Source organism: Vigna umbellata, chromosome 4 (assembly GCF_029865625.1).
Source record: "Vigna umbellata cultivar VRB3 chromosome 4, Vumbellata_1.0, whole genome shotgun sequence".
In the NCBI taxonomy this organism is placed as follows: Eukaryota; Viridiplantae; Streptophyta; class Magnoliopsida; order Fabales; family Fabaceae; genus Vigna; species Vigna umbellata.
This window is the reverse complement of record NC_142168.1, coordinates 18792137-18864225: the sequence shown is the minus strand read 5'-3', so window position 1 is coordinate 18864225 and position 72089 is coordinate 18792137. Positions and strand designations below refer to the sequence as shown.

General features: G+C 36.6%; 3 protein-coding genes across 3 annotated transcripts; 2 read left to right on the top strand and 1 right to left on the bottom strand.

The window, feature by feature from the left end:
- Positions 1 to 37379: 37379 nt before the first annotated feature.
- Positions 37380 to 38158, bottom strand: LOC124831198 (kunitz-type trypsin inhibitor KTI1-like). Its single transcript, XM_047305112.2, has one exon. It carries the CDS (start codon positions 38101 to 38103, stop codon positions 37450 to 37452), a length of 654 nt encoding a protein of 217 aa, XP_047161068.2. The 5' UTR covers positions 38104 to 38158; the 3' UTR covers positions 37380 to 37449.
- A 6966-nt stretch (positions 38159 to 45124) lies between these two features.
- LOC148199449 (uncharacterized) lies at positions 45125 to 45707 on the top strand. The gene is made up of 2 exons (XM_088113259.1): positions 45125 to 45587; positions 45646 to 45707. The coding sequence occupies exons 1-2, from the start codon at positions 45125 to 45127 to the stop codon at positions 45705 to 45707; spliced, it is 525 nt and encodes a 174-aa protein (XP_087969385.1).
- Positions 45708 to 53711: 8004 nt separating this feature from the next.
- Positions 53712 to 55367, top strand: LOC148199448 (uncharacterized). Its single transcript, XM_088112670.1, has 2 exons — positions 53712 to 54007; positions 54137 to 55367. The coding sequence occupies exons 1-2, from the start codon at positions 53712 to 53714 to the stop codon at positions 55365 to 55367; spliced, it is 1527 nt and encodes a 508-aa protein (XP_087968796.1).
- The last annotated feature ends 16722 nt before the right edge of the window (positions 55368 to 72089 follow it).

Here is a 72089-nt window from a genome sequence, read left to right as displayed (position 1 = left end):
CTTGAGGATTTGTCTTTACAAACTAAGCGTTAAAATCTTAATTCAATCGGAATCAAAGTGAAGAACTAGAATTCATAACGAGGGAAATGTAATCATTACAATTTACATGACAAATAAAGGGAGGACACAATTTTTTTTTCGTATATTATTGTATCAGGTGACGTCTTCTTAGTTTCTTTATTATTTTGTTTAGTATGTTGTAATATGTGTAAAGTGTTTTTATAGTTTTATTTTACATTTTTATCGTGTTTTCGTATTTTAACTTTACATATGACATTATTTTGAGGAAGTAGAATTTAAATTATTATCCGTTAGAGGTTTGGTTTTGGGAATTCAACTGAGTGATATTTTATTTAAATTGAAGTGTCGAAACTCATATATCCTGACTTGTCATAATTTAGATTGATGCACGTGAATTCAATCATGAGTTTGATGGTATAATCACATCATCTATGTCATAAAATTATTATGTTGTAATTCTTCCCTCTTCCTTTATTTTTCTTGTGTACTGTTTTCCTTTAAAGGATAGAGAGATTTTAAATACACATACATGGCATCCCCATTTGTTGAACAAATCTTATTATTGGTTAATGCTACATTTCTCGGATTGCAGTTCAATGTAGATGCGCAATGAATTAGATTCGATGTTTATATTTGTTTTAATTTTGTGTTCTATCCTCATACAATCTTTATTTATTGTTTTGATTATAACTTATTTTATAAATAATATTTTTTGACAATTCTAGTTGTATTGTATTCTATATTTAAGCGGCTTTAAAACAAAGGTATGTTTCGTTGCATTTGAAGTTCTCTACTTTTTTCTGACTTTTATCCGTTGAAGCCAAATTTGCTTAAATTTTGTAAAGAAACCCATGCATATTAGATTTTATTTATATGCTTAAGTTTTTGTATAAGAGCTCATGCATATTAAATTTTTGTGTGTATTAACTTAAACTTTTGTAATTGAGTTTATAGACCTAATTAGAAGACACATTTAGATTTATGTTTGCTTCAAATTTGAGACAATTTAAATAGGTTAGACGTGCTCTACTAAACTTGTACACACAAATCATTTGCTAAATTTTAGAGTTTTAAATTTTGTCTCTTGATATTCTTTTCTTTCTTTCTCTCTTTTATGTCCATTTTCATTTTGAAATATTATCTTCTCCTTATGTTACATTTTGTGTTTTTCATTAAAAGAATTGATTCTTGATATTCAATTTATAGAATTAATATTATATATAAGTCAAATTGAATTTTGCATCAAATGATTCCAAACTCCTTAAATTTTCTTTAACTTTTTTTTGTGATAACTTAGTGGGCCAAACAAGTGTTCTGAGCCACGTGTTCGAAATATTTGGTTTAGGCACTTCCATTCATCTCTGTCTGTGCTTGTGGTCCATTTTTTGTTGTTCGTTTTCTTAGTTGGTGTGGTTGGTGGTCCTCTTGGAGTGCATTGTTCTTTAAATTACTTAATAAGAAGTTTGTCCTACAAAAGCAGGTGCATGGAACCCCATGCTTGAATCTGTAAGCTTTAACAAATTTTAAAATTTATTAAAAATAGTGACAGATTTTGAAATTCGTGAAAAATCTAGATATATTTTCAAAATTCAGTCTTCAAATTAGCATTTAATAGATTTTGATTTAATAAATTTCAAAATCTATCGAGACCTTCAATGAATTTTAAATTCGTTGAAGATTATCGATTATAATTTTTAAATTTTTTTTATTTTGAATTTATTATATATTTTTTATTTATTTTTATTTTATTATTAATTTGTTATGTATGTTGTTTTGGTATGGATGTGTGTAGGGTTGAGAGACATACCTTTTTTGCGTGACTTTCGTACCTTCAAATGCTTGAGTCGCCTGCTCTGAATGCTTTCACTCTTAATCGGGGGGACACTCAAGTTAGGAGCGGTTTAGTGAATTGTTTATCACAAGTTCGAACGTACTTGGCTTTTGGTCTTGACTTTATATTTATAAGTTATCTCATGGATCCTAAACTAGCACAAATCCGAAAAATAAAAATAAACTTACCTTTAAATTCGATTAGTTACTCATAAACAACTTCCTTATCCTGCAATATGTTATTAATATCTTTATAGAAATATTTAATTGATATCTTATTATTTCGCTGTTGGACTATTGGCCCAATATCTTTATCATTGGCCCAATTATGGCCCATCAGTAATAAAATCCTTTAACCTGGCGGATGAATCGAATGATCTTGGGTATTAACCATTCGGTCTTGGGTGTTAACCATTCGGTCTTGGGTGTTAACCATTCGGTCTATACAATATACCATACATATGCCCCCAAGTCCGAGTTAATCGTTCGACTTTAGCCAAAGTTAACTTAGGACTTATATGAGTTTGAGGGAGGTCGTTCTCGTTGTATTAGGGAGCTTACCTTCGATGTGCTTTAAGTCGTTGCTCTTCTCTGGTTCGAACGACGTATTCTAGACAGAGTGGCGACTTGTGGGAGTTCTTTTTAGAACTTTTTCCCATGTTGAGCAGAGGCACTATAAAGTCGAACGACCAATCAAGCGAAACCGCTTACTATTTGATTGAAGCCCAAAATGAGACATTTATATTAAGAGGTGTCCCTGGTGAGCTATATGTGATTTACTGTCCTGTGAACTGCAAAATAGACAAGAAGGTGACCGTAATAACATTAATAGTCAGTATCCCTGAGAAGGTTCCTCACCGGTTGGTTTTCGACCTAGGAGTTCTTGGAGAACTTCCTAAGGGCTTTATCGCTCGGCTTTAACCTAGGAGTTCCTGGAGAACTTCCTAGTGAGAGGGTTTTACCTCTCGACTTTGACCTAGGAGTTATTGGAGAACTTCCTAGTGAGAGGGCTTTACCTCTCAACTTTGACCTAGGAGTTCCTGGAGAACTTCCTAGTGATATGGTTTTACCTCTCGGCTTTGACCTAGGCGTTCCTGGAGAACTTCCTAGTAAAAGGGCTTTACCTCTCAGCTTTCGAGTCAAAAGTCGACTGGGAGCTTCTTAGTGGGTTCGCAACCTATGACTGAATAAGATGTGTTCGACTTTATTTATTCTGAAAGACAAAACAAACAAAAATAATAATAGTCTAAATCAAAAGAAGCTGAATTTAAAAATGACGGTAATGTTTAACAAAAGTAGAATTTTAGATGAGTCGAATTCCAAGTATTAGGGATAGCTTTACCATCGAACAACTCGAGCCGATAAGCTCCATTCCTCAAGTCTTCCGTGACGTGAAATGGTTCCTTTTAATTAGCTGTTAGTTTTCCGTGCGCTCGGTTTTTCCTGGCTTCACCTCTCTTGTACCATACGAGATCTCCTTCTTTGAAGCTTCTTGGTTTTACTTTGGTATTGTATTTCCTTGATATTAGCCTTTTTTGGCAGTGGCCCGGCCAGTAGCTACATCTCGCCTTTCCAACAGAGTATCTAGTTAACTTGCAGTTGTTCATTGTTGATGTCCATATCCTTGATGATGGAACCCTCTCCTAGCATTAAGCACGCAAGAAGAAGCTCCGAAACAGATGCACAGCAGAATGAGATTTGGTGCAGCGAAATGGATGCATAGAAGGTGTTTGGTGAAAGTTTGGATGAAGGTGTGGGGTGTGTATGATGCCTCCAAGCTTAGAAGCCCTTCCTACTAAGGAAGGAAGCTAGAGGATAGTATCTGAATTTGAAATTCAGAGGTGACTAAGGGATATAAGAGGCTAAGCAAGTAATTCTGCAACATTTCATTACATCCAAAAGTGAGAATTACAAAGGGGAGGCCCTCTTATTTATAGGTGAAGAAGGGCCTCAATTCTGAGCTAATTTCCCTTCAAAATTCAAAATAAAAGACGAGCTTAAAGGCCAAGTCAGCTAGGTCACGGAAGCATGCTAGGTCACATGGACAGTGCTGCCAAAACGTGCTTCAGGCTGCTTCGCTGGCGCTGAAGCCCCCCCTGTCTTAGGGTGCTAGAGCGCACGTGAGCTGGGAAATCCATTTAGTGCATCTGCGTTGGAGGCCCCCTGTTTAAGGGCGCTTAAGCGGCCCTAGTACTGATTCCTTGAAGAGTGCTTTTCCCAAATCTGATTGGTTGGCCATGGTTCTTGCCTTTATTGTATCCTACAAATAAAACAACCATATAGTATTAAAAGAGGAATCCTTCTAAGACATAGAGAAAGAAAATCAATAAAGAGCCTTTAAAATCAATAAACAACCATATAAATTGCTGGCCATTATCTGTGATAATCTTCTGGGTAGTCCAAATCGACAAATTAATTACCATATAAAGTTCTGCACTTATTGAGAACTTATGATGGCTAACGGTTCCGCTTCAATCTAGTTAGTGAAATAATCCACTACTACCAGAAGGAATTTGTTTTACGCTCGACCGATCGAGAGTGGTCCTACTATATTCATTCTCCACTAAGCGAACGACGACGGTGAAGTAATAGCATGTAATTCCTCAACAGGGATTCGCACGTCATTGCCATGCTCCTGGCAAGATATACACTTCCTGACAAATAGATTGTAATCGTGTTCCATAGTCGACCAATGGTACCCAGCTCATAATGTTCGGGCTCTAAGTGTACGCTTGCCAGAATGTAAGTCGCATATGCCATGATGGAGCTCGCTCAACACATAATCAGCCTCTTCTTCGGACAAACACTTTAGCAGCGGTGTTGTGTATCCTCTCTGATACAGGTCTTCTCCTACAACGAAAAAACGAGAAATGCACTTGGAATCGATGATACTAACTTTCTCTCCTTGCTCTTGCTTTTTCATTAAGTCACGAATGTTTTTCATCTAGTCAGGCTTAGGTGGCGTTACATCAGTCGTAAAGACTTCAATTACAGGTTTATCAAGTGTTACCTTAATAACCGAAGATAAATGCCCTTTGCTCCCTGAATAAGCCAACTTTAAGAGGAGATCTGCTATGGAATTCTTCTCTTTGGGGATGCAGACGATGCTAATTGTCGTGAAGTCCTTGGATAATTCAGGTGCTTTATGAAAATATTGCAGCAATTGATTGTCTTTGACTTGGAAAGTTCCATTCATATGATCAACGACTAGTTCAGAATCCATTCGTATTCCGCCTTATTATTGCTAGCTTGGAATAATAAGGTCAAGGACTGCTCGACTATGAGACCGTTCGGTCCTTCCAAAATGATTCTTGCTCCTCCTCCCTTTTTGTCTAAGGATCGATCCACATTAAGACACCATAATTGAAGAGGGATATCAGATGCAGACGTCAACTAAACTACGAAGTATAGCAAATCTTGTCCTTTAACCGAGCTGCACGGTTCAAAACGTAGATCAAATTCTGAAAGCTCAACCAACCATGAAACCATCTGCCTAGTTAGGTCAGGTTTCCTAAGAATCTTGGCAACGAGATGATCTATTTTGACCACCACCTGGTGGCTTTGAAAGTATGGTCGAAGACGTCGAGTCGCTGTGAGCAAGGCTAATGTCGCTTTCTCTACCTGTGAATATCGTTCTTCCGCTCCACGCATCATTCTACTGACAAAATAAATCAATCTGAATTCGGGAGTTTCTTGAATGAGGGTTGCGCTGACAGTATTGTTTGACATAGCAATGTATAGTTGCAAATCATGTCCCTGTACCGGTCGGGCCATTATAGGTGGATTGGTCAAAATCTCTTTAACTTTATCAAAAGCCTTTTGACATTGTTCGTCCCATTGTTGGGTGATCCCCTTTTTCATGTTTTTAAGAATAGGTTTGATATGCTCGATCATTCACAGAATGAAACGTGACAGGGATGTCAATCTGCCCACTAACCGTTGTGTTTCCTTCAAATTGGTGGGATTCCTCATTTCCAAGATTGTGCGGCATTTGTCTGGATTGGCCTCTATTCCATGGGAGGTTAACATGAATCCTAAAAACTTTTCGATAGGTACAGTGAAAGTGCATTTAGAAGGATTTAACCACATACCATATCTTCTTACTTACTTGTAAGAAAACCTCTTCCAAGTCCTTGAAGTGTTGCTCCATGGACTGACTTCTAACAACCATGTTGTCGACATATACCTCCATACATCTTCTGATCTGATGGCACAATATTTTGTCCATTAAACGCTGGTAAGTGGCTCCAGCATTTTTGAGACCGAACAACATTACCTCATAACATAAATTGGACTATTCGGTTATGAAAGTTATTTTCTCTTGATCTGGTGCAAACATAGCGATTTGATTATACCCCGAGTAGGCATCTAGGAAGCTTATTACTTCATGACCCGAAGTTCCATCTACCAATCTATCAACACTCGGGAGGGGGTAAGAGTCCTTGGGACACGCTTTGTTTATGTCTGTGAAGTCACACACATCCTCCACTGGCTGTTTGATTTTTTTACCATGACCACATTCGCCAACCATATAGTATATGTTACCTCCCTAATAAATCTTGCTTCAAGGAGTTTGGCAACCTCCGCTTGCACAACATTGCTCTTCTCTTCGCCGAACCTCCGTTTCTTCTAAGCAACCAAGCGTGCTTCTTTGAATAGGACTAGTTTAAGTGTCATAACAGACAGATGAACCCAAGGCATCTCTTCAGTTGTCCAAGCAAACAAATCTTCGTTGGCTTTTAAAATTTTTCCCAAACTTTCTTCATCAGTTTTTTCCAGCCTTCCTCCTATGGACGTTACATGTGACTCGTTTCTGCCTAGCACAAATGGTTTAATATCACCCTGAGCTTGTATGCGGTCCTCAATGTTTGTTCATGGATCGAGATCAACCGTGGCAGTTTCCGCTCCTCTACTTCTTTTAGGGGAAGGAATGGTGTGATTTTTAAGCCGGCCACATAGCATTCCTGGGAAGTTCGTTGATTTGTGATAAGTGCAAAAAAGTAGTTAATTTTCATATGGAATTTTAGCACTTATGTTTTGAATTGAGTACATTTGTATCAATTTTCCCCAATCTAAGAAAAGATGAAATGTAATCACATGTTTCTGAGTTATTGAGTAAAAGGAAATCATTTGATCCCTAGTTTGTATACATTTCAGGTAAACTAAGAGAGAAGAGCAAATCCTGCAACATTTCGCCCAAGCTAGAATGATTTCGCTTAAGCTAGACTTGTCCAGGAAGGCATTACCTTAAAAGTCATTCTCGCTTAAGTGAGAATATTTTAGCTTAAGCGAGAATGATTATCTTCTCCAAGAAGTTTCTTCTCGCTTAAGCAAGAATAATTTAGCTTAAGCGAGAATTCGGGCAGTTCATATAATTACGAAGCAGAAAGAAAGAAAATGGGAGGGGGGGGGGGAAGCGGCGGAGAAAAGAAGAACAGAGTGGCTGATCTTCTTCTTCTTCATCTCTTAGAATGTCAATCGCCACCATGAGTGGCTGATCTTTTCTCTCGGGATTGAATGTAATCGATTCGAACTCGGATGTAATCTGGTGATATTTATATATAGCATTTCTGTTTTATTCAATATTGGTATTTTTGTTCTGCTCTTAGTGCTTGATTCTATCTGATCAATAGTTTCATGAATGTGGGTTTTAGTTTTGACTGGAAAGTATTTCTAAAATCTGATCTGAACAAGAATACTTGATATTCTACGATGCTAGGGATAGATTTCAGTTTATCAATTGCTTATAACACTTGAATATAATGCTGGACAGTTTGTTGGATATGTGAGGAATCAATATTCAAGGAACTGCTCTTATGAATTTTATATGCGAGGAATTGATATAAATGACTTTGGTGTGTTGCATCAAAGTTGGTAATTTCAGTTGCTATATGTTTGTATTCATCCAGATTGTAGACGAGTGAGATAGATGAATTCAATCCCAACTTCTCATATTAATCTTCGTTAAGTTATTTGTTGTTATTATTTTACTTTCACGCAACGTAGTTTTATTTATCAACATCTATCATGAATCAACTTGAACATCCTTGTATATATATTGTTTGAGATAACAATTTATCTATTTAATCGAAACTGTTCCTCGTGGGTTCGACACTCTTACTTAAAAAATCATTATACTATAGTTGACTATTGGTACGCTTGCCAAAAGTTTAACAATTTTCCTGCACAGTACATATGGTTCCCTTGTCCAAGGGAAACTTCATGGCTAGATGGAAATCTTCATTGGTAAAAGTGATAGATGGCAGAGATCGAGGTTTTTTGTCCACCATGTGAACAATTTTCAAATTCCTTAGGTGTTGATGTGTTCGCAAACTGACTGGTCTCTCGTGTGACTACGATTATGGCTACGACTGCGCCTTTGTCTTCGTTCGTCCCTTCAATTGCTCGAGACTTCTACGTAGAGATTTCTCCCTGCGAGGACTTCTTATTTGGACCCTTTCTTCTTTTACATATTTACGAAGATATCCTACTTTGAGGAGTCTTTCTATTTCATCCTTCAGCGTAAAGCACTCTTTTGTAGTATGGCCACAATTCAAATGGAAATTATAGTTGTTCCTTTCGTCTGCGTCTTTAGGCGTTGATTTCTTTCAGAGTGTGAGAAGTTTGGTATGAAGGGCCTCCTCGATGACCTTCGCCCTAGGTGCATTTAGGGGGCTGTAGTGATTAAACTTAGGAATCCAGGAAGCATCCCTCCGAGGGTGTCCTCCGTTTTTGTCTTTATTGTCGACCGATCATTTTCCTTCCTTCTTGTTTCCAATTGTAGAAGCTTTTTGTTGTTTTTTCTTCCTCGAGTGTCTTATATCTTCTATATGGATAAACTCAACAATCCTTTCCTAGAGTTCGTCCGTAGTTTTAGGCGACCATCCATATAAATTTTCAGCAAAGGACCCTGACCTTAGGCTTGAAGGTAAATTGCTGATGATGAAGGTGTGACTGATATCTTTAACACGCCATGCTGTTTCATTATATCTTTTCATGAAGGCTCTCAAAGTTTTCTTCTTCTGTTTAGTGTTTACCAATTTTGTCGGCGTTAGCTCCTGTTCCCAACTGGACGCATATTGTGCTCTAAAAAGAGTTTCCATAGTAGCGAAACAATCCATTGTGTTTAGGGGAAGGGTGTTATACGACGCCAATGTCTCCCCCTTAAGTGATAAAGAGAAGGCTCTGTATATGACCGAGTCGTTGTTCGTGTACAATGTCATTGCGTTAACAAACATCCTAAGGTGATCATTTGGATCAGATGTTCCATCATACTTATCCAATGCGGGAGGAGTTTTTTCTGGCATTGGAGTTTGCATGATGATCGCTGATGAGTCATTATTTTCTACTATTTACTTAGCTTTTCACAGCCTATTGTATTAGTGAATTGTGCTTAATTCTCCATTATTGTCTCATTTTTACTATTTGGGCTTAACTTCAAGACTAATTCATATTTTCATTAATTTGAATTATTTGGGCTTAATTATTTCAATTATTAATTGCAGGACAATCACTGTTTGAAAGGTAGAGCAAGGGTTTGAACGTACTCCCAGAGTCGAACGGTTTGAGAAAGTCTTGACCAAACGGTCTGACAAAGTCTTGATCGAATGGTCTAACAAAGTATTGACCGAAGTCTGATTCTTGCCAAAAAGAAGGGCATTACCGAAGGCTCTAGTTCGTTGAAAACAACCAAAAAGCCGTCGATAATGCCTATTATCGACGGATTAGCGACGACCATTTTGTCGTCGATAAATCGTTTGTCACTAACAATTACCGACGGCCTTTGTCCTTCGGTAATTACCGAAGGGAAAAAGCTTTCGGTAATTACCAAAGGACAAAATCCAATTAAGAAGTTAGAAAATCAGCTCTGCTGCTGCCAAAAAATGCTAAACCAGAATGCACCAGTGGACTTTCATCAAACCGTTTAGGTGTAGGATTTTCCAACAAACTAAATCAAGCAATTAATAGGCTTGCAACGATAGGTGGCACTCAAAATGAACTTAGGAGAGACTCTAAAGTGGATTTAAAAAGCAAGAAACAATTATAAGTGCAGATATAGCTAATTCGAACTCAATTTTAAAATAGGAAAAAGTGTTTGATGAAATGCCTAAGAGAGATGCTGTAAAATGTGCATCAGATTTCTAAAATTTGGCTTGGCACTAGTTCACTTGCTTTATACAATGCAGGCTGTTTGTTAATTTTGAATTGTGCACTTCTTTTTAATCAATTGAACCAAGCTTTTGCTACCAATTTAAGATGAAATTCAGTGCAAAGCAACACTCATTCAAAAAATTATGCAACTCATTAGAAAAGTGTTGAAAAATTGGTGGTTTGAATGGCAATTTTGCTCAAACGAGTTTGGACACTTAATTTTATGATTTGAGCAACTTTGTTTTACCAAGACTTGTGTAAGCTGCCATCAGAGGCTAAATACTTGCAAATCATAATTTCACTGTTTGAGTTGCTCTTAACACCAAAATTTAAGCCAATTCACCAAATAAAATTCAATAGATGAATCAAACTGATATGGAAACAATTAATATGACTCTAGGACAGTGATTAAAAGTTGAACAAGACTCTAGGAATCAATTAAAAGATGTCCAGCAGGAAGTTCTAAATTGGACAGATTCAAGTGAACTTTTGTCACCCTTTAAGTGAATTTTTTTTGTTCAAACTACTCAAAATTTGAGTTTTAGGTAGTTGTTTGCTTTTGAGTAGTTTCTTACCTTCATTTGACTACTTTAGACTTATTAGGATATTAACATTAGTTATTGTTATTCTACTTTAGGTGAATTGCCACTTTCTCACCCTTTTAGTACACTTTTTTAGGTTCTACATACTCAAACTTTGAGTTTGAGGTAATTCTTTGTTTTTGACAAGTTTCCTACCTTCATTCCACTAGTTTATACTTGTTATGATGTTAACATTACTTAAAAATACTATACATTAGGTTTAATTACAATTTCTCACCCTTTAAGTACACTTTTTAGTTCTAAATAATCAAACTTTGAGTTTAAGGTAATTCTTTGATTTTGACAAGTTTCCTAGGTTCATTTCACTACTTTAAACTTGTTAGGATACTACCATTAGTTAAAATTAGTCTAATTTAGGTCAATTGGCAATTTCTCACCTTTTAAGTACACTTTTTTAGGTTCTAAATACTCAAACTTTCAGTTTGACCTAACTCTTTGCTTTTGACAAGTTTCCTAGGTTCATTTCACTACTTTAGACATGTTAGGATGTTAACCTTACTTAAAAGTAGTGTACATTAGATCTTCTTGCTATTTCTGACCCTTTAAGTGCACTTTTAGGTTCTAAATACTCAAACTTTCATTTTGAGGTAATTCTTTGACTTTGACAAGATTCCTAGGTTCATTTCACTACTTTAGACTTGTTAGGATGTTAACATAACTTAAAATTAGTCTACTTTAAGTCAATTGGCAAATTCTCACCCTAGAATATTAACATTATTTATTGTTAGTTTACATTAGGTGAATTCCCAATTTCTCGCCTATTTAGTACACTTCTATAGGTTTGAACTAATTCAATTTTGAGTTTTAGGTAGTTGATCCAATTTGACATGTTTATTAACTTCATTTCACTACTTCAAAGTTGGTAGGATGTGTAAAATACACATTCTTAGGTTACTTTAGGTGAATTCTCAATTTCCTACCTATTTAATACACTTTTTTGGGTTTAAAGTAGCCAAACTTTGAGATTTAGCTACTTGATCTAATTTGACTTGTTTCTTTCGTTAATTTACCAACTTTAAACTTGTTAGGATGTGTAGAATACACATTCCTCAGTTACTTTAGGTGAATTCCCAATTTCTCACTTTTTTAGGTTTTAAGTAGTGCAATTTTGAGTTTTAGGTACTTGATCCAATTTGACATGTTTCTTAGCTTCATTTTACTAGTTTAAACTTGTTAGGATATGAAGATTACACATTCTTAGGCTAATTTAGGTTAATTTCGAATTTATCACCTATTCTATTGTAATTTTAGGTGCTCAATGGTTAAATTTTGATTTTTTTTTGGTATTTTGGAATTGTCACCTCATTTTTATCTTTCTTTTTTGTTTTAAAACTTGTCTAGATAGTTAGTTTACTGTTTTGGTTAGTACTTTAATACACTTTTCATTTTTAGTACTTTTAGTGTATTCTAGGTACTAATTTTAGGTTCTAAGTTGTCATATTTAGAGTTTTAGGTACTTTTTGTTGTGTGAGTTCTTAATTAGCTAGGTTTTATTCTAAACTTGTTAGGATACTTTTTAATTATTGATTCTAGGATTACTTAGTGGTTGTTCTGTTTTCACCAAGGTTGACCTTGCTTTCTAGGTTCATATAGTTAACATTTCTAACATTTATATTCAATCCTTTTCATATGCCCAATGAACATCATGGTTTAATCACTTTATAAGCACATATATACCATAAAGTACACCTGCAATCATCCCATATACATTACACATACCTTACACACTAATTCAAAACATTTCAGCATCATTATATTATCCACCATTACATAATATACATTTCAGCAACATTACACTTAAAGCAACATAATAATACAATATCATCTTCAAATAACAATATATTATCCACCATTACAACAGAGTCAACATTCAAAAAATTTTAGCATCATTAACATCTCTATTTATGTCACAATTGTCACAAACACCACCCTTGCCGCAACACACAAAACGAAGAAGAAGAACCCTAGCCACCCAACCCATAAACCAGCCACCAAGGAACCACCGTCACCGTCCCCAACAACAACCTCTTGAAACCGGCTTAGGGCGACCAACCTCTTGAAACCGCCTTAGGGCCAATATGCACGAATCTTTGAAGAGGGAAGGGAAGACACCCACCCACCAATGAACTGCTGCCACCATTCGGACCACTATGCTCTTCAAACTGGCTAGGGAACACCAACCTCGCGCCCACACAAGGTTTACATCGAGAGAACAGGTAAGGGAGGAGAAGGAGTACTGAAATTGATATTGGGGAATTTGGGGAAGGAATAACCTAATGTTGAATTTAATGCACTGTGGGCATTACCGAAGGCCAAAGGCCGTCTATAAAGACAGTAAAGTAGGCCGCTGGTAAGTCCTTTAGTAATCATCGCATTGCCGAATGGTCTACTGAAACCTTGACCGAACGGTCTGTTGAACACTTGACCGAACGGTCTGTTGAACACTTGACCGAACGATCTCTGATAATTCGTGCACCAAGCGGTCATAGAGAACGAACCTACTGAACACTAATTGAACCGAACGATCTGCGAATGGTCGAGCCCTGAAGACCGAACGGTCTCCTGAAGCCTCTACCAAATGGCAAAGCCTTATTACATGAGAATGTTGATCAAACGTCTTAGCCCTGAATGATCGAACAGTCAGATGCAGTGATCAAACAACAACAGTGTTCGAAGCACATTTTGGGACTTCAAGAGTGTGACCACGTCATTTTCCATTTTCCATAGCAACATTGTATTTCAATTTCATTTTTAGTGTAGCTTTGGGTTTATTTTTGGCCATCTTTTGTAGAAGCCCATTAGAAGGGCATTTTTGTAATTTGGGTTTTATATACCCCAAAATCACTTTCACTTACTACTCTCATCCGCCACTTTTACATTCTGCTATTAGGGTTTTCGCTTTTTTTAGGGGAGCTACTTCTTCTTCCTCCCCTTTGGGGGAGGTTTTAGGTTTTTCTTTCAGTTTCCATTTTCATGTATTTAAACTACCTTTATGTTGCAATTTCATAGACCAATTGATTCTTGCATTCAAGTTTCATGTTATTTATGCTTTGGGTACTCTTTATGCCTATTAAATCACTACTGTGTAATCATTTCTTCTTCTGCGTGCATTCTGCATTTTTGGTTTCTGCATTTTACTGTTGTTGCGTTGATACCGATCGGTAACTATATTTAGCCCGTTCGGTGCTTAGCTTGTTTACCTTATAGACTGTTAGGTCTGCCTGCACTTGCCATTCACACCGTTCGATTTCTGACACGTGTCACTGTTGTCCATTTTGTTTGGTTGTCTTCGATTTCCAGTTTTAATTTAGTTTAATTCTCCTTGCAAAAACACTTGCAACCCCCAGCCCCCCCCCCCCCCCTCTCCCACTACATGTTTGACCTAATTCTCGAACCATATTTGGTCCTTGAGAGATGACCTAGGAGTCACTTCCTAGTCTATACTACATTCTTATTGCACATCAAATTTGTATAGGGTGCGACACTGATCAAATTTTGGCGCCGTTGCTGGGGACCAACGGTTCAGTCTTAGGTCTTTTGTTGTGTTAGTGTGTGTTATGTTTTGTCTTGTGTTGTGAGTGTTCTGTTCTGTTTTGTGTGTGTTGCATTTAGATAGTTTTAGTTGCATATTTTCATTGCATTCTTCCTTTCCCCCTTCTTTCACCATGTCTACCTATTTTGATTATGAGCATACTGCTTCTTCTGCCTATGCCTATAATTATGATTCTCCTTCTGCATGTTCCTCTGTTTATGGTTCACATGCTGATTTCTATGTTGTGAACAATATGACTCATCCTCCCACTCGTGAGAGTGCTCATTAGGAGCCGGTTACATCAAATGGGGATGATGATCATTGTGTTTTCAACACTGGACTGATACATTTGTTGTCCAAGTTTCATGGTTTTGCAGGTGAATGTCCACATAAACATTTGGAGGAGTTCCATATAATTTGCTCTGCAATGAAATCTCCACATGTCCCGGATGATCACGTTTTCTTAAGGGCATTTCCGCACTCATTACAAGGAGCAGCAAAGGATTGGGTTTATTGTCTTCCTCCCGTATCTATTGCTTCTTGGGAAGATCTTAAGCATTTGTTTCTGAACTAATTCTTCCCTACTTAGTATGGCTACAACAATGATCCTGGATGGAATGATCCTAACCTGGGATGGTATGGTACTTCACAGCAATATCAATATCAAGAACCACCATTTTAGAACACTTGTATGCCTCCACGAGTCCAACAACAACAACAGCTGCAGATTCATGAGCTTGCCCAATTAGCTCCTCAGTCTTCTACTTCTAAGCTTACATTGAAGGAGTTGTTAGAGCAGATGACCATGCAGAACATTCAGTTTCAGCAGGAAACAAGAGCTTCCATTCAGAGTTTGACTCATTTGATGGGATAGATGGTCACTCAGCTCAATCAGGATCAGTCTCAAGATTTAGAGGAATCACCATTTTAGACTGTTGAGATTCCAAATGATGTTAGTGTCATCTACCTAGGAGATGGGAAGCAGAGTCATGTGTTTACTAATGTCCCACCTACTTTCCCACCTTCCTATGACCCTGCTCTTGCACTTGAGGAGACTAATGAAGAATTGGTGGACTAGGCAGGTCTGAGCAGCACTTTTGAGCCAGGCAGACCAACTTCATCTTCCACCACTTTAGCCACCTCTAGGGAAGTGGAGGTAAACATACCGAAGTTTGATTATGTTGTTAATGATTATACTACTGAGGGGTATGTCGATGATTATGATGTTGATGAGCATGCTTTTCATTTCCACTCTTTGCATGATGAGAAAATTTTGTTGCCATCCTATATGAATACTTATTATCCATTCACTGAACATGAATATGAGCTTGTGCTTGATATTGCTTCTAAATTTGAACTTGATTCATGTTCTGAGAGTATATCTGATGTTCAGCCTGTTACATTGGGATTGGGTGTTATACCTCTGCATGTCAATTCTAGGAGCCAAAATGTATTAACCTTATTGTAGGAGATACACATGAAACTCCCCCTTTTTGATAATGATCAAAAATATTTTAATTTAAAGCTTTTTGTAACGTGTATTGATATGTAACTCATATATAACTTAAAGAAGAGGGATTAGTAGACAAAAGATAAATATAATTAAGCATTTAAACATATTATATTTATCATAATTAAAAAGACGTTATGTATGATATAAAAAAAAATTCCCCCTAACTATAAGAACTCCCCTTGGATATAAGTATAAACAAATAAATAACAATTTTAATAAAATTATTAAAGGGAAACAAGAGGCATAATACAATAAAGTTAGAAATCATAATAAATAAATAAAAATAGGATAAAGAAATACTCCTTTTTGTTGAGTAACTTAAACAAAACTAAATTGCATTTGATTCTTTAAGGAAGAAAGAGAAGTAGTTAAAAAAAATTATCAAAATTTCCTTTTCAAGTTAAAAACTCCCCCTTAATTTGACAAACCATACTTTACTAAGTTTTGGTGCACACCCAAAAACTTCTTCCTTAATTTTGAAATAACATGCAAAATAGAAAAATAATATTTTGGTACCCAAAAATTCTTATTTGAGTCTTTTAAAGTTAGAGACAAATTATTTTATAATCGGAATCCATGCATATATTCTATTTAGAACATCATAATGTTTTGTTCTACATTTATTTGATATATGACCATTTTTCATGCAATAAAAACAAATAATATATTTTGGGTTCGTATAATTTCTATTTTTATAATTATAATCATAATAATTTTGATTATATTTTGAAACCTTGATTTTATTTTTATAATTATAATCATTATAATTATATTTAGGAACGTTTTCAATTTTATTACCATAATCATAATCGCAATAATTATAATTATATTTAGGAACATTTTTATCAACCATTTTAACATTTGAATTATTTTTATTACTTTCAACATGAGTTGTTTCTTGTAATTTATTCATATTTATGCAAAATATACATTCATCATTACTAACAAATTTTCCTTTTTCTAAATAGGAAATTTTATTTTTTAAATCTTTATTTTCTTCAAAAATATTTTCAAAGTTTAATTTTAAATTTTTATTTTCTTCAAAAATATTTTCAAATTTTTATTTTAAATTTTTATTTTCTTCAAAAATATTTTCAAAATTTAATTTTAAATTTTTATTTTCCTTTTCAATTTCTTATGAGTTTTATCTAATTTTTCAGATTCTATTATTAAAGCAGCATAAGTTTCATGCAATTCATCTTTACTATATTGACTATAATTATAAGAATCGCTAGATGTACTTTCTTGGCTTCTAGTAGTGTTGTCATCCGCCATTAAACAGATCTTTGCTTCTTCATCAAAATTGCTCAAGTCAGAAATTGTTTCGTTGTCATCGTCCCATGCGATGTAGGCTTTCTTTTTCTTGAAGAACTTCTTTTCTTTTATTTATTCATCCTTCTTTTGATTTGGGCAGTCAGCTTTTAAGTGCCCCCTTTCTCCGCAACCATAACATTTATAGTTTGAGGAAGATCCTTGATTTTCTTTCTTTTCGTATTTGAATCTTCCTTTGTCTTTTGATTTCATGAACCTGTTGAGCCTTTTTATCATGAGTCTCAAATTTTCTTCATCTTCTGAGTCTTTATCTTCTATTTTTTTCTTGCTCCTTTCTACCTCAGATTTTAAAGCTAGAGTCATTTTTTTCTTAGTTTTTGCTTCTTCTTCATCTAGTCTTCCAAGGTCAAGTTCATGCTCTCTCAATTTCCCAAATAATGCCACCATAGTCATTGTGTTGAGATTTTGTGACTCAAAAATTGTCATCACTTTTGGTTGCAACGACCTGTCTAAAGATTTCACTATTTTTATGTTAAGCTCATGATTTTCGAAAGACTTACCTAGTCCAATGAGATGGTTAACGATGTTGGTGAAGCGTTTCTGAACGTTTGACATTGTTCTCCTTGCTTCATCTTGAAAATTTCATATTCTTGGATTAAGCTATTCTTTCTCGCTCTCTTTACGTCATCTGTACCTTCGTGGGTCACTCTCAGCACTTCCCACATCTCTTGAGTGGTCTTACAAACAAAGATACTATAAAACTCGTCAACGGTTAAAGCAGATGAAATAATGTTTTGAGCTTTCACATTATTTTGAAACATTTTCTTTTCTTCAGCAGTCCACTAAACACGGGGCTTTGGTTCTTACATATTTTCAGTAGGAATAGACGGACCAAATGCAATAACTTCCCAAATATCACAATCAATAGACTCAATAAATATTTACATTCTTACCTTCCATAATGCATAATTTTCACCTGTGAATAGGGGTGGTCTATTGATAGAAGCACCCTCTGCAAAAGTTTGATATGATCTTGCCATTTGAATAACTATCAAATCGAGCTCTGATGCCAATTGTCAGAGCGGCTGCAGCAGAATGATTAGCGTGGAATAACAAACCAAGAGGGTTTTTAATACGAATGTATGCCTTTTAATTTATACTCAATTAAACTTACCAAGTAAATAAAAATAACAAATAGAGAGAGAAAGGTTAAGAGAAACTTGCACGGATGATTTTATCCTGGTTCGGATCTTACCAATCCTACATCCAATCGCTTATCTCAAATCAAGATAAACAGTTCACTACTCACAAAACAATTACAAATTACAATCACAAAGAAACAAATTGTAAAAGTTTAGAAACCACCTTTCTTGTTACCCCAAGAGATGAAAGTCACTACCTCTATAACCCACAAGGGATGAACACCTCCTCTCAATCTTCACAAAGGATGAACACCTCCTCCGAATGCTTCACGAAGGATGATAGGCTTTTAACTCAGCAACAACAACATCACTTAATCACACTCCTTGTGAAAGTTCTCGCTCTATGCCAACACACTAAGTTCTCAAAGCCACAGCACAATGGTTCAACAAACCCTAAAACACTTATCACCGCACACTACAGATAAGATTTTTCAAAATACACTTATTTCGTATTTTGTATTTCGTGTTTTTGAATAAATGAAACATAAAACCATCTAACATAATATTCTAACATCCAAATCATCCAATTGATCTAACATCCAAATGTTCTAATATCCAAATGTTTCTATAACAACTATGTTCAATAACAAAATAAAACTAATAATCTACATAGTTATCATCAAAATGATCTTCATCATCCTTCTCCTCTGTAGATGGTTGGAATTGTGTGGGTTGGACTGATGTCGGCTGGACTGATGAGGGCTGGACTAATGTGGGTTGCTGAGGGACGACGTGTGACGGGGAGGATCGTGGCTGGGTCGGAGGGATAATGAACTGATCCTGTGAAGTTTCAGGCAACACTCTCATGACTATGGCCTTAAAGTTTCTAAACTCTGCTATCAAATCAGTGATTTCCTGGTCACGTTGCTCCAGTGCCTGCGTGAGGCGGACAACGGCCTCGTCAGCAATAGTGGTGGAAGAAGAAAGTTGGTGCTTCAGAGTACCTCCTCTCGATGTTGTATAGTTTGCACCAAGTTGTCCTGCAAAGTACACTCGTCCCTTTTTCTTCCCACCAACGATGTCGACCCAGCACTGTGTCCTACGAATGTCGTCTTCTGCATTACTCGCATCATCCGGTGTAGGAGCTTACCCATGTTCAGATCTAACCTGTGAAAGTCTCATAGAAAATTCTTCCTGTTCAAACACTAAAAGCATTGTTAGGGAATGATAGAATAAAATAAATGAAAAATTACTAATAGTAACAGTTTTATTTGCTTACATGAGTCTTCCAAGATCTTTCATCAACGAATTCATTAATGTCCTTCCGAACATGAGTCTGTGCAAAGACCTCATCAACATGGACCGCCCGTCCCAGAGCTTATGCCTGTAATATAATTTAGAGTTAGAAGTGTACATATGAAATAGAAAATACATAAGTTACATATGAAAGAAACATAAAAGTAATGAAAGTTTACCATATGAATAACATGCTCATGAATCGTGATTGATCCACCAGTATGCAGGGTGCCACCCTTTTCAGAAGCTCTGTTCCTCTAGGCTTTGGCACACTTATTGCGAAACTCTACTGAATTCCAATGAGCTAGTAAAGAATTCCAAATGTGCTCACCCAACCAGTAAGGGCGCTCTCCTGCATTGCGGGTATCCCTAAACATCTCTGACAGCCGATGAAATGCTTTCATGTGGAAATTTCTTTGTATCTATGTTTCATGTTCAGGTTTCCACTACACATTCATTTGTAACATTAAATAAAACAAACATTAATTAATGAACATACTAAAATAAATATGACAATTAGTTTAATGGGTTGTTCACCTGAAAACGCTACCAAAATGGATTTCTATTCTCTTCAGGTATTGTTCCCCAAGTAGGCCATGGACTTAAAAATTGTTGCTTAATTGATCGTGTGATGGCCTAGGAAGCAACCCTGGATGGAATAAACCTGCATAATAAAAGTCATTTGAATTAAGGCAATCTTTAAACATCAAAATGGTTAAAAAAAGGGATTAAAATCTTACCCTTTACCATATGGCTCAATCCATGGTCGATCATGGAGGGGCGGGTCAACACCTTCACCATCACCAGCTGAATCTGGATCAGCAGATGGTGTGACAATCTCAAAAGGCAGTATAGAAGATGAGGAAGATATAGAAGTAGGGTCAGGGGGAGGAGTAGGGGTAAGAAGCACAAGGGGAGGAGTTTGAGTAATGAGCACAGGAGGAGGAGTGGGGGTTATAATCACAGGAGGAGGAAGAGGGTCTACTACAGGGGTAGCAGAAGGGTGTACTGTAGTGGTGATTCATTAAATTTTCTGTCAAATTGTGATTGTGATATCAATATATGACCTTTAATACCCACCCATCACCATTAGGAGATGGTTTGCCTCTTAATTTTAAAGGACATTCACATTTTTGTGTGCCCTATATATTGGGTTAGACATCCGGTTTGTATTTCCTATAGTTTTCACATCCTAGTAAGACAAATGTATTCATTCCCAGTTCACCAATAACTTTATCTGATATTATAGTTACCACAACAAACCTAAGATGATGTGCAGTCTCTGTCAGCCATTGAATTAAGTCATCACGAGAGGAAAATATTTCATTTGTCAAATTTTTCTACGTCACTTCATTTATAGAAAAAGAAAAATATGATATAAAACTAGAATTGACTTGAGAATCCATATCATAAGGATATTCTTGCATTTTATAGTATAATCACCTCTAACATAATATTTACCCCTCAATATCTAACATGATTAATAATATTATTAATAATAATGCATATAAAATTATTAAAAATCATTTAACAAATTATTCATAAATTTAAAATAATAAAATTTTAAAAATTAATAAAATGTATGGCATATTGTATATCAACATAGAAATCAGCATGAGAACCATAATCAGAGTAACATGCAGAAGGAGAATCATATTATAGGAACAAGCAGAAGAAGCAGTATGCTCATAATCAAAATAGGTAGACATGGTGAAATAAGGGGAAAGGAAGAATGCAATGAAAATATGCAACTAAAACTATCTAAATGCAACACGCATTACATCACACACAAAACAGAACAGAACACTCACAACACAAGACAAAACACAACACACACTAACACAACAAAAGACCTAAGACTGAACCGTTGGTCTCCGGCAACAGTGCCAAAATTTGATCGGTGTCACACCCCATACAAATTTGATGTGCAATAAGAATGCAGTATAGACAAGGAAGTGACTCCTAGGTCGTCTCTCAAGGACCAAATGTGGTTCGAGAATTAGGTCAAACACGTAAGGAGGGGGGTTTGCAAGTGTTTTTGCAAGGAGAATTAAACAAAATTAAAACTGGAAATTGGAGACAACCAAACAAAATGGACAGTATTAAAGTGAATGAAATTAGAAAACCAAATGGTTCTAACAATAAGTGTTAAGAACCGAACGGTGCTATGAGGGACCGAACGGTCTGAAGCAGTGACTGAATAGTGAAAGGTAAGCTGGGGAAGGGCGGGAAACAGGAAAAAACTAAACTGAGCAGTATATTAAAGCCGAGGGGTACTCACAGTGACTCGCGTCAGAAATGGAACGGTGTGAATGGAAAGTGCGAGCAAACCGAACGGTCTATAAGGTAAACAAGCTAAGCATCGAACGGTCTAAATACAGTGACCGATCGGTATCAACACAGCAACAATGAAATGCAGAAACCAAAAACGCAGAATGCACGCAAAAGAAGAAATGATTACGCAACAGTGTTTTAATACACATAAATAGTACCCAAAACATAAATAACATAAAACTTGAATGTAAGAATCAATTCTTCTATGAAATTGCAACGTAAGGTAGTTTAAATACATGAAAATGGAAATGAAAGCAAAACCTAAAACCTCTTCCAAAGGGGAGGAAGAAGAAGCAGCTTCCCCAAAAAGCTAAAACCCTAATAGTAGAATGTAAAAGTGGCGGAGGAGAGTAGTAAGTGAAAGTGATTTTAGGGTTTATAAATCCCAAATTACATAAATGCCCTTCTAATGGGCTTCTACAAAGGATGGCAAAAAAAAAGCCCAAAGCTACACTAAAAATGAAATTGAAATACAATGTTGCTATGGAAAATGGAGAATGACGTGGTCACACTCTTGTTATCCCATAATGTGCTTCCAACACTACTGTTATCTGATCACTGCATATGACCGTTCGGTCATTCAGGGCTAAGATGTTCGGTCAAGACTCTCATGTAATAAGGCTTTGCCATTCGGTAGAGGCTTCGGTAGACCGTTCGGTCTTTAGCGCTCGACCATTCGCAGACCGTTTGGTTCAATTAGTGTTCGCCAGCTTCGTTCTCCATGACCGCTCGGTGCCCGAATTATCAGAGATCGTTCGGTAGATGGGTTCGGTGAAGACTTTTGTTAGACCGTTCGGTCAAGACTTTGTCAGACTGTTCGGTCAAGACTTTTTTAGACCATTTGGTCCAACAGTCTCTAACCGTTCGGCTCTGGCAGTATGTTCAAACCCTTTCTCTACCTTTCGAACAGTGATTGTCCTGTGATTAATAATTGAAATAATTAAGCCCAAATAATTCAAATTAATGAAAATAAGAATTAGTCTTGAAATTAAGCCTAAATAGTGAAAATGAGACAATAATGGAGAATTAAGCACAATTCACTAATACAATTGGGTGCGAAAAGCTAAGTGAATAGTAGAAAATAATAACTCATCAAAATAGATCACATTTAGTCTTTTGCACTCCTGGACAAAATCAAGACGCAGAATAAGGAACGATTCTAAATACATCAAGGGAGTGACACAATCTTAGCACACATAAAACAAAGACTCACAAGGACAGAAACAAAATTACACAATCCTTAAGGAATCTGGACAAAGAAAAGAAGTAGACAATATCCAACATAGAATAAATCAGAGAAAGCAGATACTCATGAAATCATCCAAGTAATTCAAGACATGGAAAAATGATAAATCAACTCAAGAGGTGAATCAAAAGCAACAGAACCTCACAGATGCACTATCACTATTTCTCTCAAGTGTCTAGGGTAAAGAATGTCAACTCAATGCACTCAAGAAAGCAAACAACAACGGACTTGGCAAGTCTTTAATATCAACACTCAAAACATATGCATGTTCAAATCAAAAGGTCTTTTATGGATGTAATGTGGCCAAGGACAAGGGAGTATATAATATGGATGAGAAGCTATAAACCAAAAGAAATAGAGGAGCAATGGGGAACAAGTGTAAACACAGTCAAATCACACCCAAACCTCTAATTCAATCCTCTTCTTGACTCCATTATTCGCAAAATATTTATTTTTTCTCATTTTTCTCTAGTTTTTTTTTCTCATCTTGTCTGTTTTTCTTTTTTTTATATTTAGGACACAACTGTAAGAGACAAGGTACACAACATATTTACAGAAACAAAACAAGAAGAGGAGTCAACTAGCCAATTCATAAGAATCCCCTAGAAGACCACACTTGTTCCCAAAACACTTCCAAAGCTCCAAAATTCCCTAAGGTGAAGGTAAACATGGTTTTTCACTTAAGGCTAGTGTATGAGTTAGGTAGGCTTATTTGGCTAGAGAGGCTCACGACAAAACTGCCTTTATCACTTCCAAACATGCATATCAATCAAGAATCATCAAAGGAGTCAAGCCAAGACATGTGTGCAAGCAATCAAGAGACATACCACACAAGAAAGAACATAAAGTGGCTCAAATCCCACACAAGGTAATTATCACAATCAAATCAACCTCTCAAACATCATAATCATCTTTCCAAGCACAGAAAAGCAAGGATTTCAAGCCAAGTATCAATCACGTGAAGGAAAGGACAAGTCTACAACCTAAACAAAATCCAGAAAGCAAGAGAAACATGTTACACAGACACAACAAAAACATCCTAGAAAAGAAAAGTTTTAACAAAGAAAACAAAAACGAACAAAGGAAAAATCAGAATCTCCCCCAATAGACCACACTTAAACTACACAATGTCCTCAGTGTGTCACAGACAATAAGATCAAAAATCAGAACACTGAACAAATCATGGACAAGTGCAATACAGGTGGGGAAAGGAGGAGAAGAGAAAAGAAAACTCCCCTGGTCATGGTGGTAGTTGCCAAACTTGGACAAGTAGGGATATGTTTTCCACCACTGGATCCAACAAAGAAGTTTTGAGGAAGAATTGCTTCATCCTCCATATTTGATCTAGCAAGGAAATGTCTTCCACAGCTGGATCTAAGAAGAAGTGATTGTTGATGAGCTGGTTTAGCTGGTGCCTATTGATCTTCAAGCTTTTGTGTATATGAGCACCTTTGTTTTCCACTGTGGGTGTTTGTTGGTCAAATTCATGTGTACCTCCTGCAATATGGTTAGTACATTGTGGCTCCAAAGAAATGATATGTAGAGGTATAACACCTATTAACATAAAGCTAAAGAGCAGAAATTTTGATGATGTCTCAAAGACAAGTTTCAAGTGCTCTTATTACAGACAGATCTTCATGAAGACTTGTTTTTATATTAAAGCTTTTATAATTTAGTAGATTTATGTATAGGATGTGGTTTATATTTGATTCTATTGTTTGCCTTAGGTTGCGTTAAAATTTATTTTGAATCAAAAAACCTTATTTTATACTCAAGATAATTGATTATCAATTTATAATAATCGATTATCAGTAATCAATTATAACTTTCCATAATTGATTATAATGAGCAATTATGAGAATTTTTACATAAGTTTTTTTTTTCATTGTGCATTCATTAAATGCATAATTAATTACCATAATTGGATAATTGGTCATCACACGTTAATTAATTGACAACGGATGTTTGGAAGTATCCTTGAGTGAGATCTCTATAAATTAGATATAGACTCATCATTCTAGCCGACATCAGTCCAACCCACACCCGTCCAGCCATCTACAGAGGAGCAAGATGATGAAGATTATTCTGATGATAACTATGTAGATTATTAGTTTTATTTTGTTATTGAACATAGTAGTTATAGAAACATTTGGATATTAGAACATTTGGATGTTAGATCATTTGGATGTTAGATCAATTGGATGATTTGGATGTTAGAACATTATGTTAGATTGTTTTATGTTTCATTTATAAATACATGTTCTATTGATGATTGGATGATTCAGATGTTATATTGTTTTTCTGATCAATGATTGGATGATTGAGATGCACATTATGCAGGTCTCTATGTGGTTGGAAAATGTTATGCAAGTCTGTTTATGCTATAAACAATTTATGCATGTTTGTTTGATTGGATAAGAAATACAATTGTGCCTGACATTTGCCTGGAACTTACCAAAGGCTTCAGCCTTTCGAAAATATCCGACGGCCTCTGGCCTTTGGTAATTACCCACGGCTTCTGGTCCTTCGGTAATTACGAAAGGCCAAAGACCCTCAGTAAATGTTAGCAACAAGAGATTTATCGACGGTCTCACGATCGTCGGTAGACCGTCGGTAAGTGATCATTACTGACGGCTTCTGGATGTTACCGTAGGATTATAGCCGTCGATAATGTCCTTCTTTTAAAAGTATTTTTTTTATTTTCTTAAAGAAAAATCATTTCTGCTGGATTTTTCTAGCTTTTAACAATTATAAATTCAATTTTTTCTATAGAGATATCAAAGCTTAATAATTTAACAGGTCTCAAAGTAATAAATTATTACAAGAGAGTTAACTGAACTGAATAACTTGGTAGGTGTGCAATCAGAAAAACAACTTAATATCTTAACACAACACACAGGAAAAATGTGAAAAAAAAATACTTAAGCTTAAAATGAAATGTTGTTCCAAAGTCATAAAACCGTAAAACTAGAAGTATGTTTCATCCTCTTTTTTTTGTTAGCAGCAAAAACGTAAAGAGAAACAAAAATAATATATATATATATATATATATATATATATATATATAATATTGTATAAATAAAAATATTATTTTTAATTATGATATATTTGATTCCTTTATATTTGTACGTACTTATGAATAAAACTTTAATACTTCTATTGGAGATTTTCCACTAAATCCAACAATAATTCCCTTGCAAAAAACAACCACTATATCGAAATAATAAATGCAATGAATTCAACACATAATTATCCTAATTATCGTTGTGGTATTGGACACCACTATAGAAGCTAATACCTCAGAAATATTATATGATATTATAGTAGTTATATGTAAGACTCATTCTATTTAGTGAAAATCTTTAATAATATCTATCTCAATTAGTTTTACTTATTTATAACAATATCAGTCCTATATTATTTATTGCATGTTATTTGTATAGTTTATACTAACCAAACCAATACGAAATGAACTTAATAAACTATAAATTTTTATCATTTTTAAAACATACCTTTACATATCATATCAAAATAATTTATAATCTTCTTGTTTCTTTTATTCATAACATTAATTAATCTTAATAAGTATATTTGTATTCTTTAAAACTACAAGAATGAATTGAAATATTTAATTGTTTTATTTTTTTCAATATATTATGTAACATCCCAAAATACAGTAACCCAACCGAATGGTTACAAGGCACAGATATAAACCGATCGACCAAATAATATACAGGTCGATCCAAAAATCAGTACAATGAAACATCTAATCCAAACAGCTAACCGAACGTCTACTGTTCGGCCTTTACTTCAACATCTACAAGGGTTGCTTCCTCCAAATTTTCCTCTTCCAGTGTTTCCTCGAGCAACGCCTCGCCATCTGCTCACATCCACACGGATGATCATTGCATAAACAGGACGGATGTACAGAGACGATCGACAACGCAAGGAAGAGAACACAGGGTAAGCTTATTGAATTTAATTCAAGTAAAATCATTCATTTCATAGTATATCAACATATCAAATATTTCACAACATATAATTAAATCAATCCTTAACTCAAATCAATTCCTGATACTAGACTGACCGTCCGGACTGTATGAATCTGTGTAGCTACAGGCGTCCTTGCACCCGAGTGGTGTAGTAACTATATTACACTCGACAGCTGCCACTCGAGGTTAGTCCGTTTCTTACGTCGCCCATGTTAACTTATGGACTAAGGACCTCCTGCCATTCCCACACATGAATTACTCTCCTCTACGTGAAGATGAGTATCACGGAATATCAGGATGGACCAAGCCAGCATTAGCATGCCCACAGTCATACTTTACAAAATTCCATATTCAACCATGAGTCGTTCCTCCCTGGAACGCTCGTCCAAAATTCACAACCATAGTTCACCTCATATAATGTTCATCATTTTTTTTAATCTTTCACTTTTATTTTCATTTTTGTCTTTTTGTCTTTCAGTCCAAGTACATAAAATCACTACCTCTTTATAACGAGAACTAATGTGAGGAACGAGACCGAAGAACTTGCCCCTTTCCAAGGTAAAGTAATACCGGCTTCAAGATAAATGGACGACCTATATTACAAGGCGGCTCGACACGGTCAGTCGACCCAGATGGACGACCTACATTAAGAAGGGTGGTCGACACAGATGGATGATCTGTATTGACAATGGTACTCGACACTGTCGGTCGACACAGATGGATGATCTGTATTAACAATGGTACTTGATACTGTCGGTCGACACAGATAGATGATCTATATTAACAATGATACTCGACACTGTCGGTCGACACAGATGGATGATCCGTATTGACAAGGGTAATTGATACTATCGGTCGACACAGATGGACGACCTCTATTACAAGGCGACTCGACATTGTCGGTCGACACAGATGGATGATCTGTATTAACAAGGGTAATTGATACTATCGGTCGACACAGATGGACGACCTCTATTACAAGGCGACTCGACATTGTCGGTCGACACAGATGGATGATCTATATTAACAATGGTACTCGACACTATTCATTATGAGCTCTAAGTAGAAGACCGACACTACACATACTCAACCAGAACTCTTCCCAAATGAAAGAGTTCAACTATTTCAAAGGAGTTACTGAAAGTACCGATCGGTCAAAGACCGTTTCGATATCGAACATTCGTTATCATAGAATTTCATACTTAAATTCAACTTACGGTAAACACATTTTTCAGTATAAACTTTCATACATTAATTTACTCATAACATAGCATAATCCATATTTTTCGTACATTATCTCATCATCAAAATCATATAGTAAAGTCTGATATCATAGATCATACTCAATAAAATTCATAGAACAGGCATCCGACACAGTGTAACTCACAGAATAGTCATGCATCACAGTATACCTCAAGAATTAAATTTAATAAGCTTCCCTTACCTTGGATCAGAAGTGAACGTCCTAACTCAAGGTGTTTGGTTCGTCCTCTAACAGTCTTCTACTCACACAGGATCACTTAATTCTTCCAACCCGATCTAACCATAAAACCAAGAAATACTAAGAACTCAACCCTTCATGCAACCAGGATTTGGCTTTGCATGAGACAGAAAACGTTCGACGAAGAAGAGAGACTTACCAGTATCAGAACGTTGAGGTGATCGGTTCAAAACGAAGCTCACGACACCAGGAATGGTTCTACGGTTTCTGAAACGTGAACGGAGAAGAGAAAGAAGAAGTTTCAGTAGAGAGAGGGTAGAGGTTTCTAGAGAGAAGGTGAAGAATATGAAAAGTTAGAATCTGAGGAAGAAGAAGAGTGCATGCAAAGAGTGATGCGGACTTCAGAAAATTCATTTTTTGTTTAAAAACCAACGTCCGTTCTCTTGCTGCCACTTGTCTTCCACTACTGATTTGGGAACATTCCATCACGACACCTGGCAGGAAGGCAGTGAGTCTGGAAGTGCGTTTTAAATGCACGGCAGAAGGGTTTTTAGGGAAATTAATGAGGATGAGACAGGGATTAATGGCGCTCGTTTTTCTAGGGTCTTACATATTACAGTATACTTATTTTTATATTTTATTGATTTCTTTTCATGCATTCAATTTTTTTTATTTTTTAATTAAATTTATTATTCAAAATTTCTACATATAAATGTTTTATCATCAAATAGTATTTCATAGTTTAAAATTATTTTCACTTAATATTATCACTTCAACAGATTAAAAATGTAATTTTATTATTTAAATAATTAATTATTCATACACATTAAAAAATTTAAACTATTTTTTTATTTCACAAAAAAATTACTTTATTAATTACCAATGTAACAATGTAACAAATTGTAATTAACAATGTAACATAATAATTTTTCTTCTTTTTGCCTAATTTATTAAAATTTTATAGCATTTCTGAATAAATATTCATTAGTATTTTATTACATAAAACCAAACGAAAGTTAAAATTTCTTTATTTAAAAAGTTTTATTCTATTATTTATATAAATAAAAGTTTTATTCTATTATTTATATTTGTTTAATTAAGTACATTAGAAACTCAAAAGTAAAATCACATTAGACATTTTTTTAATTTTAATTTTGATTCTTTATTTCTTCAAAGAATGAACCGGGAACAATGAACCCAAAGGTTAAAATAGTGCCTTCGTCTAAATGGTGTTGAAATTTGTACTCGGAATCCGATAGAGAAAGGATTGGGATTTTGGACAAAGGCCAAAAAACAACGGACAAACCCCGTTGCCAGTTATTAAATCGACGCTTGAAAATAAAGTCTGCACCTCCTTCATCTTCAATAATTTTGTACGGTGATAATTCTCCCAAATTTGAATCACTTGAACAGCCAAACTTGTTGATAAACAATTTATAAGCAGAAGAAAATAGTTTCAAAAGAACAAGATTTTTATAAAATATATTTTAATTATTTAAATAATTTATTATAGCAATTTTTAATTTTATTTTAAATTTATTTCACCAATATTATAAATAACAAAAGGATAACTGTGAAATTTATTTGATAGAACAACTCTTGGTATTTAATTGAAGGCCATCTATTCATAGACTACAAGATGACAAATGTGAGGTTCATTATTTCATCTTACCCTTATCTTTAAAGTGAAAACTCGTTTTCATTTTTATCTATATATTTAACATACAGGCAATTTTGAACATATCTCATCTCTGTTAATGAGTATACACGTATTCATCTTTTAACATTTCAAATATTAATTACATTATTAAAAAAAATTAAAGATTGATTATTTACCATGAGGGGAGCAATATCTCCATACAGGCAATATTCTGAAATTCATCTTACAAGTTGAACTCAAGGGAAAATTTGTGCCCTTCACCTCCACGAATCCAATAAAAAAAATCTCCTTCAAAGGTCCAGAAGCATCAGTCGACGATTTGGCAAATCTTGAAGAAAAATGACTAACTATATAAGTGCTAAAAAAAATCAAAGGAACAGATATATAGACAAGAGAGCCAAGGTTCAAGAACATAAAAAACAAAAAGATTAGAAGACAAATGAGTAAAACAATAAATTGGACTTATATAGGAGGTAAAAAATGAAGGGAGAAAATAAAATGAAAGGTATCTATTTTAAAGTAATTAATAATTTGGGTTAAAACAGAAGAATATATAATAAATTCTGCTTTTATTGTATTTTCTGGTTTTATACATGTTAAATGAGTGAAGGAATCTAAGTGGTAAAAGTTGTATTGAATATAATGCCTATAAATCTAATATGATTTTATAGTTAAGATATAAATTGGCCACTATTAGTGTGAAAATATGGCTGAAATGAAAAAGGACACTAATATAGTCAAATAACCACAACTAAAAAATTATGCTTGTTAATTGAAACATTGTGGTAATTTTAAAATAAAAGCCAACTTTTCTACAGCAGTTCCGTCTCAACTGTAGCTAAAAGCTCTAAGTTATAGAAACAACAATAGTTTCAGACTTAAATAGTCGTGCAAAATGTTTGAGTTGACAAACAACAACGGTTCCTATGTAACCATCATCAAATCTCAATACACTCATTCTTATTATCTTTTTCGCTTTTGTGCGCTACATGCATTCTTCACTCTCGCCTTTTCTTTTCTTTTGTCATTGTGGTTCAGTCATAGCATTGCCTTGTAAAATTCAAGAAAAATCTAGAAGGGTGGCATTAGCATGTACAATATTAATTAAAATAATAAAATATAAGTTATATAAAAGTAAAGTGTAATATAGTTTGTCAAAGCTTGGTAGCATTTATATTGTTATGATGATACGATGATTTAATTGTAATTCAGATGACTTTTTGGTAATAATGATGTTTTGATGAGTATAATTAGTTGTGTTTTTTGATCCTTGTATGATTTTGTGTTGGATTAGTACTTTTGTGAATGCTACTGTTATCTAGTTGGTGGTTTTATTTTTGGTTGAAATATTGAGGAGGAATGGGTTAGTAGAGTAATAGGTCATTTTTCTTATATAAAAGGGAAATTTGATAGGTGAATTTTAGAAATAATGGTCTAAGGGAGAAATGGTAAATTATGACATGTTGTATGGTCCTTTAAAACTTGTTTGGCTTGTGAGTTAGTAGATATGTGATCTAAAATAGGGTGGTAGCCAATTAGTTGTCTTAAATGCACTAGTACAAAAAGAAGAAAAAACACCGGTTCTTTTTGTTTATAGGCATTGGTTTTGCAACCGAGGCATATACGACCGAGGTAAAAAAAGTAGGTTATATGCCTCGGTCACGGACCGAAATAAAACAAGATAGGATTATGCCTCGGTTTTTCGAGAACCGAGGCAGTAACGTGTTCTTTTTTCAGATTTTAGAACTCGCCACCGTCAATCAGTGAGATTCAATTTTTGAGGTTGAATCTGAATGTAAGTGTCAACACTCAATTTTGTCCGGGTTGTAAAAGATTGTTTTTATTGGTTATTTATTATTTTCCTTTTATTTTACCTTTTTGTTTTATTCTATTTTTATGTATTTAGACCTTTGCTTTTAATTCAATTTCTATTTTATTTCTTATCTTCAATTTGTTTTAATAGAGTTAATTAATCAAAATAATTAAAAATTGAAAAATAAAATTAAAATTAAAAATAATTAAAAAATAAAATAAAATTGAAATAAAAAATAAAAAATAGAAAACGTGGGAAGTGGCGTATGGGAGGCGTGTCTGGGGTGAGGGAGACCAGGTGGTTAGAAAAGAATATTTTCCAAGATTTTGGGGAGAGGATTTTGTTGGATAAGGGATAGAAAAAAGGAGAAAGAGGACACACGGGGGGAACCTTCATCTGGGATCATCATCCAGATTCATCATTGGCACCGGCACCGGCAGAGAAAGAGAAGGGCGAGAGGAGGTCACCGGATATACAGCTAGCAATAGCAGCAGCCATAACAATAGGTAAGTCGTTTGTTCACCTGTGCATCCAGATTCATCATGTATGCTTACTGCTTAAACTCCATTCACCCCTATCTCGCCAGCCCATACACCATTATCACAGAATCATCTATCCCACTCATGCTCATATGCACACTACACACTCATCGTTTCCAATACCGAATAGATAGGAATCAATCAACATTAAACCAATCAATAAACGATAAAATTAGAGGAAGCAGAGAGGGAAAAGTGGGGTTGCGGGGTCATTTGGCATTCGAGAAAATCCTCGAATGGGGAAGGAGAAGAGTGGCGCCGGTGGCACCAGTGAGGTTAATGGCGCGATGGCGTTGAGTCCCGGTGGCCTGGGGCTGTTGAGAAGGAATCCGGTGGCCGTGGAGGTGACCGAGGAGGTAGACGAGGATAGGCACGGGGAGCCTTATCATGGCAGTGGTCGTGGTCGTCGTGGAGGTTTTAGTAATGGTGAAGTTGATGATAATGGGTGTTGATGACGCGAAGGGATCGGAGATGAACGCGGAGGAAGACCCTCCCTGAGAATCGCTGTTTTCGGAAAGAGAAAGGCGGAGACGGTGGCGTCGTGGCTGGTGGTGGTTCTGGTGGCGCGAGTTGTCGCCGGCGAGGCCGAGGCGTGTTCTGGTTGAGGCGACGGTGGCCGGTTATGGCAGAGGCGGCGGTGAGCTTATGGACAGAGCAAGAGACCTTGGGTCTCTAGAGAAGGCGTGAGCCGGGGAGTGGAGAATGAGGATGAACCTCCTGAACCCCTAAGAAATTCTAGGTTAGAAACCATTCGACTGGGCCAGGCCCAGAATTGAACACACGTCCGGGAACCTTGGGCCTTTTTTGGAACGCTCGTTATTTAGCCTCTTATTCAAACGTCCGTTCGGCCATTTTTTGGACGGACCGTTTGATAGCCATCTCCGCAACGAGCGTTCGTCATAGGCTTCCCTGTCTAAACGTCCGTTCGTCATTTCAATAACGAGCGTTCGTCATTAAGCTTCCTTATGAACGTCCGTTCGTCATTTCAATAACGAGCGTTCGTCATTAAGCTTCCTTATGAATGTCCGTTCGTCATGTTAATGACGAGCGTTCGTCGTTAAGCTTCCATTTATGAACGTTCGTTCGTCATTTCAACAACAAGCGTTCGTCATAGGCTTCCCTGTCTAAACGTCCGTTCGTCATTTCAATAACGAGCGTTCGTCATTAAGCTTCCATTTATGAACGTCCGTTCGTCATTTCAATAACGAGCGTTCGTCCTTAAGTATCCTGACTAAACGTCCGTTCGTCATCTCCCCAACGAACGCTCGTCACTTAGCTTCAATTTCTCAACGTCCGTTCGTCATCTCTTCAACGAGCGTTCGTCATTCAGCCTTCGTTCCCAACGTCCGTGCGTTATCTCTCTCGACGAACGCTCGTCATTCAGTTCACATTTCTAAACGTCCGTCCGATATATCCCCCAACGAACGCTCGTTATTCTGAATACTGTCCCCAACGTCCGTTCAGCCATTTCCATTTCTTTTGTTTATTTTTTTTTTTTATTTTTTTTTCTCTCTTATCTTATTTTGTTCTATCTATTTATTTTAGACATCTACTTATCCTAAAATATATATTTAATAATACAATATTCATAGTTTAAATAAAAGAATTTACAAGATTATTTTTAAAAGTTTAAGCACACGTGTGACCGTTCGCGTCGTCCTTGTGCTAAAAACCTCTTCTTCTTTCTTATAAAAATTATTACAAAAATATTTAAAGGTTTAAGCGCACGTGTGACCGCTCGCGTCGTCCTTGTGCTAAAAACCTTTTTCTTCTTCCTTAAGTAAATTTACAAAAAAATACGTTTTGAAGGTTAAGTACACGTGTGACCGCTCGCGTCGTCCTTGTGCTAAAAACCTCTTCTTCTTTCTTATAAAAATTATTACAAAAATATTTAAAGGTTTAAGCGCATGTGTGACCGCTCGCGTCGTCCTTGTGCTAAAAACCTTTTTCTTCTTTTCTTAAATAAAATTTCAAAAATACGTTTAAAGGTTGAACACTCGTGTGATCGCCCGCATCGTCCTAGTGTTCAATACTTTTCCTTCCTATTTACTTAATATTAAACGAGGGTATGAGTGCTCGTGCGATCGTCCGCATCAGCCTAGCACTCAATACTCTCAAGTCTTCCTAAATAAGTAGATAACAGTATGAGTGCTCGTGTGATCGTCCGCATCGTCCTAGTGCTTAATATCGTTAGTTCTCTTTTAAAAAATAATTAAACATATTTAAATACCATTCTAAAGGTATGAGTACTCGTGTGACCGTTCGCGTCGGCCTAGTACTCATTACCTTCTTTTTCTCGAAAATGTCAAAAAAAAAAAACAAATATATAAAATCTTCAAAAGCTAAAAACATCAACACTTTCAAACAAACAAACAGTCTTTTAGCTAGAACTACGTAACCCTGATTTCTCATTTTGAATGAGAATACGTAGGAGCAAGGTCAATCCTTGTCGGGCCCAAAAAACTAAAAAAATATATTTTGTTTATTTAGAATTTTATTTTAGGGGATAGTTAAACATTTTTGAAAACCACATCATACTCGTGCATTTAGTTAAAGGTACTGCCTTAGAGCAGGCGTTGTAGGGTGCTAACACCTTCCCTACGCGTAACCGACTCCCGAACCCAGAATATGGTTTTCGAGGACCGCGTCTTATCATTTTATGGTTTTTCCGTAGTTTTCCAGAATAAACTATGGTGGCGACTCCAAATCTCTTTTCGAAACCCGTTTCTTTTTTGGATCGTTGTCCCGTCGCGATTCCGGTTGCGACAGTAAGAAAACTCAAAAAATTATCAGCAGGAAGACAAGACCCTCACCACTGTCACCACCGACACCAGTTTCCTTTGCTCGTCGCCGATCCGCACCGGGGTCTAGTGGTTCAAGCCTCGTTCCTCGATCTGCACCGTGGTCCAGTGGTTCAAGCCCTCTACTCGTCGTCGATCCGCACCAGGGTCTAGTGGTTCAAGACCCGTTCCTCGATCCGCACCAGGGTCTAGTAGTTCAAGCCCTCTATTCGCCACCAATCCGCACCGAGGTCCAGTGGTTCAAGCCCCATTCCTTGATCCGCACAAGGGTTCAGTGGTTCAAGCCCTGCTTTTCGCGACCACTACGGTGCTTTCAGCCCCACCTCGGGCCTCCCCGCACTCGATTGTGGGCTCCATGGCTCCCCAATGGATGAAGCTGGTGACGAGAGGCTACGATGGTGGCGACGAGAAAGAAAAAGAGCATGGAGAACATAAAGAAAAAGAGGAGTGCAAAGAGGAGAAGAAGAACAAGTAGTTGAGTGAAAATCAGGCATGGAGGCGACGATGGTGGACGCAACTCGCGGAGGCGACAATGGTGGTGGCAGCTTGCGGCGACGACGATGGTGGAGGCAGCTCGCGACAGCGACAATGGTGATAGTGAAGAACCAAGGAGGAAGAAGCTTATATATTTTAAACGAGAAAGAAGAAGAAGTAGAAGCTCAGCCTTGCAAGAAGAAATGAGTGCACAAAAAGTGAAAGAAAAGCAGAAGCGCGTAGGGGCTGAAATATTTTAAACAATGCTACCTCGGTTGCCTTAAAAACCCGAAGTAGTAGCACAATATATGCCTCGGTCAGTAGAGAAACCGCAGCCGAACAAGCTTTTGACACCGAGCTTAGAAAAATCGAAGTCGTAGCTTTTAAAAAATATGTCTTAGTTCTGCTGGAAACCGAAGTAATATCAACTTTTGTAAAAGTTGTCAGCGAGTTTTAGTGAGTTGCAGGATGAGTGTTAGTGTCACGAGGCTTTATGCCTCGGTCCTTCGTTAAACTGAGGTAGTATTACCTTAGGTTAGGCACTAGTTCTAAGCACAGCTGAGGTGGTAGGCCATTTATGTTTCGGTTCTACATGCAACCGAGGCCTATAATGTTATCTTATTTACCAATATGTCACCGCGTTGTTATAAACAACAGATTGGTATAAAATGAGACATATTGTGCGAGTTTAAAAGCAATAAGTGTACTAGTGATGGTTTTAAATGAATTTTAGATGTTTTGAGCAGTGAATTTTTAAAGTATATATACTTAGATAGGTCAATTGTAGCTTAGAATACCATATGGAAGCGGTAGAAGTGTATAAGATAGGACATGTAACGTTGAAAGGGTGCAAATTCTACAGAATTTAACTCCCTGGTCCAGGTTTTTAGGGTGTTTTAACAGTGTTGTTGGTATAAATGTAGAAAAATATAATTTTATTATTTGAATATTACATTATATATTCATATGCAATAAAAAAAGGTAAACATTTTTTTTATTTCACAAAAAATTACTTTTGTAATTACCAATGTAACAATGTAACATAATTGTTTTTCTTCTTTTTTTCCTACTTTATTAAACTTTTATAGTATTTCTGAATAAATATTCATTAGTATTGTATTACATAAAACAAAACGAAAGTTAATACTTCTTTATTTTAAAAGTTTTATGCTATTATTTATATTTTTAATTACATATATTAAAAACTCAAAAATAAAATCATATTAGTAAATTTCTATTATTTATTTTAGTTTTCATTCTTTATTCCTTCAAACTTCTCATTTTATTGTTTAAAAAAAAAACTGAGACAGAAAAACAGGCAACAACAGTAATGTAGATCCAGTTTTGGCCGTAATCATTAAATACGTATTGGTATATAATGTTAAGATGTTTATGTATTTAATTTATTTGAAAATAAGTTTAATTAAGAAAAAAACATTCGAAAAAAGTGATTATCTAAATAAAGAAAAAGCAGTATAGATAAGATATAAACTTTAGTTACTATTATTATTATTCATGATGGTTTAAAAAAAAAAGCATTCAATTGATTTAAAATATTAAAATTTTGTTTATATTACTTAATTAATATAGTCACGTAGACTTCAAAACTGTTTAGAGTAATTTTATCTTATTTAGTTAATTAATAATATATATATTATTAAAATGAAGAACCTATTTTTTTCAAGGGTCTCGAATCTTATTAAGTTCAGCCTTGCGAAGATTTATTACAACGACAGCCAAATAAGCATTTATTTAGCGCATAGATTACGTTAGTCACTGAGTTGGAGAAGCTAGTCATGACTTTTTAGCAGCAGTGATGGTTCATGCAGAGAAATTGCAGATGATGCGGGCGAAAGTCTCTGAAACCGAACCCATAAGGCTGCGTCCGCTTTCTGGGTGATCACCAAATGCCTGTTTCCAGCAGCATCAAACTGAATCCCAAGATAGCCACATGAACTATCATCGAGAGGACAGAACAAGATGTTATAGCCCCCAATGTCAACAGGAACACTCTTAATCTTAAACCAACCGCTTACTGTGTTGTCGTATCCAGTAAGTTTAACAGGGAGTTCCTCTTCCTCACCCTTCACAGGAGTCCACAGAGACGGGATGGGAACACACGGAGGCACAAAAGTGAACCCCAAGGTCAAAATAGTGCCTTCACCTATAAAAAGGATTCTTAATGGGGATGAAATGTGTATAGGGAAGCCGCTAGAGAAAGGATTGGGATTTTGGACAACCGACAAAGGACAAGTTTCGTTTCCGGTTGCTGCAAATTCTACCCCACCCCCGTTGCCAGTTATTATAACTGGACTTATATAGTATACACCACCATTTTGAATAGGATTACCGTCAGTGTCCACCACCACATCAGCGCTGGCTGAAGGAAGGTCCGAGGTGAAGGCACAAAGTAGAAACAGAGAGAGGAAGGTCGTAAACTTCATTTTTTGGGAGGCTCTACAAGGCTTATCTTCCGTTTGTGTGGACGAATCATATAAGAAACATGTATTTATAGACGCGCGAGTACAGAGGCAGAGACCCTAAAGATATTTCATAGTTTGAGTGAACAAATTTTCTTTTATTTATTTTATATGGTTCAACTTTTTTCAGAGATCATGAGCAAAATAAGTTAAACGTGGATTGTAAGGAGTTTAAGGAGACTGTTTGGAGTTTCAGAAGCTTTCTCTTAAATCGACATTTGAAAATAAAGTCACAATTTTTTAATTTTATTTTAATTGTCCTTTAAATTTAACTCACCAATTAGAAATAACAAGCTGTGAAATTTATTTGATCGAACAACTCTTGGTATTTAATTAAAGACATCTATTCATAGACTACAAGATGACAGCGACGCATGTTAAATGTCAGGTTCATTACTTCATCCTTACCCTTATCTTTAAATTGAAAACTCTTTTCACGTGTTAATGAGTATACACGTATTCATTTTTTAATATTTCAAATACTAATTAAATTATTTAAAAAAATAAAAATTCAAATAAAATATTGATTATTTACCATGAGGAGCAATACCTCCATACAGGGGATATTCTGAAATTCATCTTTCAAGTTGAATTCAAGGGAAAATTTGTGCCCTTCACCTCGACGAATCAAATAAAAAAATATCTTCAAAGGACAAGAAGCAGCAGTCGAGGATTTGACAAATCTTGAAGAAATGGTGTTTGCTTGTATCATAGTTGGTTGAGACAGATACATTGTTTGGTTTGAACAGTGATTAATATACTTAGTATAATATTTATTAAATTGTGAAACTTGAATTAACACGTGAGATGTTATGTTCCAAAGTTTTTGTTATTGAATGTTGTTGCTTTGAAATCAAAGTTGATTTTGCTTGAGTTTTTTTATTTGAACAATTTGCTTGCTTGTTACAAATAATCAAAGTCATTTGTTCTTATCCTTTATAAGTCAAAATCAAAATTTTAATCCAAAAATTTTAAAATAAAATTGCTTTATCCTTTGAACATTGAGCCTAATGTGAAAAATACCCTTGAAATCTTTGCCTTGAGTTGAGTAGATATACATGTGTGGTATAGGACAATGGTTTAAGTCTGGTGTTGTTGGGTTGTTAAAAGTAAAAAAGAGCATTGAACAACTTAAATAAAGAAAAAGAAAAGTAAAAGAAGAGAAAGGTAAGCTCAATGCATAAAAGTTGAGATTAAGTTAAGAAGTGGTTTTTCAAGTGAAAAGTAGAAAGAGAGATTAATGTTAAATTATGAAATAAATTGTTCACTCTCTTAACTCAAGGAACTTTGTTGTCCAAAAAAACCAGTTTTCTTCTTAGCCCAACCATAATACAAGCCTTAAAAATTTCTTGCGATGATAACTTGCTTGTTATTGTGTTTGATGTGTTTAAATAAAAGGCAAAGTTGAACGTGTGACATTGTGATGGTAGAGTGAAACAAACACCTCAATATACACCTTTGAGCTTGAGTGAAACACTTTCTTTGGTGAGGAATGATTCTATGCACTATAGGATAATATTTTGCTTGCTTGTGCATTTGTTGTGTATTCTGTGTTATGTGAGCACCATAGTTTAAGTTTGATTGACTAAGACTTCATTATATCTTGACTGATCTTTCTATGATGGGCAGACATGTGTGATTTACTTGTCGTAGAAGAGAATGTTTTTGGTATGCTAGACCATTGTAGCATGACTATGTTGTTTGGGTTGAGTAACATTTTGCTTGAAGACAAGCAAAGTTTCAAGTTTGGGGTTGTGATAACGGTTGAATTTACCGTTATTTGTGATGCTAAAAGAAGGCTAAAAGAAGACTTAAGAAGGCTGAAGAAGGCCCGTAGGGCGCCTGGTTGCCCTTTTCTGGGGCCTTGGGCGCTGATTGTCATGCAGTCACGCCTGGTTGCCCTCTTTAGGGGCCCTCAGTGTCAGAAGTCTTGTAAGGGCGCCTGGTTGCCCCGATTTGGGGCACTGAGCGCCACTCACCTTGTAAGCATGGTTGGGCACCCTCTCTAAGGGCATTGAGCGCCAGTTAGCTACACCGTAGGATGCCTGGTTGCCCTTAGTTAGGGCGTTGAGCGTCAGCGACGTTGGCCCATTATCCAATCTTGATCTATTTAAAGGCTTCTACACACTAGGGTTCACATCTTTGGACGGTTGAAGCAATGAAACACTATTTTCGACCCTTTGGAAGGAGATTGGGCATGCGGGAGCTTTCCTTCTCACTTTCTTGGATTTCCATTCATTCATTCTTCGATTGTAAGCTAAGGTTCTCCATGACCATGGAGAACTAAACTCATTTGTTGTTGGGGATGATGTAACTTCTAAACTTTCATGTATTTGAATATGATTTAAACATTTTATGCTTCTTTCATTGAATGTTAGTGATTTTCTCTTATTTTTAATGCTTGTTATCTTTTGGCCATTCATGACTTGATGTTTGATTTATTTGAGAATTGGAAAATATGTTATGAATCATGATCTAGAGGATTTCATCTAAAGAGAATATTGCCTAGGGATAAGGATAAGACATTTGGTTGTTTAAGCTTCTTTTTCTTAATGCGGAATTGATTATTAAGGATTCAAAGAATTGAGGTCTAATAATTAAGATTAGGCTTTTTACGCCAAGGGATCGGGTTCTAAGTAATTTCGTAAGTGATATTAACATTCCAATGAAGAAGATGAATTCTAATATGCATGAAAGTGAAGTAGGTGAAATCTAATCCTAACAACATCATCATCTCATATTATCAACTTTATTCATTCAATCTTGTGTCAAGCCTCAATTGATCAATTTGCATTCATATTTACTTTTGTTGCATTTGCATTTAAACACCACCAAAATAGTTTTTAAGTCTTAATTAATTAAGGTATTATACAATTGCTAAGTAACAGAAGTCTCTTGGGAAACGATACTTGGTCTTACCATTTTATATTACTTGATATGATTTGGTACACTCGTCAATGAGTTAACAAACGGTTTGTAGGGGTATTGGTTCCTTTCTTTCTTGACCGTTCGGGTTGGTGTGATGAGATGGTTGTCCATTACGACTTGCATCATTTTCATTCTCGCGGTTGTGATCCCGATAGGCTGTCGACACAGAGTGCTAGGCAGACTACTCATTGTCGCAATCTCCTCCTTGTGTTTTCACTGCATCTCCAATTGCGCGCGTGCCTGAACCTGCGTCTATGCTTGCATATTAGTTCTCCCGTGCTCTGTTGCTCCTCCATGTTTCTCGTGGTCACCATTGGGTTTCTTCTCCTCCTCTCAGCCTTATAATAGGCGTCAAAATTTTTCTGTATGGATATCTGCGAGGTTGAGAGTAGTACCTTTCTGAGGTAATCTTCTTGCGTTCCAATGTCTGAGTCGCCTACTCCGCTCTCTTGCACTCATGACCGGGAGGAGGGGGAGGTACCTACAAAAGACACTCCGACGCTCAAGTTAGGCGTAGTTTAATAAATTGTTTATCACAATTGAGTATTTGGGATCTAGTCCAATGTACATGGCTGCCTTGACCTTATATTTATAAGTCATCTTATGGATCCTAAACTAGCATAGATCCAATAAAATAAAAACAAACTTACTTTTAGATTCGGTTACTTACTCATAAACGACTTATCTAATATCTTTAATAAGAGATCTTTGATTATTTTATCGTCTGTTGAACTATTAGCTCAATAACTTAAACGTTGACCTATTTATAGCGGATAGACCGAACGATCATGATTGTTAACGGTTAAGTCTATATTAATACATTCCTTTCATTTTATTTTCTCCCATCATTTTTTTACCTCGTATAATATAAGTTCAATTTATTGTTTTACTCATTTGCCTTCTAATCTTTTTATTTTTTATGTTCTTGAACCCTGGTTCTCTTGTCTACATCTGTTCCTTTGATTTTCTTTATCACTTATATTGTCAGTCATTTCTTCAAGATTTGCCAAATCGTCGGCTGCTGCTTCTGGACCTTTGAAGGAGATTATTTTATTGAATTCATGGAGGTGAAGGGCACAAATTTTCCCTTGAATTCAACTTGCAAGATGAATTTCAGAATATCGTCGGTATGGAGGTATATCTCCCCTAATGGTAAATAATCAATTTTTTAATAATATTTGAAATATTAAAAGATGAATACGTGTATACTCATTAACAGAGATGAGATATGTTCAAAATTGCCTGTATGTTAAACATATAGATAAAAATGAAAACGAGTTTTCACTTTAAAGATAAGGGTAAGATGAAATAATGAACCTCACATTTGTCATCTTGTAGTCTATGAACAGATGTCCTTCAATTAAATACCAAGAGTTGTTCTATCAAATAAATTTCACAGCTATCCTTTTGTTATTTATAATATTGATGAAATAAATTTAAAATAAAATTAAAAATTTCTATAATAAATTATTTAAATAGTTAAATTTTATTTTATAAAAATCATGTTCTTTTGAAACTGTTTCCTTCTGCTTATCAACAACTTTGACTCATTCACGTGATTCCACTTTGAGAGAAGCTTATCACCACTACAATGTGATATGCCTTACAAAATTATAGAAATAAAGGATATGGAGATGTTGTTATGAATCCAATGAGATCAATCATAAATTAACAATAATATTTTTAATCAAAAAAGCAATTTTTAATATTCAATAGCATATACGAAAATTGAATTGATTATTGAAAATATTACAAATGAAAAAATTGTATTTGATTTTTTAACTGTAATGCATCTTAAATTTCTTTTTTAATTTTCTCTTTCAATAAAGATGAAGAGAAAAGAAAATACGTGTTCTCTCATAAGAACCATAATCTATTTTATAAAAATATATTTTATAAAAATCTTGTTCTTTTGAAACTATTTTCTTCTGCTTATAAAATGTTTATCAACAAGTATGGGTCATTCACGTGATTCAACTGTGGGAAAATTATCACCGACAAAATTATTAGAGATAAAGGAGATGCAGACTTTATTTTCAAATGTGAATTTAAAAACTGACAACGGGTATGGAGGACAATATGCAGCAACAGGAAACGAAACTTGTCGTTTTGTCCGTTGTCCAAAATCCCAAGCCTTTCTCTATCGGCTTCCCGGTACAAATTTCAACCCCATTTAGACGAAGGCACTATTTTTAACTTTGGGTTCATTGTTCACGGTTCATTCTGTGAAGAAATAAAGAATGAAAATTAAAATAAATAATAAAATTGTCTAATGTGATTTTACTTTTGAGTTTCTATTGTATGTAATAGAATAAAACTTTTATTTATATAAATAATAGAATAAAACTTTTTAAATAAACAAATTTTAACTTTCGTTTGGTTTTATGTAATAAAATACTAATGAATATTTATTCAGAAATGCTATAAATATTTAATTAATTAGGAAAAAATAAGAAAAATTATTATGTTACATTGTTAATTACAATTTGTTACATTGTTATATTGGTAATAAATAAAGTAATTTTTTTTGAAATAAAAAAATAGTTTAAATTTTTTAATGTGGATGAATAATGAAATATTTAAATAATCAAAATTACATTTTTAATGTGTTGAAGTAATAATATTAAGTGAAAATAATTTTTAACTATGAAATACTATTTGATTATAAAACTTTTATATGTAGAATTTTTAATAATAAATTAAATTAAAAAAATAAAAAAATATATAAAATATAAAAATCAGTATACTTAATATAATGAAAAAATAAAACAATTAAATATGTCAATTCATTCTTGTAGTTTTAAAACATACGAATATACATATTAACATTAATTAATGTATTATGAATAAAAGAAATAAGAAGATTATAAATTATTGTGTTTAATGTCTCTATAGGTCCCTATTTTCGTTCAGAATCTCAAATAGGTCATCTTCTTTTTCGGCATCTCAATTGAGTCTTTATTTTTGTAAAATTGAATCAAATAGGGACTTTCCGTTAAATTGAGAAGACGACGTTAATTAGGACGTTACGTGACATGCTGACTGTGTCTTTTTAAATGATGTGACATTAAAAACGTGTGTGAAGTGTAATTTTTTAATTTTTGAATTAAAAACTAGAGTGCAAAGAGGGAAAATAAAATTTAAATAAGGACAAAGTGGTCATCTTATTTCATAGAATACATGGAAAGGTCAAAAAGCACTGCCAACACCAAACATTGCTCCTGGAATGCTATCCTTCATCTTCTCCGATAACCAAATCACGCATCTATGGCAGCCACTGCAAATTGCAGAAACCCAACCATTTTGGGTGTTTCCTCTGCGAAAAAAAAAAAGTAACTTTTAGAATCATTCAACTAGTAAAAAAGGAGTATAAAAGTTCTCTATTCTCTTCAAGATTTGATGATCAACAAATATATATTTTAAATACTCACGGTCCACTCTCTAGGCATGAAAACCTTCCACCTCCAAAAACTTTTCCAGAATCTGAAACGAAGAACAACCAACTTCTCAAAAATTAAACTCTTGTACCTACACTAGTGCAGTAAGGAGAAATGGTATCGGTTAAATTTGCTTATAGGCATCGGTTCTGCAACCGAGGCATATACGAACGAGGTAAAAAGAAGCAGGGTTTATGCCTCGGTTCTAAACCGGGTTAATACGAGAGAGGATTATGCCTCGGTTCTTGATAACCGAGGCAATTGCGTGCTTTTTTTTTGTATGCATTTGGATTATTTTGGTTGCACAGAAGCAAAAGGGTTATTTTTCCTTCCCTTTCACAAAACCAAATCTCAGAATATCAATAAGAAGGGTGGTCCAACGTGATTCAATCCCTTTCACAGTCCAGCCTTAACAAAATCACTCCCAAAATAACAAAGAAAAAAAATAACACAGCTTTTGTAAGAATCAACTCTGAGAACGATTTGGGTTTTGATGCAATGAGAACGATTTGGGTTTAGTTGGCGGAGGTTGTCATCACCAACTCTGAGAACGATTTGGGGGAAGAATAGAGGCTCCTGCAAGGCCAAAGCAAAACAGAGAAAAGAAAAGATGAAGGTTGATGCCTCCCCTCTTCGTGACTTCGCCAACGCTGCAGAAACGCCACCGCTGCAATGCAGAAACGCCACCGTTGCAGGACCGCGACTTCGCCACCACCTCGCCGCCACCTCTTCGTGCCTCGCCAATGCCATCGCTGCAGGACGCCCTTGCCGCTACTCGCCACCACCTCATCGCGACCTCGCCGCGGCCTTACTACGGTCTCGCTGCGGCCTCGCCACGTTCTCGCTACCTCCTCTGGCCCTCAATGACGCTGCCTCCGCCGTTTCTCCTGCTCCTCTGTCGCGCCGTTCGTCCCCGTCATTCGCTTCCTCCCCCGCCACCTCAATCGATGCTTCCTCCGCCGTTTCTCCTCCTCCTATGTCACGTCGTTCGTCCCCGCGCCGTTCGCTTCCTCCCCCACCACCTCAATCGACGCTTCCTCCGTCGTTTCTCCTCCTCCTCTGTCGCGTCGTTCGTCCCCCCCTGTTCGTCACGCGCCGCTCTTCCTCCGCCACCGTCGACTGTAGGGTCTACCTCTCCAAGTTCCGCCACCAGATTTGGGGTTGGCAGTGGTGTGGTTTAGTTGTGGGAAAGTTAGATTTTGAGACTGGGCGAAGAAGTGAGCAGGGTTTGAGAGAAAGGTAGGTTTTGAGAGCAACAGTGTAGGTCAGGTAAAAAAGCTAGGTGTTGTGAACCGAAGCATAAACCTATTTCAACACCACTTCTTTTTAGAACCGAAGCGTGTCAGGCCAAAACACATAGTATTAGGCCTCGGTCCTGTTTTAACCGAGGCATAAACCTATTTCAACACCAGTTTTTTTTAGAACCGGGGTATATAAGTTCGTCTAAAATACAAGTTTGCCACCGCTTTCGTATATGTTTCGGTTTTCCTTTAACCGAAGCCTATTAGGCGAGTTAAAAAGCCTATTTTTTACTAGTGCTTCCACAATGACATAATAGTCTACGATTTACACTACCAGTAACAAACTAACATTATCATGAACACTAAATAAAAATAATTGATAATAAATAATTAAAACACGTATCAACATCCAAATGCTCCTAGAGAACAACCAAAGACATTCAGCAAACAATACCATTACATTTACAGGTACCACAACAAAAATTCAAAACCCCAACTTTTTACTTCTTTCGAAAGAAAAACATTTCATCAGACAAATAGAGCATGAATGCAATGAGGACGAGATGCGGCGTCCAGAACAAAATCCAGTAGTATACCTAAATTCATATATCGACATTCATTTAGCAGTCAAATCTAGAACATAATTTCAGCACAACACATAACCAGATCCATAAATATTTCATCATTTGAAAACCCTTGAGAGAAGAAAAAAACTCATACCTTAAAGGAAGAAAACCTGAAAACCTAACAAAGGGGAAGGACAAGAGTGTCAACGTCATCAGCGTGTGTCAACACTCAATTTTGTCCGGGTTGTAAAAGATTGTTTTTATTGGTTATTTATTATTTTCCTTTTATTTTATTTTACCTTTCTGTTTTATTCTATTTTTATGTATTTAGATCTTTGCTTTTTATTCAATTTCTATTTTATTTCTTATCTTTAATTTTGTTTTAATAGAGTTAATTAATCAAAATAATTGAAAAATAAAATAAAAAATAAAATAAAATTGAAATAAAAATATATAAAAAAAAGGAAAATAAAAAAACGTGGAGGTGACGGATGGGAGGCGTGTCTGAAGGAGGGGGACCAGGTGGTTAGAAAAGAATATTTTCCAAGATTTTGGGGGGAGGATTTTGTTGGAGAAGGGAGAGAAAAAGAAAGAGAGAGGACACACGGGGACCTTCGTCTGGGGATCATCATCCAGATTCACCATTTTTCACCTAGAGAAAAAGATAGACGCCAGCCAAAGGAGGAGGAAAAAACCCATTGGAGACGCAAGGTTGGCAGTAGCAATCGAGAGGTAAGTAATATCTAACACTCCTTGTTCTACTGAGTTGGTTACTTGTTCATGAACATATCTCCGATTGTTGTTAAATTTGTATATGAATATTGTTGAATGCACTGGATATTTGTATACGTTTGTTGTTACCAAACATCATCAATCTTCACCTCCAACACTTGATTTCCAATACCCGTGTTCATCTTCATTCACTACTGCATCTCCCACCCATCATCACGGTCTCGCAAACTTTGTATTTCTCCATTTACTCAACCAAACCTCATTCCATCATCCACTCATCAACCATCATCCATATTCACCCACGGCCACTACCAACGCCTCACGGCCACCGCCTTATTCACCCATTGGAACCTCCATTCCAACTCACGCATAACACCAATCTCCCCTTCCATTCATTCTTGTCCAACCTAGGAAGGGGCACACGCCACCACCTTCAGGCTCACCATCCCGTTGTAGAACACTAGATTAGGATAGTAGTGCTGAGGGGATCGGAGATGAACGCGGAGGAAGACCCTCCCTGAGAATTGCTGTTTTCGAAAAGAGAAAGGTGGATACGGTGGCGTCGTGGCTGGTGGTGGTTCTGGTGGCGCGAGTTGCCGCCAGCGAGGCCAAGGCGTGTTCTGGTTGAGGCGACGGTGGTCGGTTATGGCAGAGGCGACAGTGAGTTCGTGGTGCAGAGCAGGAGACCTTGGGTCTCTAGAGAAGGCGCGAGCTGGAGAGTGGGGAATGGGGATGAACCTCCTGAACCCCTAGAAAATTCTAGGTTAGAAAGCATTCGACTGGGTCAGGCCCAGAATTGAACGCACGTCCGGGAACCTTGGGCCTTTTTTTTGAACGCTCGTTATTTAGCCTCTTATTCAAACGTCCGTTCGGCCATTTCTTGGACGGACCGTTTGATAGCCATCTCCAAAACGAACATCCGTTTGTCATTTCAATAACGAGCGTTCGTCATAGGCTTCCCTGTCTAAACGTCCGTTCGTCATTTCAATAACGAGCGTTCGTCATTAAGCTTCCTTATGAACGTCCGTTCGTCATTTCAATAACGAGCGTTCGTCATTAAGCTTCGTTATGAATGTCCGTTCGTCATGTCAATAACGAGCGTTTGTCCTTAAGCTTCCATTTATGAACGTCCGTTCGTCATTTCAACAACGAGCGTTCGTCATAGGCTTCCCTGTTTAAACGTTTGTTCGTCATTTCAATAACGAGCGTTCGTCATTAAGCTTCCATTTATGAACGTCCGTTCGTCATTAGGTTTCCCTGTCTAAACGTCCGTTCGTCATTTCAATAATGAACGTTCGTCCTTGAGCTTTCCTGTCTACACGTTCGTTCGTCATTTCAATAACGAACGTTTGTCATTTAAGCTTACCTATCTAAACGTTCGTTCGTCATCTCCTCAACGAGCGCTCGTTATTCAGCCTACGTTCGCAACGTTCGTTCATCCTCTAATCAACGAGCGTTCGTCATTCAACCTTAGTTACCAACGTCCGTCCTTTATATTCCTCAACGAACGTTCGTTTTGTTTCGACGAACGCTCGTCATTCAGTTCCATTTCTAAACGTTTATTTATTCTTTTTCTATTTATTTTATTTTGTTCTATCTATTTATTTTAAACATCTATTTATCCTTAAATATATATGTAATAATACAATATTTTAAATAAAAGAATTATTACAAAAATATTTTAAAGGTTTAAGCGCACGTGTGACCGCTCGCGTCGTCCTTGTGCTAAAAACCTCTTTTTCTTTCTTATAAAATTATTACAAAAATATTTTAAAGGTTTAAGCGCACGTGTGACCGCTCGTGTCGTCCTTGTGCTAAAAACCTCTTCTTCTTTCTTATAAAAATTATTACAAAAATATTTAAAGGTTTAAGCGCACGTGTGACCGCTCGCGTCGTCCTTGTGCTAAAAACCTTTTTTTTCTTCCTTAAATAAATTTACAAAAAAATACGTTTTGAAGGTTAAGTACACGTGTGACCACTCGCGTCGTCCTTGTGCTGAAAACCTCTTCTTCTTTCTTATAAAAATTATTACAAAAATATTTAAAGGTTTAAGCGCACGTGTGACCACTCGCGTCGTCCTTGTGCTGAAAACCTCTTCTTCTTTCTTATAAAAATTATTACAAAAATATTTAAAGGTTTAAGCGCACGTGTGACCGCTCGCGTCGTCCTTGTGCTAAAAACCTTTTTCTTCTTTTCTTAAATAAAATTTCAAAAATACGTTTAAAGGTTGAACACTCGTGTGATCGCCCGCATCGTCCTAGTGTTCAATACTTTTCTCTCTTATTTACGTAATATTAAACGAGGGTATGAGTGCTCGTGCGATCGTCCGCATCAGCCTAACACTCAATACTCTCAAGTCTTCCTAAATAAGTAGATAACGGTATGAGTACTCGTGTGATCGTTCGCATCGTCCTAGTGCTTAAATATCATTTTAAAGGTATGAGTACTCGTTCGACCGTCCGCGTCGGCCTAGTACTCATTACCTTCTTTTTCTCAAAAATATAAAAAAACATAAAATCTTCAAAAATTAAAAACATCAACACTTTCAAACAAACAAACAATCTTTCCGCTAGAACTACGTAACCCTGATTTCTCATTTTGAATGAGAATACGTAGGAGCAAGGTCAATCCTTGTCGGGCCCAAAAAACTAAAAAATATATTTTGTTTATTTAGAATTTTATTTTAGGGGATAGTTAAACATTTTTGAAAACCACATCATACTCGTGCATTTAGTTAAAGGTACTGCCTTAAAGCAGGCATTGTAGGGTGCTAACACCTTCCCTACGCGTAACCGACTCCCGAACCCAGAATATGGTTTTCGAGGACCGTGTCTTATCATTTTATGGTTTTTCCGTAATTTTCCAGAATAAACTATGGTGGCGACTCCAAAATCTCTTTTTAAAACCCGTTTCTTTTTGGATCGTCGTCCCGTCGCGATTCCGGTTGCGACAGATGGCGACTTCACTAGGGACCCTTTTTAGAGAGTCGAGCCATTTAATTAGATGCGCGAATTCGATGTGGTTTTGCTTATGTGTTTTTCTTTCACTTTTCTCTATCTATGCTTGATATTTGGAATAACTGCAATAACTGTGGAATATTGAACCCTAGGGTAGACAATATGTTTATATCTGCCTGGGACTTTTTCTGCTTGTTTTGCAGGTGAGGGTTTAGATGTGCATGATGTTCTCCCTTCACACACACACTTTCGGCATATCATGAGTGGGGCCCTATACCCGGGTCTGAGCGTAACTTAGAATTAGAGGAGTTGTGTAGCGGTGTCACTCTGGGATGTACTTCCTGTTTGGCTATCGTGAGAACTCCAGCTAGAGTCTGTTCTCTTCATATGTGTTTCCACACCTAGTTGATTACTCGACTGTTGTGGAGATGCTATGAAGGGGGCCATAGCTCTAGTAACCTTTGACCTTTAGGTTCAGGTAACCATCCTTGTGAGATTGCATATACTTGACCTGGAACTCAAAGCAATGAACCTTTGGTAGGGCACGATGGGAGGAATATGTACTTCTGTAATCCTCACGCTATTCATTTTTTTTAATAATGATATTACATTTCATACCATGCATGAGCTTTGTTTCGTCATGTTGTTTTATTATCATGCATCATATTCATACATCATTTAGTAACATGTTAATTTTAAAGGAAATCACAGGTACCTACTTGACTTCATACGAGATGGATGTTAACACAAGATCCGATGCCACACGGCACACCGACTCTTCCGATTTAAGAAAGAAGTATAGTCTAAGGACCCATGTTGGAAATTTGACCGGGCTGATAAACTTGGGCAAAAGGCTTAAGACTATAAAGAGAGAAACCTTTCAGAGAAGATATGGAAATTTGTTGAATTTAATGGAGGTTGAAGTACAAATACCCGCTATCACAGCCTTGGCACAATATTATGATTCTCCGCTTCGATGTTTCACATTTCAAGACTTTCAGTTGGCGCCAACTATAGAGGAGTTCGAGCATATCTTGGGTTTGCCACTGGAAGGCACCACTCCCTATCAACATTTAGAGCATCATGCCTCTATACCCACCATTGCTGCCATCATGAAATTACATCCCAAGGAGATTGAAGACAGGATGATGATGAGGAATCAATTGCATGGGTTATCACAGGGATATCTAGAGCAGTATTTACATCACCTGGCTGATAAAGAGGATTGGGAAACTTTCATGGATGTATTAGCCCTCACCATATATGGCATTGTCTTGTTTCCCAAAATAGAAGAATTCGTGGATTACACCGCAATAGACGTCTTCGTGGCGAGTAAAACCAGATCAGAGAGTCTTGTAACAGCAGTCCTTGCGGATGTTTATGGGACCTTGAGTTTTTGCCATGAGAGAAAGGGAAAGAAGATTCTTTGTTGTTTACCGGCGTTGTATACATGGATGACAGCGCGCGTGTTTAAGGAGATGGTCGGCATTAAGAGTCTATCGGAGACTTTGTCACACCAAGGGCTTAAAGGTAAAGGAGGAAACGATTGGGCCCGATTCCTTGCCGGCTTGAGCGAAAGAAGTATAAAATGGCGCCTTCCTTGGCTCGGAAATAAAATGGCTATACAACATTGTGGTAGTTTTCCTAATGTGCCTCTCATAGGTGCCCGGTACTGTATCAATTACAACCCCCTTTTGGTGCAAAGACAATTTGGGCATCCTATAAAAGGAGCACCTTCATCAGATTACCTTGCTACCCTATTCATTTATTACGAAGACGGGCATTTCATCGAATTGTTAAGAAAGGTTAAAAGTGCCTGGGAAAATGTTGTTCGAGCAGAGAAGGACTTGAGGGATGGAGTAGTGGATAGCAGGGTTAGTTATCACACCTGGATTCTGGAGAGAGTGAAAGTAGTCAAGTTGCCTTTCAAGCCAATCAAAGATCAATCAGCTAGTGAAGGACCATCCCAAGCCCTAGAAAGTGAAGAGGTGCAACAATTGAAGGCTGAGATGGAGAAATTGAAGGTGAGAAATGCTAGGTTGGAAAACGAATTACAAAGGGCGTGTAATGATCTTGTGGATATGAGAAGTGATAATGAAGAAAAGTCGCGAGCTTATGAAAACATTGTCAAAAGCCAGAAGGCTGAGAGGGATTATACATTTCGAGTGAAACAGGATCTAGCGGCCGCGAGTAAGGAATTATCCATGAGGGTAAATGAGAAGAAGGTGGCTTTAGAAGAGGGAAAGCAGTGGAAGCATCTCTACGAAGAAGCCAAAAGAGATAAGCGAGAAGCCCTGAAAAGACTAAGAGAAGCGCAGGTGCAGGTAGAAAAAGCGGGGCATGAGATGAAGGAGATGGCCATGTCGTTTGAGGCGGATATGAACCGGGAGCGTTGGAAGCTAGCAGAAGCAGAAGAAGAGCATCGAACTCTGATAAAACAAATGGAGGAATATATTGAGGAACAGGAGGAGCGATGGAGGTCGATAGAATTTGAAGAAAGGCATCAGGCCTTGATAAAGCAAATGAAAGAGCACATCGCAGAGCAAGAAATGGCTGTAAAGCACTGGAAGGAAAGCTTCTCTCAGTTGGCTGCTTTGGCAAATGGGGCAATTGAAGAAATCCCCAGGATGGTGTCGAATGCTGAAGCTAGTACTCATTTTCGTAATTCACCAGCGGAAATAGAATTGTTTATTAATCATTGTAAATGGTTGGTGAGAGAGATGAAATCTTTCATTGCTCGGGCGCAGGATTGATGTACATCAGAATTATGTGTTTTGTTCCTTAGACTATGTAATGGATCAAATTTTCTTTAAATGAAAGATAGGGGATGTTTGTTTGGTATCGGCTTGTGTTAATTTTCCATCAGTATTGTCATCGTTATCCTGTGATTTCCACTTATCACTAGCATGCATCATGTTTTCTTTTGTTTTGCATTTTTCATCCTTATCTAATTTAATTTAATAAAAAATAATAAGCAGCAGTACAAGTGAGAGAACAACGGCAAGTTTTCCACGACATCCGTACAGGACCAGAGCTAACTCGAAGGTCATGGAGAATTGGGAGCAGTCACACGAATCTATTAAAGCTGATGTCAGCCAGTTGAAGGATCAGATGGCCTAGATTTTGGCGGCTCTCGAAGCCCTGAAGACTACGGGAGGGGCGACGCCTGCGCAAGTCGAGGGAAATGCTCAATATTACCCTCCATTGTTCAATGCTGGGAGCCAATCTGTTTCGTTCCCAATGTATGGATTACCTCTAGGTTACACCCCACCTGTGGGAGAATACACAAAAGGGGAGCAGACTTCATTCTCTTTCCCTACCACTGCCAATGTACCGCCAATCAGTACTCAGGGACCTGTTGTAATGTCCGCACCTATGGTAAATGAAGGAATGCATGCAAACATGTCTGATGGAATACGAGTAACTCCGGTGCCACTTGTGATTACCGGAGAGGGCTTTTCTACAGGGGCTGCGCCATATACTTCGTTTCAGGGGGTAACTAGTAATGTCGATGGGGCAAAGGATAAACTTGAGAGCCTAGAGGCAAGATTGAGGGCTGTTGAGGGGTATGAAAGTTATGGATTCGGAGATGTTGCCAGATTGAGCTTGGTTCCTGGCGTCAAAATACCACATAAGTTCAAAGCGCCAGATTTTGAGAAGTATAAGGGAAATACATGCCCAAAGAGCCATCTAACCATGTTTTGCAGAAAGATGGCTGCATATGCTTATGAGGAGCAGTTGCTCATCCATGTTTTTCAAGATAGTTTGGCTGGAGTGGCATTAAACTGGTACACCCATCTTGAGCCGTCTCGAATTCGTTGCTGGGCAGACCTGGCAGACGCCTTTGTGAAGCAGTATATATACAACACGCACATCGCACCGGATCGACTGCAGCTGCAAAATATGTCAAAGAAGGACAACGAAACTTTCAAGGAATATGCCCAACGGTGGAGAGAGTTAGCTGCACAAGTCGAACCACCTTTGTATGACAGGGAGGTGGTGGCAATGTTTGTGAACACTCTCCAGCCGCCATTTTACGAGCACATGGTCGGGAACGTGTCTGCCAATTTCGCTGATATCATTATAATAGGCGAAAGGATAGAAATTAGGGTTAAAAGTGGGAAAATTGCATACAGTTCGCCCGCAACTGCAAATTACAAAAAAACCAATTTCAATGCGGGAAAAAAGAAGGAAGGGGATGTGCATGCGGCATCGGCAATGCCTGTGTGGAGAGGTCAAGCTCCCACTCATAGCTTCCGACCATACTTGGGGCAACCCCCTCTTGCAGCTAATGCGGCGTTTGCTCATCAAGCCAGGCCTCAACAACAACAAGGGTATTATCAACCGCCATTGCCCCCAACTGATACTTGGAGGGCTGGGGCAATTGCAGGTCCAAATCAGAATACGGGCCAAAATACTTACCCAAGAAGGAACCAATTTGTTAATTTCACCCCTATCCCTACAACTTACACAGAATTGTTACCCCAACTCGTCCAAAGGGGTTTGGTTGCTATTTGTCCAATGAAGCCTATGCAATCTCCGTATCCCAAGGGTTATGATGCAGAGGCCAAATGTAGTTACCATGGGGGAGGTGTTGGTCACTCAACTGAGAGGTGTCTGGCTTTTAAACACAAAGTACAGGCTCTAATCGACTCTGGGTGGTTAAAGTTTCAAGAAGATAAACCCAGCATTGAGACTAACCCGCTTTCTTGGCATGGGAGTGCCTCGACGAATGCCATCGAGGATGAAAAACATGAGTTGATAAGGGACGCGGGTGAAATCCAAAGTTCCAGAAAGTTTATCTTCAAGGCGCTGATAAAGGTGGGCCTTTTAAAAGGTGATTATGACGAGGATGTAACATGCGCGCTTCATCCGGATGATGGGCACTCTATTGAGGAATGTGGTGAATTTGAATACGTTCTGCAAGACCTGCTGGATCGGGGTTTGATGCAAGTATGCTACAAGGATAAGGAGGGGGAAGTGTTTACACAGATTGGTGGAGAATCCGACGTAACTCTGCCTGAGCCGTTGATGATCCATTTCACTAGAACCACCCCTGCGCCAGAGGCTGAAGAAAAGTCGTCTGTCATCATCCGGGTGCCGTCTCCCTTTCCTTACAAAACGGGAAGGCTGATGGAAGAAAGGAGAGAGCGCGGTCTAGCTCGTGTAGAAAGGCGTGAACCCAGGGTGGAAAAGATTCGTATTCGTGACATCAAGGAGAGATTTCGTAGTGCTGGTTGGATCAACGCGGGCCATATAACAGCCGTGGAGGATGAAGATAGCTTTGAATGCTCAAGTTTCGTGCGGGCCGGCTCCCCGGATGCACCACTCAACAATTGGAACTCTGAGTTTACCCGTGATGCTTAATTTGAATAAAATGTAATAGTTTTAATTAATCCTATAGCTTCACCCGGGGCTTTAGGATTCATGACTTACGGGTTGACGTTTAGTTTTTGTGCTCAGCGTGATAATCGAATCGTATTTGTTTTTATCATCATTTCGCATTCGTCATCTTTTTTCCTTTTTTATTTATTTATTTATTTATTTATTTATTTATTTTTTTCATAAATTTAAATAATGCAGATGTGACAATGAAAGTTTTGAAAATAGCAATGTCGATATTCCTAATTTTGAACACCCTATCGATAATACGGAAGATGATTATGAAGATAATCCGGAACCCTCTCCAGAGCTCTTGAGATTAGTGGAACAAGAGTCTAAAGAGATAAAACCCCATCTGGAGGAGGTTGAAGTACTCAACTTGGGAGAGGAAGAAGAGATAAAGGAAGTAAAAATCGGTACTGGCATGAAAAAGGAAGTGAGGGAAGGGTTGCAAGCCCTATTGAAGGAGTTTAAGGATGTGTTCGCTTGGTCTTACAATGACATGCCAGGTTTGGATACCGATATTGTGCAACACAAGCTCCCACTTAAACCGGAATACCTTCCAAACCAAAAAAAAAACTAAGAAGAATGAAAAATGCATTTGACAAAAGGGTGCATCCCAGAGAATTCCACGAAGGCGAGCTGGTGTTGAAGATGATCTTGCCTGTACAAAAGGATCATAGAGGCAAATGGACCCCGAATTATGAAGGGCCATTCGTAGTGAAGAAGGCATTTTCTGGTGGGGCACTAATTCTCACAAGGATGGATGGAGAGGAGTTACCATTACCGGTTAATTCGGATGCAGTCAAAAAGTTTTACACATGATGATTCCGTGATAGAGGATCGATATTAAGGGATATTGACATGATCTTTACAGTTTGTTGTACTCTGTGTTATTTCATTCAATAAATACTGCATGGTTTCATTCATAATTTTTGTTTGCACGCTTCTTGAAATATTGCATGTCGCGCTGAGCTTTTAGGTAAATAAAGGAAAATAAAGGTAATGATAATTAAGCACACATGAGTAAAAGCATCACGGGTATATTCGGTTGGCACCAGCTCGTTCCTGAGGGATGTCGTGAAAGACTAAAAAAGGAGAGAATAAAAATGCACATGTTGAATTCATTGTCAATTAGGTTGTCTAGGGCATAGTACGTTAAAAAAAAAAAAAAAAAAAAAAAAAAAAATAACTGGAAATGGCAAAGATGTGGAGTCTTCTCCTGATTCAGAGTTTCGGGGGTAACCTGTGTTCATTTCTCGTTAAAGCATCTGCTTTCTTATTGCGTGAACCCCTAACCTTTTCATTTCCCTTCAAAACAAAGGATTTTCGTGGATATAACACTAGGGCAATTGTCATCATTGTACCCATGCCCAATGATCCGTGATCGGGGAGCAAAAATAATATAAAAATTGAAAAAATGAAGTCGATGTGTCAACCGCTACAGAATTTCGTCTCATGGTTAAGGTTGTGGAAAGCAAGTCAAGCAAGCTTCAGGATGACGTGTGGCCGTTTTCTTTATCCAAATCATAAAAGAGGTTTAATCAATTGCACCCACTTTGAGCCGTAAGTCGTAATCATTTTTCATCATCCTAGACAAGGGTCATTCGCATATCAACGTCAACCTAAAAGGTACATCAAGGACATCCAAAATCAATGAGAAAATTGTTGTAAAAAAAGATAAGAAAAAAAAAGCCAAAAAAAAGGGGGGCTACAACAGAGGCAACAAAACAAGTGACCAACAGGGAAAGAAAGAAAGTAAAGGAATGAATGGAAAAATAATAATAGAATGTCCAGAGTTTTAAACTCTTAGGAACTGGTTGACTCAGCACTTTGCAGATGATTCTTGTTAAAATGGTTTAGCCGTTAAACACTTATTTGAGCTTTCATTATCCATTTCTTTCATGACCCGTTTGCCTTTTAGCCACGTTACAAGCCGATTAAAGTCCACGCCGACTGAAGATTGTTCGTCCTGATCTTTCTTAACAAACTTAACTCTGGGAAAGAACGATGTGGTGACTGACATCATCACTAGAAAAAAGAAAGGACATTGAAAATGAAAAGTGAAAATATAATGTAAAGTCTCCCCGTCAATCGTCATCAACTGGGGCAATTCTTCCCACCCAAACCATTTCACCTTTTCAAATCGTACTTACTGTGCACAGCAAAATTGGGGCAGTCTTGTGGGCCCTACATGTTCCTATGTTAACCATACCTCCCCAGATGAGGAGAACACAAATGTTAGCTCTACATACAATCATTCAGTTATCTACTTCTCGTCCCTATTTTTCCCTCACCTTCTCAGGTTCAAGCCAAATTGGATTGCAGGAAGCGATAAAGAGAACTTGAACTCATGGTTACACCTTTCTCTTTCTCATTAGAGGGCTCACTGTCTCTTGACATTTTTATGACTACGTTTTGAACGTACCTCAGGTTTGGTGACGATGTTGACAATGAGTTTCAAACATGGGCAGTCTAAGAGAGAATGGCAAAAAAAAAAAAAAAAAAACAGAGCAAGGGTTTCATGTGTTTATGCATTCATGCACCCTCATGACATTACATCATACATTTCATGATAAGCAAGGTATTTTGTTCAAAAATCCTTAAGGCACAAGAGAAGTTGTGAAAAGGGTAATACGACATTTCTTTCAAGTCTATTCAATGTTTTACTCAGCGTTTACCAACATTTCAGAAAGTTTCAAATATGAGTTTTCTTCAATGTTTGGACCCTCTGCTAGGCAATGGTCAAACCCAGTTTTTTTCTATGTTTCGGACCTCTGCTTGGCAATGGTCGAATTTAAGTTTTCTTCTGCGATATTGGCCCTCTGCAAGGCAATGGTCAAGTCCAGATTTTTGTTTTCCACCGGCCCTCTGCTTGGCAATGGTCAAAATTAAGTTTTTTTTCTGCGTTATCGACCCTCTGCATGGCAATGGTCGGATTTAAATTTCTGTTCTATGAGTTTGGCCCTCTGCGAGGCAATGGTCAAATCCAGGTTTTAGTTTTCTATTGTCGGCCCTCTGCGTGGCAATGGTCGGATTTAAATTTATGTTCTGCGAGTTTGGCCCTCTACGAGGCAATGGTCAAATCCAGGTTTTAGTTTTCTGTTATCGGCCCTCTGCGTGGCAATGGTCGGATTTAAATTTATGTTCTGCGAGTTTGGCCCTCTGCGAGGCAATGGTCAAATCCAGGTTTTAGTTTTCTGTTATCGGCCCTCTGCGTGGCAATGGTCAGATTTAAATTTCTGTTCTGTGAGTTTGGCCCTCTGCGAGGCAATGGTCAAATCCAGGTTGTAGTTTTCTGTTATCGGCCCTCTGCATGGCAATGGTCGGATTTCAATTTCTGTTCTGTGAGTTTGGCCCTCTGCGAGGCAATGGTCAAATCCAGGTTTTAGCTTTTTTGTTACTGGTACTTTACTTTACGTTGGTCGTTTGGCATCGTGACTTGAATCATTTTGTTCGTTTTCTTTCATGATTGAAACCTGGACAAAATTAGTATTTTTATCTTTACTTAGCTTTACTTAAATAATACGAAAAGATTAAATTTTCATATTATTTAGTAATATCTAAGTAAAGAGGGGCAGCTGTCAACACTCAATTTTGTCCGGGTTGTAAAAGATTGTTTTTATTGGTTATTTATTATTTTCCTTTTATTTTATTTTACCTTTTTGTTTTATTCTATTTTTATGTATTTAGATCTTTGCTTTTTATTCAATTTCTATTTTATTTCTTATCTTTAATTTTGTTTCAATAGAGTTAATTAATCAAAATAATTGAAAAATTGAAAAATAAAATAAAAAATAAAATAAAAAATAAAATAAAAAATAAAATAAAATTGAAATAAAAATATATGAAAAAAAAGGAAAATAAAAAAACGTGGCGGTGACGGATGGGAGGCGTGTCTGAAGGAGGGGGACCAGGTGGTTAGAAAAGAATATTTTCCAAGATTTTGGGGGGAGGATTTTGTTGCAGAAGGGAGAGAAAAAGAAAGAGAGAGGACACACGGGGGATAGCCATTTCTTATTCAAACGTCTGTTCGGCCATTTCTTGGACGGACCGTTTGATAGCCATCTCCAAAACGAACGTCCGTTCGTCATTTCAATAACGAGCGTTCGTCATAGGCTTCCCTGTCTAAACGTTCGTTCGTCATTTCAGTAACGAGCGTTCGTCATTAAGCTTCCTTATGAACGTCCGTTCGTCATTTCAATAACGAGCGTTCGTCATTAAGCTTCGTTATGAATGTCCGTTCGTCATGTCAATAACGAGTGTTTGTCCTTAAGCTTCCATTTATGAACGACTGTTCGTCATTTCAACAACGAGCGTTCGTCATAGGCTTCCCTGTTTAAACGTCCGTTCGTCATTAAGCTTCCATTTATGAACGTCTGTTCGTCATTTCAATAACGAACGTTCGTCATTAGGTTTCCCTGTCTAAACGTCCGTTCGTCATTTCAATAATGAACGTTCGTCCTTGAGCTTTCCTGTCTACACGTTCGTTCGTCATTTCAATAACGAACGTTTGTCATTTAAGCTTACCTATCTAAACGTTCGTTCGTCATCTCCTCAACGAGCGCTCGTTATTCAGCCTACGTTCGCAACGTTCGTTCATCCTCTAATCAACGAGCGTTCGTCATTCAGCCTTAGTTACCAACGTCCGTCCTTTATATTCCCCAACGAACGTTCGTTTTGTTTCGACGAACGCTCGTCATTCAGTTCCATTTCTAAACGTTTATTTATTCTTTTTCTATTTATTTTATTTTGTTCTATCTATTTATTTTAAACATCTATTTATCCTTAAATATATATGTAATAATACAATATTTTAAATAAAAGATTTATTACAAAAATATTTTAAAGGTTTAAGCGCACGTGTGACCGCTCGCGTCGTCCTTGTGCTAAAAACCTCTTCTTCTTTCTTATAAAATTATTACAAAAATATTTTAAAGGTTTAAGCGCACGTGTGACCGCTCGCGTCTTCCTTGTGCTAAAAACCTCTTCTTCTTTCTTATAAAAATTATTACAAAAATATTTAAAGGTTTAAGCGCACGTGTGACCGCTCGCGTCGTCCTTGTGCTAAAAACCTTTTTCTTCTTCCTTAAATAAATTTACAAAAAAATACGTTTTGAAGGTTAAGTACACGTGTGACCACTCGCGTCGTCCTTGTGCTGAAAACCTCTTCTTCTTTCTTATAAAAATTATTACAAAAATATTTAAAGGTTTAAGCGCACGTGTGACCGCTCGCGTCGTCCTTGTGCTAAAAACCTTTTTCTTCTTTTCTTAAATAAAATTTCAAAAATACGTTTAAAGGTTGAACACTCGTGTGATCGCCCGCATCGTCCTAGTGTTCAATACTTTTCTCTCTTATTTACGTAATATTAAACGAGGGTATGAGTGCTCGTGCGATCGTCCGCATCGGCCTAGCACTCAATACTCTCAAGTCTTCCTAAATAAGTAGATAACGGTATGAGTACTCGTGTGATCGTTCGCATCGTCCTAGTGCTTAATATCGTTATTTCTCTTTTAACAAAAAAATGATTAAAAATATTTAAATATCATTTTAAAGGTATGAGTACTCGTGCGACCGTCCGCGTCGGCCTAGTACTCATTACCTTCTTTTTCTCAAAAATATAAAAAAACATAAAATCTTCAAAAATTAAAAACATCAACACTTTCAAACAAACAAACAATCTTTCCGCTAGAACTACGTAACCCTGATTTCTCATTTTGAATGAGAATACGTAGGAGCAAGGTCAATCCTTGTCGGGCCCAAAAAACTAAAAAATATATTTTGTTTATTTAGAATTTTATTTTAGGGGATAGTTAAACATTTTTGAAAACCACATCATACTCGTGCATTTAGTTAAAGGTACTGCCTTAAAGCAGGCGTTGTAGGGTGCTAACACCTTCCCTACGCGTAACCGACTCCCGAACCCAGAATATGGTTTTCGAGGACCGTGTCTTATCATTTTATGGTTTTTCCGTAGTTTTCCAGAATAAACTATGGTGGCGACTCCAAAATCTCTTTTTAAAACCCGTTTCTTTTTGGATCGTCGTCCCGTCGCGATTCCGGTTGTGACAGCGTGAAACGCCTTGCCTTTGCCTCGTCGTCGCCATCGTGAACTCGACAGAGGAGATCAGATGAGCTTGCGGCGACGGGAAGAGAGATTGAAGATGAGCTTCGTTTCTCTTGAGGGGGGAGACGATTCGTTCCTATGGTTGGGTTGTGTTTGCTGCAGTGCTCGACCCGCGTAACATTGTTGTTTCATGCCTTCCACCTCCTTCGCCGGCGGCTACCGTGTCTACGTCTTCCAGGACACCACCGAGCCCTGCCACGCACTCCTCAAGACCTTCTACCTCAACCTCCTCGCCTCCAAGCACGCCTCCTTCATCCTGCTCTTCCGCAACAACATCTCAAAACACTCGCTAACCTCGAGAACCAACTTGTCGGAAGATCCTCCAAGGCGAACTTCAACTCCTCTGTCGGCTCCGTCTCCTTCAACTTTTTCTCATGAACCCTAATTTCGCATTCCTCAATTCCATAGAGAGAGTTACTGCCTTTAATTTTTTTTTCCCCATTTACCCTCAATTTTTTAATTTAGAAATTATAAAATACACGTTAATCATGTATAAACTGCCACGTCATTTAAAATAATACATTGACTATGCCACGTTCTCCAAACTTAAACGGTCATTTGTCCAATTTGACAGAAGGTCTCTAATTATTTCAATTTTACAAAAATAAGGACCTAATTGAGACGCCGAAAAAGAAAAGGACCTATTTGAGAAATAGAGACCTAAGGAGACATTAAACCTAAATTATTTTTAAATGATGTGTAAAGGTGCATGTTTTAAAAATGACAAAAAAACATTAATTTATAGTTTATTAACTTTATTTCGTATTGGTTTGGGTAGTATAAACTAACAGGTAATAAATAATATACGACTGATATTGTTATAAATAAGTAAAACTAATTGAGATAAATATTATTAAAGATTTTCACTAATTAGAATGAGTCTTACATATAACTACTATAATATCATATAATATTTGTAAGGTGTTAGCTTCTACAGATATCCAATACCACAACGAGAATTAGGATAACACTGGTGCAAGGAAATAACACTGGTTATTTTCGCTTATAGGCATTGATTCTACAATCAAGACATATACCCAAGGTCAAAATGGATAAGCTTAATGTCTCGGTTCTGAACCGAGTCAAAAAGGGATCGGTTTTCGTCTCGGTTCCTTCTAAACCGAGGCAGTATCTCAGACTCTACTATCTCGGTTGGGACATTAACCGAGACAATAGAGTATTTTTTATTTATTTTTTAAGCGATCGATTTTGCTAGCTTTTTTGCCTCTCGCGACCGATTGGTTGTGACCTGCGTCCTCCTTTTTTGCCTCTCGCGAGACCTTTACCGTGCCACCTTTACCAAACCACCACCCAACAACTGTGCCACCTTTACCAGACCATCACAAGCCACCATGCGAGGTCTTCTTCTCCAACTGGCGCAACCATCAACAACCCTCACGGACCAAAACAGCTCGAACGAATCCCCAAAAAGAAATTCCCCAAACTAAAAACCCTAGAGAGCGGCAGTGATGCACCTGGTAGTGGCGACGACGACAATGGTGCAACCTAGAGAGCAATCCAGGCAGCCTAAAAAGAAGTGGAGGTGGATGCTTCTTTCACGAAATGCAGGCAGCGAGATGGAAGCACTAGTGAAGGCAGTAGTAGCGACACCAATGATGCGATAACAATGGAGGTGGCAGCAATGAACGCTAGTGGCGACGCCCACGGCAACGGAGCAACCAAGGTCACAAGAACTGCAAGATATGAGCGAGTCTTAGCGAGGAAGGAGCGAAGGAGGCGGTCCGACAGTGGCGGAGGCGGGGCGAGAACGACGAAGGAGGCGCGACGAACGTGCATGGGGAGGCGCGAGCAGTGGGCAGTGCTAGAGAATAGTGTTTGCTTAGAGGAAGAAGAAAGATCGCGTGAAGAAAACTATTCGCGAAAGTGGAGGTGTAGTGCCAAAAATGCTCTACTACCTCGACCGTTCGGTCAACCGATGCGTAATAGTTTCAGTGAATGACATCTTTAAAAATAATTAAAACTATACGCCTCGGTTAGGCACTCAACCGAAGTCGTTCGGTCAACTACTGCTCGGTTCTGGAAAAAAGCGAGGTTGTTCGGTCTTTTCAGTCTGTACATTACAGTGGCAGCAGAAGGATTTGTAGGGTTGACGGGACTAAATGCCTCGGTTAGTCGCCCAACCGAGGCCGTTTGGTCAACTACTGCCTCGGTTCTACAAACAAGTGAGGTCGTTCGGTTTGTTCAGTCTGTACGTTAGTGGCAGAGAGGTCATTCGGTCTCTTAAGTCTGTACATTACAGTGGCAGCAGAGGGATTTGCAGGGATGACAAGACTAAATGCCTCGGTTAGGCGCCCAACTGAGGCCGTTCGGTCAACTACTGCCTCGGTTCTGCAAACAAGCAAGGTCATTCGGTCTGTTCAGTCTGTACGTTAGTGGTAGAGAGGTCGTTCAATCTCTTCAGTTTGTACATTACAGTGGCAGTAGAGGGATTTGCAGGGATGACAAGACTAAAGGCCTCAGTTAGGTGCTCAACCGAAGTTGTTCGATCAACTATTGCTTTAGTTCTACAAAAAGTCGAGGTCGTTCGGTCTCTTAAATAGGACTAAGGCCCTATTCTTTTGAGTGGATTTGAGGGGATTTGAGAAGATTTAAAGATAAATTTTTTTGTCGTTTATTTGAGTGAATTTGGAGGTAAATAAGAGTGAATTTGGAAATAAAATTTGTGAGAATTAGTATAGAATTGTATTGACGTGACAAATTAAAAAAAATTATTTCCAAATTCATTCTCATTGGAGGTAAACTACTGCTTTGGTCACTCTAACAATCGAGGTCGTTCGATTTTTAAGTATCGGTTCATTAATAACTGAGGTCGTTCGGTCTATAGGCTTCGGTTTTTCTGAAACCGAAGCGTCGTGTGCGAGTTAAAATACGCTTTTTTTACTAGTGTAATTATGTGTTGAACTCATTGCATTTGTTCTTCCAATATGGTTGTTTTTTTCTAAGGGAATTATTGTTGGATTTAGTGAAAATCTCCAATAGAATATCAAAGTTTCATTACATAAATAATATATTATAGAAGGGTATTTTTTTTCAGGGTTTTTGAAAACCCCAAATAACTCTTGGCAGATGAAAACTGCAGTATTATTTTTATTTTGTTTTTAAAAATTTTTAACAGGTATAAAGAAAACCGCAACTAATATTTAGTATTTATTTATTTAAAATAAATTTTCGGCAGTTATTTTGTTCAAACCGTCAGAAACTTCTATTTACTTTTCCTAACTTTTCCATCATGTGCAATCATATTCATATTTTAAAATTGTCTTTTTAACTTACCTCAAACCTTTGAACAAAGGAGAACAAAAACCCTAGTCATCCCATTTCTTTCTTTCCCTTTATCTTCTAGCTTCTTCTTGTCGGGGTTATGCGATTAGAGATCCTTCGTTTGGGTCCAGTTGAAAACATGAAGAAGATGGCAGCGCCGACTACGCCCTAACTAGCGGCAACTCTGGAAGGGCTAGAGCTGCGAGTACATCGACCCTTGTGGTTTGGTTCACTGAAAAGGAAATGGTAACTCCTGCCTTCAGGTCGCGCCACAGACGAAGAGAAGATCGGTGTTTACCGATGGCAAAAGCGACGAGGGAGGAAAAGAGGACTTACGTTGCGACCAACAACTGTTGTCAGACGGTAATGGGTGACAGTGGCTGACTTTGGCCGACAACAAATTCCTCTCTTTCTCTCTGTTTCTATTTCTATTTTCACCTTTCATCTTCCCATCATGATCATTTACTAACCTTTCTCTTTTCTTCTTCTTCTTGTATTTTTCACTAGATTCAATTTTTTGGAGCTATTAGTTTCATGTTTGTTCGTATGTTTTAAGGGTTTGATTTGAGGAAAATGGATGCGTACTAGTTTTCCAGAAAGAAAAAAATGTTTTTATAATTTTTTAGGATTTAATTAGATTAGGGACGGTTTCTCCATAAATCCCCCAAAAATTTTGACAAGTTTTTCTAACCGCAAGAAGGACTTTTGGGGCTAAAACTATCAATATTGACTAAAATAACCTCGGGTAAAATTCATTTTTTAGTGTTTTATTCATAAAAGTACGTACAAATCTAAAGAATAAAATATATCATAATTAAAAATAATATTTTTATTTATACAATATTATATATATATATATATATTTTTTTTTCTCTTTATGTTTTTGTTGCTAACAAAAAAAAGAATGAAACATACTTCTAGTTTTACAGTTTTATGACTTTGGAACAACATTTTATTTTAACCTTTAAGTATATATTTTTTCACACTTTTACTATGTATGTGTTGTGTTAAGATAATAAGTTGTTTTTGTGATTGCACACCTACCAAGTTATTTAGTTTAGTTAACTCTACTTTGAAACCTGATAAATTATTAAGCTTTGATATCTCTATAAAAAAAATTTGAATTTATAGTCAATATGTTAAAAGCTAGAAAAATCCAGTAATAATGGTTTTTTTTTCATGTGACATATTAAAATTAGTTGATAAAAGTGTTCTCGATAAAATTTATTATCATCTCTCACTAAATTTTATTATCATCTGTTAGAAATAGTTTCAAACCAACAAGATTTTTATAAATAAATTTTCACTATTTAAATAATTTATTATACCAATTTTTTAATTTTATTTTAATTGTCCTTTAAATTTAACTCACCAATATTAGAAATAACAAGCTGTGAAATTTATTTGATCGAACAACTCTTAGTATTTAATTAAAGACATCTATTCATAGACTACAAGATGACAGCGACGCAGGTTAAATGTCAGGTTCATTACTTCATCCTTACCCTTATCTTTAAATTGAAAACTCTTTTCATTTTTTTCTATATGTTTAACATATGGCAATTTTGATGATATCCTGTTAATGATTATACACGTATTCATTTTTTAATATTTCAAATACTAATTAAATTATTTAAAAAATAAAAATTCAAATAAAATATTGATTATTTACAATGAGGAGCAATACCTCCTCCATACAGGGGATATTCTGAAATTCATCTTTCAAGTTGAATTCAAGGGAAAATTTGTGCCCTTCACCTCGACGAATCCAATAAAAAAATATCCTTCAAAGGACAAGAAGCAGCAGTCGAGGATTTGACAAATCTTGAAGAAATGACAGACAATACAAGTGATTCAAAATATCAAAGGACAGAAGACAAGGGAGCCAGGTTCAAGAACATAAAAAACAAAAATATTAGAAACAAATGAGTAAAACAATAAATTCACGGATAAAGAGGAAAGGCACAGGTTAAATTTGGTTATAGACATCGTTTTTACAATCGAGACATATGTGAGCGAGATAAACCGGTCAAACTTTATGCTCGGTTACGGACCGAAATAAAACGAGATAGAAATATGCCTCGATTTTAAATAACCGAGGCAATAACGTGTTTTTTTTTATTTGTTCAGATTTAGGACTCAATTCATCATGCCAAACAGAACTAAGATTTCTCAGCTAAAAAATCTAAAACAATCAAAAGAAAACCATACAGGAATCAAACAAGAAACAAGACACAATATTACAACAATGTTAAACCATTGATTAAACAATCTAAAACAATCAAAAGAAAACCATACAGGAATCAAACAAGAAACAATACACAATATTACAATAATGTTAAACCATTGATTGAACAAAGTTTGACAAGAAACAACTAAAACTAATGAGAAGAAACTCAGAAGCAGAAATGAAGCAACACCTCCCACCAATGACCAAGAAGGAGTATAGAACACCGATCCAAACCAGAGAACCGTCAAAGCAGCTGCAAACGCTACTGTCTAGGGCGGCAGTGACATTAAAAGGGGTGAGAGGGTAGCGACGACTCGCGGTGAGGAGTTTGACGACAAGCTCCGCAGCGGAGACGACGAAGGGCTCGCCGATTTGGAGCGGTGGATCTGGATCTGGAGCGGTGGATCTCGCCGATCTGAAGATCTGCATCTGGAGCGGTGGATATGCATCTGGAGCGGCTTGGCTCTTTTCTATTTCCAGCGGAGGTAGCAGTGCGGAAGCAGCAACAGGGGATCTGGATCTGGAGCGGCTTGGCCCTTTTCTATTTTCAGCGGAGGCAGCAGTGCGGAAGCAGCAGTGCGGAAGCAGCAGTGCGGAAGCAGCAACGGCGGAGGCAGCAACGACGGAGGCTACAACGACGACGAAAGAGTGGAGTCGTTGGAGGAAGCACCATAGGCAGCAACGGCGAGGCGGGGCACCAATGGGCCGAGCACTAGCACTTGGAGAGCAGGAGGAAGGAGAAGCACGCGCAGAGGAAAAATAGGAGAGCAAAGGAAGGAGAAGCGCGGATTAGGCTTAAGTCTGAATAAAGTGGAGAGGTATAGGCATCAGTTGCCTAGTCACCCGAGGCAATAGGGTGGAGAGGTATAGGCATCGGTTGCCTAGTCACCCGAGGCAATAGGGCCTTTTTTCTGAACTGGGTAGTGGTATATGCCTCGTGTCTTGAATTAACCGATGCCATATCATTATTCTACCTTAGCTCTTAGATTAACCGATGTATATAACTTTATACGCTTCGGTTTTCACATAACCGAAGCCTATATAGCGAATTAAAAACCACATTTTTTACTAGTGATTGGACTTAATATATGGTATTATATTTGGTGAAAAAACGAAGGGATAAAATAAAACGAAAGGTATCTATTTTAAAGTAATTAATAATGTGGGCGAAAACAGAAGAATGTATAATAAATTCTGTTTTTATTTTAGGATTAAATATATTTTTAGTTTCTAAATTATCAAACAAATTTGTTTTTAGTTTCTTTTTCAAAATAAGGTATACTTTGACCCTTCTCTTTAAAGGAACTATAATTTTTAGTTTCTAAAACCAACGGTGAGGTGGCTAACGATGATACACGTCATTTTTTTTTTCTAACACGAACGAACTTTCTCTAGCTTTTTTCCTTTCCTCTCCCTCCCTCTTCCTCAATCTTCTCCTTAAACTCCTTCTCAGAATAGGTAGGGAAGGCATGTCTGCCTTGGTTGCGTTTAGACGAAGGAGAACAGGATGAGCTTGCTTTGTTTCTTTCGGGAAAACCAGAAAGTAACAGCAGGGACATTGAAGATCCACTAGTGACTAATTGTTCGAAGGATTTTCATGTTTCATATGGATGGGTGAACCAAAGGGGGAGATATCACGTGGGCATCGCAGGGAGATATCATGTTTTACATTTGTTTTCATGTTTCATTTTGGAAAGTTTCAGTTCATGATGATGCACAGTAGTGGAGTTCATCAAGTGGTTACTCTGGTCTAATGCATAATAAGGCTACGGTCTCTAAGTTGAAGTGGTCCTTCCTGAATCAAGTATTTTCTCAAGGAACCCGGCCAAAAATTCAGTAATTCAGTAGCATCTAATTCTTTGTAATATTTTTCCAAATCAGTTTTCTTTTTCTAGTGTTTATTCTATTTTTTATTCTTCCATTTCTTATTTCTTGTTTCTTTAACAGTATAGTTTCAAAACCAGTTTAGGGGTGGCTTTTAGCACAACTCAATTCTAGTTTTAAAATTGAATTTATAATATTTTTAAATGAATAAAATATATTCTGCAGCAAAATATATTTATGTTTGAAAATTATATTTTCAGTGTGAGGATTTGTCGTTTCAGAAAAAAGAAAATGACGTGGTATCACCATTAGTCATTTCAGCGAATTTTTAACGCAGTTAGTTTTGGAAGACTAAAAATTATAGTTTCTTTAAGGAGAAGGATCAAAGTGTACCTTACTTTAAAAGATGAATTAAAAACAAATTCGCTTGATATTTAAGGACTAAAAACATATTTAACCCTTTATTTGATTGTTTTTTTTTAATTTTCTGTTTTTATACGTATAAAGAAAATAAGTGGTAAAAGTTGTATTAAATATAATGTCTATAAATATAATATGATTTGGTAGTTATGATATAAATTGACAACTAGTGATAGAAAATATCTAAAATAAAAAAACTTTTCATGACGTAAAATAATGATAATAAAAATATTATTTTTATCAATTGACACGTTGTGATAATTTTGAAATAAAAGTCAACTTTTTTTTAAACGATTCCCAACGGTTGTTAAAAGTGTGAATTAAAAAAAATAACAACAATTTCAATGAATCGTTATAAGAAATACTCGAATTGAGAAACAACGATGGTTTTAGTGTTGAATCGCTGTTAAATCTCTTAAGCATCCATTCTTATTTTTTTTTGCTTTCGTGCATTACACGCGTTCTTTACTCTCGCCTTCTTTTCCTTTTACTTATCGTGGTTATGTCACTGTAATGCCTTCTTCTATTGTTCATTTACCGTTGTTCATCACTAGTGTCTTCAAACGTTTTTATTGTCAAGTCTTATACGTTCCCCTCCTCACGAGGGTTCACACTTCTCATCATTTTTATTGTAGTAGTCAGTGCTCTTCTCTTGGGTGGTTCTCTCTTTGTCGTCGTTAATTTCATTTGGGGTGTTTTTCATTGTTTTATGAAGTTGTTATTGTGATGCAAGGTGGATTGTGTTATTGGTATTGGTAGGGTCGCATTCTTTCTTGATCTTGTCATCATCATTCTCCTTCGTTATTTATTGATGGGCTATTCTTCCCTTGTTTCTTCCTTCTGTGTTTGCATTGTGGTCGGTATCCATCTCCTTTATTCCTATATATTTTTCTAAATTTAAATTTGTATATTTATTTAAAATTAAGTTTAATTTTTAGTTTTATCTTATTTTGTGGATATATATTATGTGATGAAAAACTTTGCTTAGTTCAAATGTGTTGATATTGAGTTTGGGATGTCCGAACCCCGACGAATATTATTTTGGACTTCTACACTAATTTGTATTTATTATATTAATTCACAAACTTTTGCTACAGTACTCCATCGAGCAATCTTAGTTTCTTGTTTAAGATTTAATACATTTATCTGTTTAGTATTTCTCGAATTTTAAACTTTACATATTAAAACTAATGGAGGTTGTAATTGTATTAAATTTTGAATTATTCTATTGGAAACTTTAGAAAGAGAAATTATGTTTTATTAATTGAATAAATATAAATTATAATTTATATTTCATATATTTTACTCAATTTTTGTTTATTGCATTTTTTGGTAATGTTTGATGCATATTTGACTGTGGGGATTTTGTGTCACTACTTTCCTTTCGTGTTATTTGAAGATTAATGTGAAATGTTGTCAAAATATTGTAAAATATAAGGAGTGATGATTATAATATATGTAATTAAATAAACGTGAATATTTTTGAAAGGATGAGGTTATACCTTTCACAAACAAAGTTAGTTTTTATTTGATAGACAAATAATTTCTATCACGTGTCTACGTAACATAGATATAGATTGGAATTAGATTAATTTACCACTTACCACGTATCAGTGTTGATTAGGAAAGAGAGGCTCTTGAAAGCCTTTTTTTTTTAGTCACAATTTTGGTCAATAAAAAATCCAAGTTTTCTCCTAGGAAAATTGTTCATGTTAAGCGTAGTTTGTATAATTTATCCTTGCCAAAATGAGAATGCAAATGTAGTTGGGGAATTTAAAAAAAAACTTATAATGAATGAATTGCCTAAATGAACCTAAATGTATCCAATGATTCTTATTTTCAGTAAAGACTAAATTGAAATGTAGAATCATCATCTCAAACAACCAAAGAATGAATCTATTAAGAAAAATATTTCCTAAAATTACCTACTAACTATGAAAATGAAAACGAAGAATAGACCTATAATATAGAATTCAAAATGGAGAATTTAAATTATTCTTGTTGAGCATAAAACCTAAGGTATTTTCTTCCTCGTGGTCGAGGAGATATTCTTCTTGCTGCTATTATTAGATGACTTGAGTACCCTACACTACAAAAATATACAATTTTTTCAGGGGTTATTTTTTGGTTTTCGAAGGTTTTAACCTCCGAAAAGTATGTTATCCGAGGTTTGAAAAATCCTTGGGAAAAACCGTGTCGCTAAATAATTACCGACGGTTTTTGAAAAACCTTTGGTATTAGCTGAGATTTTGCCAAAACCGCCGATATTAGCGGGGCTTTTGCTATAACCGCTGGTATTAGCGTTGGTTCTGCCATAACCGCCGGTATTAGCGTTGGTTCTGCCAAAACTGTTGATATTAACGGAGGTTTTACTAAAACCGCCGGTATTTGTGGGAGTTTACAAAAACCGCCGATACTTGTGAAGGTTTCCCAAAACTGCCGGTAATTCCGGACTTTACGTAGTTAGGATTTTCAAAACCGCTGAAAATATAAATAATTTATTTTTTTATTATTCAAATGATTTGATTGTCATAAATAAACCAAAATTAAATAATATGAAACCAAAATTAAATGTTAACATTAAATATAAACGAAAATATTATTATATAAAATGTAAACATTAGAAATATAATGTTTCTTAAAAATTAAAATAAACATGTTATGAATAATAATAATCAGTTTTGTAATTTTTCATTGTTTTCATTATTTGATACGCTTTCTTTTTCAGATACTTACAATATAAAATAATAATTAGTTAATAATATATTAAAAAAAATATTAGACGAGTTTAAGAATTATTGATAGATGAAAAATGTTAAAATT

Excerpts from the sequence above, each read along its gene's own strand:
- LOC124831198 (XM_047305112.2), bottom strand. The coding sequence starts at position 38,103 with ATGAAGTTTACGACCTTCCTCTCTCTGTTTCTACTTTGTGCCTTCACC.
- LOC148199449 (XM_088113259.1), top strand. The coding sequence starts at position 45,125 with ATGCCTCCCCTCTTCGTGACTTCGCCAACGCTGCAGAAACGCCACCGC. Across the intron at positions 45,588-45,645 it reads CGCGTCGTTCGTCCCCCCCT|TTCCGCCACCAGATTTGGGG; the intron begins GTTCGTCACGCG and ends TACCTCTCCAAG.
- LOC148199448 (XM_088112670.1), top strand. The coding sequence starts at position 53,712 with ATGGCTGCATATGCTTATGAGGAGCAGTTGCTCATCCATGTTTTTCAA. Across the intron at positions 54,008-54,136 it reads GACAGGGAGGTGGTGGCAAT|TTCGCCCGCAACTGCAAATT; the intron begins GTTTGTGAACAC and ends AATTGCATACAG.